The 72089-nt window shown below is 43.9% G+C and overlaps 2 protein-coding genes across 2 annotated transcripts; both read left to right on the top strand.

Annotated features, from left to right (window-relative positions):
* Positions 1-17305: 17305 nt before the first annotated feature.
* On the top strand, positions 17306-37837 carry LOC142802948 (neprilysin-1-like). The gene is made up of 4 exons (XM_075888032.1): positions 17306-17354; positions 18153-18437; positions 34921-35153; positions 37499-37837. The coding sequence occupies exons 1-4, from the start codon at positions 17306-17308 to the stop codon at positions 37835-37837; spliced, it is 906 nt and encodes a 301-aa protein (XP_075744147.1).
* Positions 37838-43577: 5740 nt separating this feature from the next.
* Positions 43578-70806, top strand: LOC142802947 (uncharacterized). The gene is made up of 6 exons (XM_075888031.1): positions 43578-43642; positions 51101-51283; positions 57931-58212; positions 66609-66746; positions 68863-69042; positions 70798-70806. The coding sequence occupies exons 1-6, from the start codon at positions 43640-43642 to the stop codon at positions 70804-70806; spliced, it is 795 nt and encodes a 264-aa protein (XP_075744146.1). The 5' UTR covers positions 43578-43639.
* The last annotated feature ends 1283 nt before the right edge of the window (positions 70807-72089 follow it).

Raw genomic sequence — 72089 nt, 5'->3', positions numbered from 1 at the left:
ACAAACTGTGTTGATGCAGGTACTCAAAAACAGATGATGGGCAATGTTGCTGAAGGCTTTTGTGAGCTCAAATCCTAATAATGCTCTGGTTCTCATGACGAAGATCCCGCCCAGCTTGTAGTGCTGAAAGCGCAAAATGGGGCCCTCGATTGACAGTCCAAAGTAGAAGCCATTCGGATAGATAGATAGATAGATAGATAGATAGATAGATAGATAGATAGATAGATAGATAGATAGTCTATTGCTGCTCGTGGTAGTCCCATTAAAGTGCAAGGCGTGATGATGCCAGCAGACAAAAAGTAAAGCACGCACACAATGGCGCTTCATTTGTGTGTACTGTCCCTTTTGATCCTTACCGTCGTCCAGTCTTACACATCTAATATCCAGCACGGACACGCCCAGTCTGTCATGTTTACATTGTCCTCTTATTTTAGTCCACACAAAAAGTGTCACAGGTAGAGTTGCATGTTTCAACAGACTTGCATGTTTCAAAATCAACAGCTGTTAACATCAATAACCTGATGTTCCCATCCTGTGTGCCAACAAATCCTTCCCCCGTTGAAGTATAGTGTATGCCTGCATAGCACCCCTTTATTATGCGGTGCGTATGCGGCAATGAGATGCCGCAAAGCAAATCTTTGCTGACCAATTTGAATGAAATATATTAGCGCGATGCATGAAATATGTTGGAAATATCTTCTTTATCATTTTAGTTGGGGTTCTTGGCCTTTTTGTCCACCACTACTTCATTTCATTTCATTGCAGTGTCTGGTGAAAAGTAGCATACATTCGGAAAATGAATTCATGGCAGACAGGCCATCCTATTTGTTCACTTACTTCTTCAGTATGTAGGCAACGGTGTTCATTTTACATGCCTAGTTATAGTCTTTTTGAAAGCATAACATTTTGTAGCTCATAGAAGGCTAACATGGAAATTTATTAAATAAAAAAATCACAACGTTAACCTTATTATTGATTTTGCGCGCTTTTATCTCATCGAATACAGGCACTTTTACTTCATATACAATTGCAGGCTGAGGATTTGGTGACGTGGATGAGAAACATGAACCTTGATATCCACAACGAGACAAGAATTCAATTAGTGGATCCAGTTGATATGATTGTAAGATGTTCGCTGGACTTCGGAGTTCCGGCCATACTTTACTTTCAACCACAGGACTACCTATTCACCAATAAAAAACGGGTTATTGAGGTGAGCAAAGTTTTTTTCGGCTTCGACATTCTACATAAAGCAAGTCATATACTATTCATAATATTTATTTATTTATTTATTTGTGTCAATACTGCCAGTCTCAAACGGAGACCAAGACTGGTAGACATACTGACACAATGTGAGCAAGCATAAAACAAGGAAATAAAGACAGCACGATACAGAGCACAATTGTGTATCGTATATAAAAATAGGCTAGGGTACACGTGTCTAAAATGCATCGTGTACATTTAAATCATGTTTTTTTCCAGTACAGCATTAGTATTTAACACGCAATAATAACACTACTAAAACGTATTGTAACATAAACAATCATGTAAACAATGGTAGAAAAATGTGCGTAAACATAAAACGTTTCTTTTTCGTGTTTAATGCATATTATCTATCGCATCACAGAAGGTTGACGGTGATTGAATGTTTGCAGTTGTTGGGTCAAGGTTCCACTTCCTAACTGCAGTAGGGAAAAATGAATATTCAAATATGCCAGAGTTAAAGCTAGCATTTCATTGTGCTGATCGCGTAATATACGGGACCTAGAAGAGGTGATGTAAATTGAAAAAATTGTGTTAAAGCGATCATGCGGAATGCCGTGCATAAGCTTTAAGGTAGCTTCTTTTGCTCCTTCTGCAAATGTGTGTAGTCCGGATGATGCTATAAATTTAGTTGGTGAGTCAGTAGGATTGTATTTGTTGTGAATGAATCGTATTGCTTTTTCTTGGACTTTTTTAGTTGAGCTACGTTGGTAACATTTTGGGGAACCAAACAGTGCTGGCGGATTCTAGCACTGGCCACACAAAGGTTGTATAACTTTGTAGTTTGATGTGACTGGGAGAAAACTTGAGCGACCTTTTAAGAAAAACAACGTACGGGTGGTTTTTGAGATGTTGGCAAAAGGTTTCTTTCACTTGAGGTCAGATGTCAGCGTTAGTCCTTGATACCTGTGTTTATAAACTTCAAGATTTAGTGTCATTAGATGAGTAGGCAAACTCTACAGTGTTCTTTTTTGTTGACACCTTCATTGACACGGATTCGCTATAGTGTTCATAGGCATTCTCTATTGTTCACGCCATGTTTTGATTACGTTAAGTTGTCTGTTTAGAGTGACGTAGTCTTCATAACATTTTATTTCTTCATACATAACACAGTCGTACATAACACGGCTTTATAGATAACACAGCTTCATACATAACACAGCTTTATGTCGCATTGCGCGTCAGTAACAATGTCAATATTATATATTTCAAATGAAAGTCGCCCTAAGACCTAACCTTGTCGCACACTAGAGGAGATTGAAACAACATCGGATAATGTTTCATCGAGAAATATGAAAATTGCGTTCGCAATTTACGCTGGGAGAAAAAATAACCAATTCAAGCAAAAATGCTGCAACTGCCAATGATTGCGTCTAGTTTTGCAATTAACTTGCTATGCCAAATACGATCAAGCGCTTTGCTGAAATCTAGGAATACAATGTCTTTATGGCCGTGATCGTCAATCGCCCGTGCAAGATCGTGAACAACTTCAGTCAACGGCGTTACGGTTGACATCCCGTGTCTAAACCCATGCTGGCTAGATCTTAGTACGTGGTTTTCTTCATGATATACAGTGCCGTGTTTCAATATTATATGTATTAGGATCTTGCATGATGTACTAGTAAGAGAAATGGTTCGGTAGTTAGAAGGAGCGTTCATGTCACCTGGTTTATGACGTGGTATTACCTTTGCTTTCCTCCAGTCATTTGGCACACGCGCAGTTGAAACTGACATGTGATTAATGATGCCATCGGGTCGGCTGCAGCATTCTGCGTATTTTTTTTTTGGAAATTGGTTTGGAACATTGGCAGGACCGCTAGATTTTTTCGCATCTATTCCAAGTAGAAGGTTCAAGATTTCCCAATAAGATATGGTGAGTGGAGGCATGCTCGATCCTGTAAAGCAGCTGGGGGAAGAAGCCCGTTACCTGTCGTAAATACAAACGGAAAACATTTGTTGAATGCATCAGCTTGAAGAACATTTTCGTCCTGAGGACGTTGCGGCGTTAAAGTGGTACGCGCACGAAAGTGATCTGAAAACTTCTTTGTACCATTTTTAGAAACTCGGGTGAGAGGGTATCATTGTATTGTTTTCGCGACTCGTTCCTCTTTAGTTTCAGCTCTTGTTTGGCGCTCATTAGTTTAAATTTCTGGACTGATTGACTTTGTCTTTTTCAAGGAACGACGTCACTTTTTAACGTTTCATTTAGCGTGTAGTACTTGACGCGTTACCAATTGGTTGTATTTTCTCGTTTTCCGGGTTTTAATGGAAAAAAATTGGCAATGCATTCGTGTATTATTGTCTTCAAGTTTATTCCAAGGCAATTCACGTCTGCCAATGACTCAAAAGCAAGTTTTGAAAATGTGGTAATTTCATGAGCCTGGTATGTCACAGTGCTTGCGTCGTTATTTCTCAAAGTCTATTATTTTTTTTTCAAATGACTTTTTTGAAATAGAGCATGACAGAGGCAGGTGGCATATTGGAATATTGATGTCGGATATTCCTTTAACACTTGTTTGAGCTTTGTTTACTGCTCTGGTCTAGTAAAGCTATCCATTCGAGTAAGGTACATGCCAAGGATGTTGCATTTTTGAAGCAATAGCCTTCATCATTGGTAAAAAACCACTTTTCTTTATGATATTTTAATTTCTTGTAGCGGGCCTATGAAATGTAGATATAAATCTCCATTCCTCAAGAAAATGTGACAGGTAAAACGGAGTTATAGTGCGCTGTTGTGCAAATGACGGATTAGGTGCAAGTTTGAAATATCGAGCTTGATGATCAGGAATTAGTCAAATGGTATTGAATGACTGGGACATCTAGCTCGTGACAACGCATGCTGTTCTGCGTAATTTTAAGCAATGTCAAAGACGCTTTGTGTCCTCTTGACTAGTAACAGACATTCACTTGCCTCAAGTTCGAGTATAGCCTACCGATGATTTTTCACAATTAAAAGCGTGACCGACTCAGTAACATTCTGAGAGCTTACTGCTTGCGTACAGGTTTCCAAACACAATTTGGTGCCACCACTATATGCCAGCAGGGCCGAGTTCATTGATTTCAACTTATTTGCTACGCGTAGTTTCAGCAAATGAACAAGGAAAACAAGCTTGCTTGCGATGTGGTGTTAACTATAAACTGGATCTCATGCTTTTAACTTGAGCTTAACCACCCTATCGCTCTGGAGCCTTGCCGTGGGGATCTCGAGGATGTGAAAGTTTTCTCCTTGCCCTTTGCGAACGTCGCTTGCTGGGTCTGATGCACAGCAATTCGCAAAATGATTAGGCTAGTGACACAACGAACACTTTGTAAAGACTGGTGAGTGTTTGCGTATGTGAAAGTGGTTGCACCTGCAACAGCGACTTTCTTTCGCTTTTGTTTCTTCTTTTTTTTTGGGGGGGGGGGCGGGGGGAAGGGTAGATTTCATGTCGATGTTTTGAGACCGCATGTGCACTGTCTCCCTTTTACGCCATACTTAGTTTCGCAGTGCTACCCTATCCACCGCCCTGCATGTTTTCTCTGATTTTTGTAACGTCAGCTGATTTGTAGCATTTTCTCGCATGGTTTTGGATAGCGCGTGACAAACAACACTTTTTTCCTTATTATCAAATCTTGCAATGCCAGAAAGTTATGTTGTGCTTCCTGATATTTCAAGTCACTGTTATATTTATCAAGTGGCCTTTCTTAAACTAGGATTCAAGTACGCAACACAAACTCTTGTGTGCTTCAAAAGGCATCAATAATTTTACCACTGTGTTGTACGTGCTTGACTTTGTTGGGCCTAAAATGAAGGTCACTGAACATTATTGCGTGCTCCTTGCGTTTTTCCTTTGACAGTGAGGGAGGGCGTTTTGAGAGGTAGACAAACTAGCCGCGGACTCGCTTAATGCAGGCTCGCGCACAACTTCATTGCTACAAAGTCATTTCGCGTGGCTCGCCAAGTTATTTACCGCAAGGCCACGCGGAGAAACGCAGAAATACTTGCTAAATTATACCAGTGAATATTCCGCTTTAAAAGCTGGAGTAAGGTGCACACAAGCAAGGTCAGAACATGTTCGTAGGTGGTCATTTTAGTCATTGTTTCCCTGACCACCTGAGCTAATTCTCTACTCAGGAGGGTCCCCGATTGGAACATTTAGAACCCTTTGGATACTCCGCATGTAATGTCGGTGTTATAACAAACCCAAATAGTGGCAAATCATCGGAATGGTATAGTGCACATCGTTCAGTTTTAACCAAGAACAATATATGCACGGACCTGCCAAAAAAATGCGTGCGCCTGTCAATAGTAATAATTAGATGGCGCGCACTATACCACCGCTAAGGCTTGTTGCTGTTCGGGTTTCAGTAAACGTTGACGGCACAATGAAAAAATAACCAGTGCCAAGGTAGCTCAGGATAGGCTGAAATATACAGTAAATAAAAGCCTGACATGGCTTATCAAAAGATCATCCTGACAAAACAAGAGCATAACTGAACAGAACGCCCTGACACGTGTGAAAACATTTTTACACTCTTCTTCCTCCTTTTCTTTTTTTCCCTTCCCTCATTCTTACTACACCACACTATACATGGCTAAACAATAGACGGTGTACATTGTTTCACAACCTACATAAATGGGCTCACCTTTCTTTCTCTCCACATTCTTCCGGTTTGCAGCCTGACGTTCTTTTTCGGCTGCTAATTTGCGGTGCGTGGCTATGCTATACACATAATGTGTTACACGTCAATTCGCCTACGTGGAGCTATAGGCTAATATGCTCTGGTTTGCCTTATCCACTCCTTTTTCTCACTCCTCCACTATTACTTTCCTGTTTTGCCGCCTTACTATAATTAATTCATTGCATCTGGGTACAGTTACGTTTGGCCCAGCAGTTCATCTAGGCAGACGCCATTGTGCGTAAGCCAATCTGCTAGGATGCTTTCAACCCCATCGGCGCCCAGTCAGCTAGATGACGTCTTGTAAAGGTTCCAGGGAGTGGTCGGGTCTCAACGAAAGCTTCGCAAGACAACCCTTTTGTCGAACGGGCTCGAATAGCGTGGGACGGCGCCACTGTGGCAATTCTCTTAGAGTCGACCTCCCGACTCGGCTGTCGTCACCGATGCGAATTGCCACAAAAGTACCGACAGCCCGGAAGCGTGGGAACGCGTCGAAGAAGCCATTCTTAGGGACCGAACGTTTGGACTGCCACGTTCGAGAGAGTTCTAGAAGCCTGTAGCTGAAAGCAGTCGGGGACCGCTGCTGACGTTCGTGTCAGCGGCCATCTTCCAGGAAAAGCTCAACTTTACCTCTTCTGACTCTACCTCCTCACCCTGCGGTGCCTTCAAGGCATGGGCCGAGTGCGTCATTGTGTGGTGCACTCGTGATTACTATTGTACATGTTCACCCCTGTTCTTCTACTCACGAGTGGCCCAATTGCTGCACCCTTTCTGGTTGGTGAACCACTGAGACATCACGCCCCCAGATTCGCCACAACAGTGGTCACCGCCTTCTCCGGACTGCCGTGTAAAAAGTCAACCGGCTATAAAAGCGAGAGAATTTTGTAAATAATAGCTCAATGATAAGCTGAATCATGAGTGGAATCTTTGTACATAGCTGATTCTTTGCTGAATCTCTCTACACTTCAATCTTTCAACTGTAATGTAAATAAACGTTCGTTCAGTCACTTCATAACGCGTCTCCTCACTGGTGAGCATCGGCTATGTAGACAATGGCAGGGTGCCAGCTACCGTAAAGAAACCCAGCGTACATGCCATCGACCTCGAGCCCTTAACAGTACGTTGTGCATGGTTTTGCTTACACGATGCCAGACGACGAGAAGTGGTAGCGACAGCGTACAACTGCAAGACCCTGAAATGCTGTGCATCTTAATATATTGTCAATGCGCAAAACACGTGTGCTCTGCGAAGCGTAAAACCTTTTCCTTGTAATTCACCAAACGATGAGATATGTAGTATTTAACAAAGTGTCGCACCCTAAACCTCTTTTTTTTCTAATTTTCTGGCAGCTTCGTTTCAGCGGCGAAGAAAGAAGTTGGTTGAAAGATCGCACCAACTACCCAGACAGCTTTAACCAGAATTATTACGCAAAGTTGCTCCGCTGGTATGGTGGCAAGCCCCGTAGCCATAATAATAAGCTGGCTTCGAAGATCGTCGAATACGAAAAACATAGTTAGAAACATTCTTATATAGTTATTAATCAGAATGACGCTATGGAGAAAAGTCCGTGAAAGTTCTTGAAATGGGGCTATAGTTGGGTACTCCTCAATATAGGACACAGTAATTCCAAATTATTCACAAGTGTTCAAGCTTGGGCTAGTAAGTCTGGAATGGTGATGGCGAATTTGACAGAGCAAGAAAATAATCAAATCATGGAGTCGGGCAAAAAGAAGTGCTGATCTCTAATTTATGTTTATTTTGCACCATTGCAAAATGTATGCGTAAAAATAAAAATAAAGACCAGCCTAATCAATACTTTAACAGCAACTCGCAACACGTGTTCACTTTTGTCTCGAAGCCCGTCCAAGTAATCGTCCTTAAACCATGACAGTGCCAGGAATGGAGTGCTCACCTATCCCTTGCCTAATTTGTGCGTCTTCCTCGGCATTATCGAGCGGGATAGTAATATTATTATGTGGACTCTTACTCCCAGAACCACCATATTGTTATCAGACACTTCACGTAGTGTAGGGATCCGAGGTGTTCTTTTCCATGCGCTGACATCGTACAGTACGCAGGCCTTACCGTTTCACCTCCATCAGAATGCGGCAGCCGGGATACTACCCGTGATGTTCGAGTCAGCAGCCCATCACCTTTGCCACTGATCCAGCGAGGCGCAAAATCGGGTGGGTTAGCTTGAACCAGTGCCTTGTCATTGTGGCGCATTGATTGAAAAGAGGACTGCCTCCACAGTCCCGGCAGTAAATGCCATGGTGTCCCTGCACGGCATCATGCACGTTATTTCGGTGCTCCCGCATGCAATCGTTCTTCCCGACATAAACTTTTGAACACGTCAATTGCACCGGATACACGACGCCTACTGTGACGCGCAGCGAGCGATGTAAAAGAAAATTATATGTGTAAACCTAAGAGACAAGAAGAGAGCAGAGTAGATCAGGGAAGAAATTGGGGTTACGGATATCATAGTTAAAAACAAGGAGAAGAAATGGACATGGGCCGGGCATGTAGTGCGTAGGCAGGATAACCACTGGTCATGAAAGATAACTGGCTTGATTCCCAGAGAAGGCAAGCAGGCTTGGGGGAGACACAGAGTTAGGTGGACAGATGAGATTAGGTAATTTGCAGGTACAAAATGGCAGCAACAAGCACAGGACCGAGTTGACTGAGCGGATCAAGGGAGAGGCTTTTGTTCTGCAGTGGACGTAGCCAGGCTGATGATAATGATGATTACCTAGCAGAAAACGTTGCTTTACCTGTGCACAACAGATCAATAAATGGAGTGTTGCTTTTGCTTGCACCGTGTCTGCGGTTTATCAAATGCTCAGTACACCACCCAAACGCTTTAGGCTTGACTAATCTTCTTTAACCAGGGCAAAATGTCATGCCCATTGAAAATAACCTGTGCGAAATAGTGTTCCCTGTGCAGAAGGCATCATCTACTCAATTCCGGTGACGGGCGGAAAGAATTATGCGGGTCAGACCAGCATTTACGCTAACGATCGCCTGCGTGAGCACCAAAGTAACGTGAACAATATGGTGCAGGACTACCATAGCATACACTGCCAGGACAGTGGTTGCAGCCCTCGCTTCAATTATGGGGCTATAGTGGCAAGACGCAGGTTACGGGAAAGTTTTGAATGAAATATAGAGCATTCGTATATAAATTCAAATGACGTCAAACCCAATATATATTCATGTGAGACGTTACACTGAATGGAAGCCAAGCAACGCATCCTAACAATACTAATAAATGAGACTGAATGTGATGGCTCGTTGCAAAAGAATTTCCGGGTTGCATCTTTTGAAACCACCATAGTTGAGCGTTAATATTTCCCCGTTGAATTATTTCATGCACTCTCATGTTGCGTTATAATGATCGTTCAAGTTGCTTCTAAAATGTCACCTTTGTAATATGCACGGCGAATTTATCACTCTGTAGATTTTCATCAAAACATCAACTGATTCCTTCTTAGGACATGCAGTCGCTTTGCAGCATTTTTGGTAGGATTCTACGGGCTATTAAAATCTGAATATGTAAATCTAAAATCTTGTTGCACTGCACTCTATTTTCCATTTTAACGTGCGTTATCGGTTTTGCAGTTAGGAGCCTCGTCAACGATCATACCATTGACATCCCCTGTTATGTGGCCGTTGGTGACCTCCACACATACACGAGTCCATACGTAACTAAAGGTGCATGCTTGTTTTCTGCTGATATCTTGTTTGAACTGTCCCGCTCAAAATACGCATGTGCATACTAGGAACTAATAAATAAATGAGATTTACGAACACTATCGGAACATGGAGACAAATGCTGAATACCTGTAAACCAAAATAAAAGTAAGTGGTGTACATGTTCATACACCAGTACTTTTTCATGTACTTGTTTGTACAGCAGCACCAAAAGTAACTGGTGTACATATGATGTACCTTCGAGATCGACTTGCCGGCTTCTCTTTATGTGGTTCTTAAAGGAAAAAAGAACAGAAAAGTGAGCCCTGTAACTGTCTTTATCAGGTGCGACACCTCAACAGAGGCTCACAAAAGATGGGGACAAGGAGGAGTTAAAGAGATAGGATTAAAAGGTATATATAGAGAGAGGAAGGAGAGAGCGAGGGACAGAGACAATGAACGACAGAAGTAAAGAGAAGATTGGAAAGATGGACACGGTCGCAGGAGTCCGAGAGTGAGAGCTCTTGTCGGCGTCAAGAGATGGCATAGGGAAAGTCCAGTCGGCCAGAGCTACGCTGTCGTCGGAGATCGCGAGGGCACAACTGGTCGGCATGAAATCCAGCGAGTGAGTCTCGTTGCCGACGTTGCCATCGACGTTCAGCTTCGTGAGCACGGAGTTGTGAATCCGCTTGCCAGTGTTGCCATTTACAGTGGATTTGCTTGCCAGTGTGGCCATTTACGATCTGCGTCCAGAGGCCCCTTCTGCTCAATGGTGCTGCTTACGTTGTTTGCGCTAAAGCTTTCATAGCTTGCGTTGCTGTCACAGTTTACGCTTCCGATGCCACTACAACTGGCGCCAACGGTGAGGTATATATTGCCGTTGCGAAGGATAGCGGAATGGTAGCACGTGCGCATCAATATATATGAGCTCAAGCTGTGATGCAGAGAGAGGAACGGGAGATGAGAAAAAGTGCAGGTGGTGCTATCGCCATCTGCGCAAAAAGAGGGGGAGTGGGAAGAATTGGGGTATGTGCAGTAGGGAAGCTGGCACATGAGAGAAGGATGGACACAGACTGCAGCAATGCTGCTTCGCATCCAATAAGTACTCTGATGTATATTGCAACGTACCAATAACACTATGGTGCAATACGTCGTCAAACTAATAACCACGGGTGGATATGTGCCACTGGTATGTGGGTATGTGCCACACTTTATTGACACTTAGTATCTATCCAGGAAAAATAAAAACACATAGACATTATTAAGACGATCGAGACCAGGGACTGCTTCGAACGAATACGGTTTATTAGAAGTAGTGATGTAGCGTGCGCTCGCTCCAGGCAGCAGTCTTCTTTCTTCTTCCGGCGTTTGATGATGATACTTTATAGGCTCCCGCCCGCCCAAGTTGAAATGTGATAAGCTCTCGCGGGCTATTTGAAACAACCTTCCGTAGGGTATATGTGGTTCACCGATCTTCTTAGAAGCACTTTTTTGCCTGTGCGAAGAGACAAGCTCTTGTTATCCCGTCTCGCCCAGGGTAGAGGTTTTCAATCCGGCACATTTTGCAAAATGTTCTTGGAGCCTTGTCCTCAACCAACATGATGTCACCCTGTGAGAGTGGTTTTGCTTGCCGCGTCTTGGCTTTGACCGTCGCTCCTATTTCCTTGATGTATTCTTGATGCCATCTTTTCCACCAAGCGTGCACGAGTTTGCATCTGCGTCGCCATGCGTCTTAAATGTCACCGCTGTACAGTCTTGTTTGTCCATCTCGAAACTGTCGCCGTACACCTATGATGTCTGCCGGCGTTAGTGGCATTGGCTCATCAGGTTCTCCATATACGTAAGTCAATGGTCGATTGTTGAGTGTTCCTTCAACTTCTGCTACAATAGTGCGTAGCTCCTCTACCGAAGTTGTGCTTTTCGATATTATTTTTCGCATCGACGTCTTCAAGCTTCTTATGAGGCGCTCATAAAATCCTCCCCACCATGGCGCGCACTCGCTTATCGTTTTCCACTGAATTTGTTGGCCACTGCAGTAATTTTTTAAGGCCTCGCTTTTAATTGTTTCGAGCATTCTGTTGATTTCCTTTCCAGCTTTTATAAATGTTTTGGCGTTGTCCGAGTAGAATACTGCTGGCATTCCCCGTCAAGCTGTAAATCGTCGGAATGCTTGTAGAAAACTTGACGATGACAAATCGTTGGTAACTTCCAAGTGTACTCCTCTTGTTACCGCGCAGGTGAATATCAGTACATATTGCTTCACAATCTGGTACTTGTCCTTTGCGTAAAGAGGTCCTGTGAAGTCAACTCCCGTAACTTTGGATGGCTCTGCTTCAGTGACTCTGTCTGCCAGAAGTGGAGGTATGTCTTGAGTGGCCGGTGTGGAGTTATGCCTCTTGCAGACGACACATTTATTTAGAACTCTTTTCACTGCTTGTCTACCCTGCAATATCCAGCATTTAGTTCAAAGTTGCGCTAGCGTCACTTGAACTCCTCCGTGTGATACCATTTTATGCACGTGACGTATTAGCAGTTCCGTGAAATGCTCATGCTTTGGCATTATTACTATTACGTGCTTGTTGAATGCTTGGCTGCACTGCAATCGTCCCTTCTGTCTCAAGATTCCATCGTCATCAAGATAAACTTCGTGTCCATTAATTTCAAGTGATTAAGTGTTTGAATAGGCCTCACCCTTTGTTTGTCTGAGTGATATTTGGGTATGTGTTATCCAGTATTTCTCTGCATTTGTTACCTCTTTTTCTGTCAACGGCCCTTTGTGATTTTCCTTTCTTGTGTTGTTTATGAATCTGAACACCCATGCTGTCACTCTTATAAGCCATCCGTATGATGAATACCTTTTGATTTCCAAGATTGGCTCAATTTCGGCTCTTCTCATGCATTGGTGACATTGTGTTTTATGCTGGTCTTCTACGTCTGTATTTGTGCCAATTATGCTTACTAAGTTCTTTTCCAGTGATGTTATCAATTCGGGACAGTTCCACTATAACTTTGACGTTATGAATGCCTTTGCGCTTATTCCTCGTGTAAGTAGGTCAGCAGGGTTGTCGTCACTTTGAACGAATGACCAGCTTGCTTGAAGTGTTTTTCTTTAATTTCAGCGTTTCTGTTGGGAACAAACAAATTCCTTTTGCTTGTTCCCTTGATCCAGTGAAGCACAATCATCAAGTCCGTCCAGCAGTGTATTTCCTGAATTCTTTCGTTGAAGTGACCTTTGATGTCGTCGCATAATCTTGATGCTACCACCGCTGCCATCAGTTCAAGTCGCGCCAGTGTCAGCTCTTTAATTGGAGCTACGCGGCTTTTTGCTGTTACCAGTCTTGATTCTTTGCTTCCATCGTGGTATACTGCTATCAAGTATGCTGCCGCTCCGTATGCTAATGGGCTCGCGTCGGCAAATACGTGCAGTTTGTATGCTTGTACTGGTTGATTCTTGCTTGCTTAGCATCGTGGGATTTCTAGAACTCGAAAGTCCTCCGCTTCAGAGATGAGGTTTTTTCATTTGTCGCATTCATCTTTAGGGAGCTGGTCGTCCCACATGACGTTAGTTTTCCACAGTCTCTGCAGTCCTATTTTCACGCGTACTGTGAATGGCAAACCGAGTGGGTCAAATATCTCCGCTGTAGTTTGTAACACAGCCCTTTTTGTCAAGTACGTTGTATCTGTTAATATATTCTAGTTTTTCATAGGGAAGCAAATCATGTCCTTTGAGTGTTTCCATATCAAGTCCAGAAGCATTGTAAATCCTCTAGATCGAATATCTATGTGAGAATCGTCCCTTTCGTTTTCATCAATTATTTTGTTTAATCGCTATTCATTGGATGTCCATTTTCTCAAATTCATCGCTGCCTCTCTGAACACTTGCTTTGCCTCTTTGTACAACTTGACTGCTTCATCAAGCGTTGCTGCTCCCAAAATGACATCATCCACGTAGATCGCTTTCTGCAGTGTCCTTGTCGTATCAGGAAACTGGTCTTCCACTTGTTTCAAATGGTGTTTAATCGTAGCTGCCAGTATAAACGTGCTTGGTGTTGTTACGAACGTTACTCTTGTCATGCGCCATGTTTGCACTTCATTCATTAACCTTCCTTCAGCGTCATGCTTCCATTACAGAAATCTCATTGCATCTCTATCCTCTTCATGTATAGAGATTTGTAGAAGTAACGTTTCAACATCTCCAACTAATGCCACCTTTTCTTTTCGGAAATTAATGAGCAGCGACAGCATGTCCTCATTCAAATTGGGCCCTGCCTCTAGGTTCTGGTTTAATGACATGCCTTTTCGAGAATGTGATGAGGCGTCAAACACTACTCGAACCTTTGTTGTGGCTCGGTCCTCTCTTATGAACGCATAATGTGGCATGTAGTAGCAAAGTGCATTTGGCTGTTCTGATGGCTCTTGGACCTCCTCTGCGACTTCTAATGCCATATACTCTGATATAGCTTTGTCGTAGCGATACAGCATGTCTTCATTTTTTTGCAGCTTTTTGTCAGTTGCTGTAGTCTTTTTATCGCATTTTCCTTGTTGCTTTTCAAGTTTACGTCCTGTTTCCATGGCAAGCTGAGTTGATAGCGACCGTTTTGTTGTACAATCTTGCGCTCGAATTCTTCAACCACTTCATTTCCGGTGTTATCAAAACTATTTCTTGTGATCCCCATTGACTCCAGGCTCCAGAACTTCTGTAGCTTTCGCTGTCTCCACAGCTTCGACCTTCAGAACCATGACTGCTTGATTATGTGTTAGTTTTGTCTTGCTTTGCTCTGACGGCCCTTGCAGTACCCATCCCAGTATAGTTTCTACAGCCATCAGTCTGTCCTCGATTCCTTGAGTTCTACCAGGAAATAATTCCCAATAATAGTCTGAGCTGATCAGCAGTTCTACAGAATCTGTTGCAGTCGTCTTGGTCCTGTGATCAGCCACTTCCATACTTAGCTGTTTCTTTTTCTCGCCGAGTTTCTTAATTGGAGTGGGTATACAACGGTGCGAGATAACGTCGACTTGTAACGCTTCAATCACTGTTGTCGTGCTTGTTTCTCGTGATCCTAACGTCACTGGCACCACGTTCATTAGTTTGACCTTTTCGTCTCCTCCAAATGAACCAATCGTCAGCCTTTCCTGTCGCAACACCTTCGCACCTATTTCTTCTGCTAATCCCGCTTCAATAAATAAACGTTGACTTCCGCTGTCTAATAACAAATGGCAATGTCGGCCACATGTTTCTCCTTCTACGCACGCTACAGCCGTCTGCAAAAGCACAAACTTATGCTTGATGTTTTCGGTTGCGTGTAGCGTAGACGTCGTCGCTTCGGCTTGCGCTGTCGAGATCGCTCTGCCCTTGTTTTATGTATAACCCTTCCACACACTGACGTGGCATGTCGTCCCTTGCATTGCTTGCATTTTACTTGTGCCTTGCAAATGCTTGCAGTGTGGTTTGGCCGCTTGCATCTGAAGCATGCTCTATTTTCGGTAAGCATAGTTTTCTTTTCATCTATTGGAATGCTCCTACGACAGTTTTCGGTTGCGTGGGTTTTCTGCTTGCAGAATAAGCATATTCTGTCCGCTGAGCTATAGAGGGTTGAAGTTGTGCGCATCTGTCCGCGCTTCTCTCTTGGTTTTGCAGTTATCCTCTCTTGTTCACGTTGTGTTTCTTCGCGAATAGCCGCTTGCTCTCTTAAAAATAACATAAGCCTGTCCAGCTTTTCCTCGCACGCTTTTCCCGTTGCGTTGTTTTGCTCGCCGTTTTCTGAAGCTGAGCTGTTTCTCATAGCCTCTTTTGACTTGAACTGCACTGATAATTCTGGTGGAATTGCTCTTTTCAATACCGGTTACAACATCGGCGCATAGCTCTCGGTTTCCACTTTTAGTGACTTGAGTGCCAATATGTTAACTTGCACTCTCTGTACTAGCCTATTTAAGCCATCGGTATCTTGAACAGACCTCACTTTCTCCAAACTCAATAGCTCATTCATGTGCATTTCAATGGAATGTTCTCGATTGCCGAACGTTTTTTGTGGTATTTCAATTGCGTCATCATAATTTTCCTCTGCCGAGTACCGAAGTCCTTCAATAGCAGCTGCCGCTTTTCCTGTTAGTGATGCAAATAAGTAATTGAACTTCTGTCCCTCGCTCATGTTCGGTCTCAGGTGAACTGCCAACTCGTACTGAGACCAAAAGTGGTTCCACTCTAAAGTTTTTCCCCCAAACGTTATCATTTCAAGCTTTGGTAGCTTAACTAGTTTTGTTGCTTCTTGTCCTGTACTTTAGGGCGTCACCTGCCTCGTCCTATCGCTTGAATCCGATTGTTCAGGCTGTCGAAGTCTGAATTCTATTGCAGATAAGATCGTCGTTAATTTCATGTCGTACTCTATGACGCTTTCGAATTCAGCTTCGGCATTGTCTTCTGTTAGAAACTTTTCCATTTGCTCGTTCGCGCTCTTGAGACTGTCGCTTATTGCTTTAATCTGCGCCTGCAATGTAAGCAGCTGCTCCCGGTTAGGTCCATCATTAATTTGCTGCTCGGCTGCGTTAATCAGTCGCGTGATCTGGGAGCAAAGCGCTTTCCTTTTCTTCGTTATCACTTCTTTGCTCATATTGAGGCGGTTAAATATGACTCCTTACTTGTCACTCGGTCGTTCTGATTCTCGTACTGCCCACCGTCGCTCGATCCAGGTCGATCCTCTGCTCCTCCGCCGTTTTCTTCTCTGCTACTCCGTGGCAGGTTGACCTTTCTTGTCGGCGAGGAGGTAGTATCCTGGTTCACGGCGCCATTATTAAGACGATAGAGACCAGGGACTGCTTCGAAAGAATACGGTTTATCAGAAGAAGTGATGTAGAGTGCGCTCGCTCCAGGCAGCAGTCTTCTTTCTTCTTCTGGCGTTTGATGATGATATTTTATAGACATTTTTCACGCATGAGCGATAAGAAAAACCTGAAATCAGCAGAGCTAACCCGAGGCATGTAAATAATATATGTCAGGGGCCCAGCAGGAATCGAATCCAAGCATTCTGCGTTGCAATCAAGCATGCTACCACAAAGCAACGCCAGGTCTCGGAACTACTTTTCAAATCGACCCTAATAGTTTTTGCAACGTCAATTGTGGTTACCTTTCTCGGTATCTAATTTTATAAACGTTTCATATGAATTTTTATAATACAGCCGTCATGTCGTGTCAACACGAACTGTATTTAGGTGTCATGCGCTGATGGTTATTTATTTAGCAGTGCCCAGGGCTACCATCCTCGTGAGCACCAGCGCCTAATATCAGCTTTTCGCTTCTGGTGTTGCTAATACTCGTGTTCCTGTTAGCATAATTCGCAAGTGCAAACAACTGGATATATGAAGATCTGCAACTTTTCGAGATATGTCTGTGCGTGTACATTTATACATATATAGAGGGCCATTTCATACAATTTACCTCTACAAAAAAGTTCCGCATTCTTCAAATAACGTTGATTATCAATGTATGTGGGATATGCCAAATTTGCATGTCTTGTTTCTGATTATACTGTGCATTTGATTCAGAGCAGAATCTGCGAGGCATCTGTAAAAGAGCTGTGATGCAGATGTATGTCAACTTGAGGATGTGGCTACAGTGAAAGTGGCTCTCGCTTCACATCCGCTCTCAAAGTAATGGTTGCATTGATTTCAGAAGCCTTTCTTTTCAGTGGGGGAGATGGCTCTTGCCACCAAGCGGGTTGTCTTTCTCGATCTGTTACACAGAAGTAAATGCATAATTTTATGTATGGGTGGAAAAAAAGTGCAGGATAACGTGTTCAGTTGAAAGTGTGGAACGCTGTGTAGTGAGTGACAAAAATGTTGAAATATGCTGTACGCTTTAAAGGAACGTTGCTACTCAGCGTAAACTCGATAGAGTTTACGCTGAGTAGCAACGAAATATAAAAGATCTCGCTGAGTCTCACCTACTCACAGTATCAGGTCTCATAGCCCAATGTAAGTTCATGGGTCAACATGTACACCAATCATGACTCAACAGAATGCTTTCAAGACATGCTCTACTTGCAGGGCAACGTATACCTTGCTCTTGGTTGCAAGAACCAGCCAAATTTATTTCGCAAATACACCTCGAATTCACCAAAGCGACACAAGGCTTGAAACCGAAAAGCTTGAATAATCACTAAAGAACTGAAGGTGATGGTGTGTTCACGGTAGTAGCATAGCTGATGCATGACACTCCGGGGCAGTCTCCTCTTCATGTGCGAGCCCGACCCCACTTAAGGCCAAAAAAGTGCCCTCTTTCAAAAATATTGCTGCACAAAACCATTTAGGCTGATGGAAATATGTGCGATTTAGGGATCACGTATGGTAGCTAACGAGGGGTATGCACAGAATCTAAGCAAACGCATGAAATACCACCATCAGTGGTCAAGTGCAGAAACTTCGCTGTCGACACCCTATTGCCTGCTTGCATTAATGGGCGAAATAGTAATAATAAAGTTTTTACTTCAACTGCTCAGATTCTCAGCCAAATTTTTGTGTTCTGTTGTTTTAATATTTAACAGATCGATGGGTCAATGCCATCACAACCTACACCAATGGCACCTATACAGCAGTCGATGAGATTCTCGTCGAAGAACCTGCGCTGAATATTCTTGTGGATGCGCTAAAAGACCAGCTTGTGGGTGAGAATGGTCTTCGCTACCTGGTCGCCTGGAGCATTTACAGGCAGCTGGTGCGATACACAGTGCCTGATTTGCTGGCTAAGCGGAGACCCGCGAGTGACGCTTGCTACGAGCACGCGGACAAGGCTATGCACTTGGCACTCATGAGCCCTTACCTTCAGGGAGGTGTGTTTATTTATTTATTTCATCATTCGTGCTTTCAGGTGATTGTCACAACGCTTGAATCTACAGTAAAATTAATCCGACGACTGATGACGAATTGCGACATTCACTAATATTTACCAATAACAGACCGGTAGCTCCTTCGTTGTGACAAACATTCAAATCATCCTGGCGTTGACTTCACTATTTTTCACACATTGTTGTAAATATGATTGTGTCTATCTATCTATCTATCTATCTATCTATCTATCTATCTATCTATCTATCTATCTATCTATCTATCTATCTATCTATCTATCTATCTATCTATCTATCTATCTATCTATCTATCTATCTATCTATCTATCTATCTATCTATCTGTCTATCTGTCTATCGATCTATCTATCTATCTATCTATCTATCTATCTATCTATCTATCTATCTATCTATCTATCTATCTATCTATCTATCTATCTATCTATCTATCTATCCTCTTTCCTGTGTCTAGGAAAAACACCAGTCTAACGGCAGCGCCAAGAATCGTAGTATCAGAACGAAATAACACGTATTGTACAATGCACATTAAACAAATCTACCACGTTTTTTCACCCATTACGACCACTGCAGGCTCCGAATGTCGGCTACCGTCGCCTCGTGTTAGCTCTTCTCACCTAGCTTTTCGCCAGCACCTGCTGAAATTGACGAACTACCAGCTAGCCTTGAATAGTGTTGCCTAATCTGTTCCCTTTTCGCCAGAACCAACCAAGGTTGACCATTTGTCTGCAACCCTCGACTTTAGTTGCATAATGTGTAGAAATATCAGCTAACGTTAGCGAACTCTCCCGCTAGGTTGGGATAGGCTTGTTATAGTTTACTGTCGCAACGCACTGTCGAAGACTTGTTTGTGGAAGTTTTTATCAACAGTACGTTTCCTCTGACACCTCTGTGCCTGTCTCTTAGAAATCTCGTATTGACGTACAGCACATAAACGCGCCAATCTTCGTGCAAAAGCTGTTTGAACAAACATGTCAACGCCCCAAAGCATTCAGCACGCCTCATTTGTAAGATGGTCTTAGGGGCCGATTCGGTGTACTCCCATGCTGGGATGGTGCACGTTCCTCTACCTGAAAAAGCATTCATGCCTGCCTCATCACCTTTCATTCCACGTCAGAGAGCACGGCATATTACCTGATCTTGGAATGTGGCTCCATGAAACATCAATTCTATGGTGCAGGAATTGTGCTTATTCTTTGTATTCGTGCGAACATTTTTTTATTCTATGCAGTGGTCAAGTCGTCTATGGTGGAAGCGGTAAAGACAATGCTATCTAATATTCGAGATGCTTTACATGAACAATTCAAGTTATCAAATTGGGTCACAGGAGAAGATAAAACAGTGGTAGTCAAAAAATTGGCCTACATGAGGAACTTCGTGGGAAGTCCAGGACAGCGTCTTGAAAATGACTACTTGGAAAAACTTTACAGTAAGGGCTGGTTTTTTATACAGTTTGCGTGACTTAGAGTGGGCCATCTAACGTTAGTCTTCTGAAGAATAGGTGCGATTATAATTAAATTTCTCGAGATTTCTTGCACTGTAACTTGAGTTACCTTAGCAATTCAAGAACCAACATGGTTGCTTCACTCAAAGTTATGTGTGAAGGTGGGTTCAAATAGTCTTCAAAAAGGGTATCACAGTTGAGAATAGTACCATTTTCTTGATGTACGTGCTACGGCAACTACAAATCCCACCAGGTCGATTTAGGGTGTTTTAGGTTTTCCTTTCACTGCAGATATCCGTCGCTGCATTGGAGACAGTTTGGACTCATGTTTTAATTCAATTACACAATATCGTGCTGTTCTAGCTCATGGGGTTGTTTCTTTGTATACTTTGTTCTTTTGACATGGGAGGAATTCATTTTCTCAATAAACATTTTGATGCAAAATATTTAACTAAGAATAAAAAACAGTAATGTGGCCACCCCGAGACATCATTTTTTTGGCAGAGACATGCAACAAAAAAGTTCCAGATATTGAATGTAGTTCTAGCCGTAATTTTGCATTGTTTACGGCTTGAGATAGTGTGCTGTATCAGGCAACCATTGTTATAAAAATGACACCCGAATATACAGTTACTACTCTTAAGTGAAGTACCCACCTTGCAACATTGAAGTGATAGAAAAGCAAATACTAGTAGTTGTTGGGCAAAACTAACAGCAACTTGCGTGTGAGACATAACAAAAAAACGGCCGCGTATGTGCATGTTACACTGCAAATGTCGTCGAAAGATGATAGTCTTGCGTCTCGAGAGAGTTAACAAAACGTGTATTTGAAGTTGTTCACACAAAAAAAAATTGGTGAATCGTATTCTGGAGGCGCTGTGTCAGAGTGCCTCGAGCGTGCAGCGGAGGCGAACGAGCGCATTGAGTCACGTCACACGTGAGGCACGAGCGCTATCTGGCAGTCATCTTGGAAAACAAAGTGCGCAGCGTGCACGCCCATTTGGGGGGCGATAAGGTGTAGAACGCAAGGCGATGGATAAGTGCCACCACCGTGCCGTCTGAGCAAAGCGTTGGAAACACTTGCCTTTTCGTGCAAGCGTTGTATCGTCAGCGCCGCGCGAAAAGTGCTACGGTCCTTAGAATTACTGATGTATGCCTTGTCTAGTAAAAAAGAGGCACACAAACAAAATATTGACGTGTTGTTATGGTCCCAAGATATGTGCAACAATTCTTTTTTTATTCACAATCGCACAAGTATGAACGCTAAATCTTGAGCAATATTGGTGGGCGCTGCGGATGAGGTCGACCGTTTAGGGAATCGTTAGGTGAGGATAAACAGACAAATGGACAGGCAGAGGGACAAAATTTTTGCGTCAAAGGTCCACAAGAAAGACTGTCGTCTTTGAAAAGGTCAACAGATATGAACATTCGCAATTTTACTTTTGATCCGCAAAAAGACATAGCAATCGTTCGATACATTCAATATCCTCCGAAATAAGACAACTTAGTTTTATATGTCGTACGCACAAGAGTACGAGTGCATTAGCGCGAATCTGCAACGAGAATATTTCATAGTAAACATTTTTTTACTGTGAGATTCGGATGTGTTAGTTATGGTCCTAACACGCCTTCGTACCACTGCTACGAGAATGGAAATTTGTTAGTCAGAGAGAAACTTCTATAGCTACTATCGTTGAGTGTTGAGTGCAAAGTATTCCTACAAAAGTAGTCTTTGAGATGCTATGAAAGAGCCCATGGAAATTTTAGTTAACGTTAGACTCGTACAATGGGATACTATGTAGTTGAGAATTTATCTCTCTGCGCACTTCATCTTGTAATAGTGATTCTAGTTGATTACTTGAAGAATGAAGGAATCGGGTAACAGTATAAAGTCAACTTAGTATATAAATAAACTCTTTCGAATGCTAGCGGTTTGTGAAATAGATACGATATATCGCATTGTGACCACGTAGAGTTATTTGTGCGAAACAAAGCAATGAGAACGTTTCGAGCAAGAAAGTAAGTAGAGGATGCAAATTGTGGAGGCTACCACTCTCTCAAAGTAATAGGCGTCTTAGAGTACAATTGCAATAAACGCGCGATAAAATTTTACACCTAAATATGTTGAAAAAATCTGTTTCATTACCATTAAAATCTGCTTCTGTTTCACTTAAATGCTAGCAGCTCTGACCTGGTATAAGTAACAAGGGTATATTAATAGAATTATGATTATATTCGAACCAATCTCACCTGAGGAAGTTAAGTTATGCTTGAAGAGGCCTAAACGCAAATGCATGTACCAGTTTTCCGTGAATAAGGCTATGAGGAGATATAGCTGTCGGGCAGCAGATACAAAACTACGCTTCCTAAGCTAAGCTTACTCCAATCAGAAAATGATAGAAAGTTAGGCGAGAATGGGTCATCAGTTCTACATGTTGATTCTTGTTGCCCAAATTGTGTCTCTTAACAAGAAACATTTCACTTGTTTTTACATGTGTTGGCATGAATAATTTATTATTATTATTCGCCCCTCCCTTTGGCCCTTTTTTAAACCAAATCGACCATACGATTACAAAAACGTGCCTTGAAAACCACTACCTCTTTCTCCTCTTCTTGCACAAGCTCAGATTTTTCTACCTACTCAGGTGATGCCTTTCATGTCTCCACAAAGTTATAAATCTGGCATGTTGACAAACTCTGTCATTGACACCATCTTTCCACTCTCTGTGAGAACGTTTTTTTGCACCGACCCGTAACACAAGGCATGCAGGCGATGGAAACCTTAATATATTGATATGTAAGAATGTATATGGCGAATGGTTAATTCGGTCAACTGGTACTGAAATTTGAAACAAAAAAATCACTTTCATTTCATTTCATTTTATTTTATTATCCCAAAGACCCCACTAGGGGGTGTTATATAAGGGGTGGATGTAGAGAAATTATACAAAAAAAAGAGAAAAAAAATGCTAACCATGTATGTTAATTGCGAGACAGTCAATGTGTTACATTTTGTAAAAATAAACTCGGGCAGGTAATGGCGGCAGTGCTATGGGAAAGCTCTTTCCATTCAGATGATGCCCGTGGAAAAAAGGAGGCAGAAAATGTCTTGGTGTGGCTGCGTGGACGGGTGACTTGTAGGGCATGACCGGTGCGATGAGATATGCGGGCTGGAGTGGTGATAAAAGTCCGGTCGATCACGCGAGCTGTAATAGAACTTATGAAACAGAGCTAGGGTGGCAATGCGACGACGAAGCGCAAGAGTTAATAGAGATGATTCTTCTTTCAATGATGACACACTGACATGATATGAATATGATGAATAAATCGTACTACGCGGTTCTACAGTGCCTCAAGTGAATTTGGTAAGTAAGCCTGAGGCGGGCTCCAAATGGCAGCCGCATACTCAAGCTTTGGCCTGATAATAGATTTGTGGGCTAGAAGTTTCAGGTGTTTTGGAGCGTGGCATAAATGACGTTTCAGAAATCCAAGTTATTTGTTAGCACCCGCTATTATGTTAGTGAAATGCGCACCCCACGTTAGATCATATGACAATGTTACACCTAGATACTTTTAAGATTCGACTCTGTCCAAGTCAACATTACCGAGTGTGTAAGGAAAAGTTGAAGGGTTTTGACGACGTGAGAAATATAATGATTTTCATTTAGTTGGGTTATGTGTCATGAGCCAATGGTCACACCATGCTTGAATAGAGTTAAGATCATGTTGAAGTGCTTGTTGCTCAGATGGATTAGTAATAGTACGATAAATGACGCAATCATCGGCGAACATGCGAATGTGACATGAAACGTGCAAAGGTAAGTCGTTAATGTAGCCCCGCCGCGGTGGTCTAGTGGCTAAGGTACTCGGCTGCTGACCCGCAGGTCGCGGGTTCGATTCCCGGCTGCGGCGGCTGCATTTCCGATGGAGGCGGAAATGTTGTAGGCCCGTGTGCTCAGATTTGGGTGCACGTTAAAGAACCCCAGGTGGTCGAAATTTCCGGAGCCCTCCACTACGGCGTCTCTCATAATCATATGGTGGTTTTGGGACGTTAAACCCCACAAATCAATCAATCAATCAATCAATCAATCAATCAAGTCGTTAATGTATATTAGGAACAGTAGAGGGTCTACCACCGAACCTTGGGGAACACCGGACGTAACTGGAAGAGGGTTAGAAACACACTCATTAACAAAAACTGGTTGGGAGCGATTCCTCAGAATTGCAGCAACCCAATTAAGAACGTTAGGGTTAATGTTTAAGCTGGAAAGTTTAAAAAGAAGGAGCTTATGAGACACTTTATCGAACGCTTTAGCGAAATCTAACAAGATGGCATCAGTTTGCTGGTTACAGTCTAAGTTTAAGTGGAAATCATGAAGGAAGTGAGCTAGCTGAGTTTCACAGGATAGACCTTTGCGAAAACCGTGCTGTGAAGGATTAAAAAAATTATTTAAGTCTAGAAAGGTCATAATTTGTGAATAAATGATATGTTCGATGATTTTGCATGGTATACTTGTTAACGAAATTGGACGATAATTTAATGGTGACTGCTTACTGCCAGATTTATGGATGGGAACGACCTTTCCCACTTTCCAGTCATCGGGCAAGTGACCTGTTGAAAGGGATTGAGAAAACAAAAGACACTAGAAAGCAACCGAAATGTTCCTAGTATTAAGTAAAAACTTCAAATTAATTTTGTCAAAACCAGCTGATGATGTTAACTTGAGACGTTCTATGCAAGATATTATGCCATCAATGGAAAATACAATGTCAGGCATTGGTAGTTCGCTGGTAATACACCGAGATCTTAGTACAATCGGAGGCATGGCATGGTCATTAGTAAATACACTGGCGAAGGCGGTATTAAATACGTCCGCACATTCTGCGTTACTTATAACATCATTGTTTTCATTAGCTAGTGTTATCGTGTGTTTTTGTTCTGGGTTAATCACCCGCCAAAATTGCTTAGGATTTTGTGTTAGCATACGAGAAAGGTCATCTTGAAAAAGTTTGTACTTAGTGTTTTATATTGCCGTGAGATATTCGGTTTTCACTGAGTAGTACTTATCTCACAGAAGTGGGTTGTTGCTCTGTTTAGCAGCTCGGAAATATCTTTTTTTTCTATTTTCTAGTCGCTTCAGTGATTTCTTGAACCATGGTTTGTTTTTGTTAGCACGGAAACTACATGCCTGTATATACTTCTCAATTAGCTCTAGCACTTTGCTCTTGAAAAGCAACCAGTTTTCTTGCACTGGATGATTACTAAATTGCTTCTCAAATACCGGGAAAAAGCGGGTTAGCTCGCTGTTGATAGCTTCATAATCGGCCTTATCATAATGTAGAATTGTTTTTTTGTAAGTTTCACATACTAGCGGGGCAAAGTTAAAGGTTGCATGAACAACCTTGTGGTCGCTTATTTCCCTTAAGTGTGTTATGGATGTCATAGAGTCAGGGTTGTTTGTTAGTATCAAATCTAGGGTGTTTGACGAGCTCTGTGCGACACGCGTTGGTTCAGTTATCAACTGTGAGAGGTTGAAGTTCAGACACACATCAGCAAAGTTAGTTGCTTCTGGGCTGAAAGTTGTGTAGTTATGCCAGTCAATGTGAGGATAATTGAAATCTCCGAAGAGAACGATGTCAGCGTTTGCATGCACTCTTGTAAGATTGTTAAGAATGCTGTTCAGTTTGCACGGGAAATCGGGGTTACCTTGGGGCGGCCTATAGCAAACGCCTAAAAGTACAGTTCGCTGTACCGCGCGGCAGATGATCCATAACATTTCAATGTCCGAATCGATGTCTAATACTGAAGATGATAGCTGCTGATTCACTGCCACAAGGACCCCACCCCCACGTTCATCTGTGCGATCTTTGCGATAAATATGGAAGTTAGGCAGGTCGGCTAGAACTTCATCGTCACTGATGTTGCTATGTAGCCACGTTTCAGTTAATATGAGCACATTGCTGGTAGATGATAAGACAACATTTGATACAAGCTGACGTTTTGACAAGAAGCTGCGAATATTAGTAAATATTACAGACAATGTAAGGTTAGCCCGAGGAACTTTGCTATGATGGTTTTTTTTCTTTTACAGCCCATTGATTACTTTTTGAATTCTCTGACAGATTGCAAGACTTCGACATAAATATATTTCTTTGAGCCAATAGAAAGTGTTTTGTAAGACAGTTGAAAGCGATCAGATTTAGTTTTGGCAATAGCAACCAAATGCTTACGAGCGTTTCTGACCGAGCGGGAGAAGTCCTGTGCGATACTGTAATTAGTCCCTTTTAATTTTCGAGCATTAAAAAGAACAGCTTCTTTCGTTTTGTAGAAGCTAAACTTAACGATGATGGGGCGACCGCGCTTGATAGGGTGACGGCGTAGGCGATGAACTCTTTCAATTTCTTTTGGATTTATTGCAAGGCCAAGGTGGTCACGACAGTGCTGTATGACCAATTCTTCGGTTTGAGTGTAACTTTCTGAATTACTAGGCTCGGGCAGGCCATAAAATACCAAGTTGTTTCGCCGGGATCAATTTTCGGCATCGCCAAGACGTGTCTCGAGTTCGAATACTTGGCGAGCTGTCTGGGCAGTGTTGGACTTTATGTTGTCTATTTCTCCGCGAAGCAAATCAAGGCTCTGACAATGTTTTTCAACATCATTTATCCGCTTACTCAACTGGGCGATAGTTTGATTCGTGGTTAGAACTTGGTCTTTCAGGTCGCTTACTTCTGAAATTACTTTGAACTGACCAGCTGATATTTTATGCAATTCGTCGAGTATAGCGGTTGTGTTAGGACCCATATTTGACACGACATCGCCCGATAACATGAGCAAGGAACGAATGACGTCAGCACACTCAACAACAACTAATAAGCAGCACCGTGGGCTTGGCAGCTGTAGCAAAAAGTAGTTGCTTGATTTCTTTGAGAACAGAGCGTACGGTTTACTAACCTGCATGGCAAAGGTAACCGGGTTACTGCTCTGTGCTGTAGCACAGCTGTCGAGCCCACGAAGCACCGCGGTAGATCGCAGCTCTTTTGTAGGCGACAAACAGGTTGATGTTCCAGGCGATGCGGTCTCCCACGTTGAAGTGAGGACCGAGTGTTCCAGGGTTAGCGCCATCTGGTCGGTTGAGGTGCTGGCTTCCGGTTGGGTAAGGGGCGTTCTTCGGTAGAAGGCTTGAGTTTCCCAGCCATTTCCTTGGAACCGGCATGTTGACGCTATCTCGGTGGTGGCGAACGATAAGGCAGTTAAATTTAAAATTGCAAGCAATCCTAATTTGACTTGTAAAAGGCTTTTTTCTTGTAAATCCTTCATATTCACAACTAAAGTTGAGCTCATATCTACACTTTGGGACGACTCACCTGACATCTACAATTTTTTTAGCTCTCATGTAAGCTCGACAGCTTTCATTCTTCAGCACAGTGTTAGCGCAAATTATGCACAATCATATTTAGTACGTCTATCTGCTGTATAAGCGCATACACTTAGTTGATTTTATTGCTTCTCTATTTAGAATACTTTAAAAGTTTTCTATTTATTGTCATCTACATTTCTTAGGTATAATATACCTTTGAAGCTATTCTGTCAGTAAATATGCATTGATTCATATACATATTGACTACACCTCTGCTTCTCACATGTAATCAAAAAAGCCACTCGCGTAATTATGTGGGATGGAACACGAGTAAAGGCGTCGCAGAGGGGGGGGGTATCGTTTGAATGTCGCCTAATTGGGTATGGTTTGAAAATGCTTTAGTGTTATTTTGTCTTTAGTATTCTTATTTATTGAATGAAGGAGAAATGTTGCCCTCAACGAGTTGTATGACGCTAATGTCGAGTTGTGCCCTACTACTGGTTGAAGGAACTGTTGCTTCCATCGCTACTACTCGACTCAAGCAAAGCGCCAAGTCGAGCGAAACCAAGTAGAGACGCCCTTGACAGAATTTTTCAAGCACGCGATCTGGTGCCTACATATATGGGGTGGCCAGTGAACAGATGTGCAGCGCGAGCAGTCGGTTTTGTCTAGCATATGGTGCCTGCGTTTGCATTGCGAAGCGAGAGGGGTGGGGAGGGAGACCGTTGGCACGAGACGCAGGCGCGAGCATGCGTAGTGGGTGTGTATACAACACCACCGACGCCAATTTTGGGACTAGGTATGACTAAAACGAATTACATCATATTCGCGGAGTGAATGATGATGAGTGGGGTGAAGTGTTCATCAGTCTTTCCGTCCATGCATCTGTCCGTGCGACCGTTCACGAATCCGTCTGTGCATCCACGCGTTCGTCCGTCCACCGTCCGTCCATGCGTCCGTCTGTGCGTCCATGCTTCTGTCCATCCGTCTGTATGTGCATCTGTCCTTCCGCCCGTACTTTCGTTTTTGCTTTCATCCATTGGATCGTCCATGCGTCCAACCATCCCGTGCATTTATGCGTTCGTTCATCTGTGTGCCTGTCCATCCGTCTATCCAAGTATGTCTGTTCGTCTGTCCGTCTATCTGTTTGTATAGCGATTCACCTTGTCCGTAAAGGCTTTTTTTGTCTGTCGGTCTGTGTATCTGTTCATCCGTCCGTTCATCTACTGAACATTCCAAGTACCGCCATCTCACATCTTTTCATCATATATTCATCATATACAAGTACCGCCATTCAGGGAACCTTCCCTGGACTAAACCAAGGGTGACTATCTACTACTACTACTACTACTACTATTATACTACGACTACTACAACTACTACTACTACCTACTACTACTTACTACTACTACTACTACTACTACTACTACTACTACTACTACTACTACTACTACTACTACTACTACTACTACTACTACTACTACTAAATACGTCGGCGACGCACGACCCAAAGCTTAAGCAACTTCGCGCCTAAAATGCCCCGCATGAAAAAGCACATGTTAGAGATTCGTCCACTGACTAGCTAAAAAAGGCTGTAGGTCCAATATACATTTGTGACCACTTTTTGTATCACGTTGAGTAACCAAGCATGGATTGATTTATTATTGAATAAAGAGAAAAATAAACCGAGTGATCGAAAGGAACTTTGGTGAGCAAAGCGTCGGCATAAAGGTCCAGAAAAATGACAGTGGCAAATTTTAGAGGTGGTTATCAATGCAACACCCACGATTTGATCACACGTTTTAAAATCGACAAAATGCCGCTAGGGAGTGCTCGTACTGCGGAAAGTTGCTCTAAGCATGTAATTCAGTTGGTAACATGCCTCGGCTACGATGCGTTTGAGACTGACTTTACGCACACTCAGTTTAGAATTTTGCTTAACATTTGTGAGCAATAAGGTTTTGATTGCATAGCCGGGCTTAGCCGAGCTAAACCATAGCCATCTTTTTAATTTTAAGGGTACCTTTCTCCTTTCCTGAATTGTTTGTGACTTTCGTGTGGAATATTTTTTATTTCAATTTTAACTAAGCACGCACCATATATAATTATATATATATATATATATATATATATATATATATATATATATATATATATATATATATATATATATATATATATATATATATATATATATATATATTGCAACGAGCAAGGTTGCGTAAAAACACAGGTTATTATTCCAGAAACGTTAGCCGCAACAAGCTGGTACAGGCAGGAAGCCGGCAAGCACGAGCCACACACGGACGCTTTCACGCTGGCACAGAGCTGGCCCCACTTTGCTTCGGTACAATTACTCCCCGCGCAGAAAGGAGCCAACCTGGCGACCTAGGCAAAGGACACGACAAGGGGGTCATAGCACGGTTTTAGGCGTGATACGTGTACTGTTTCACGCCCACGGCAGCGTTGGTCCGAAGGTGGATCAATGGGCTCAACTTCATAGTTGACAGGAGATGTTTGCCGCACCACACGGTAGGGGCCATGGTATTTCGACGAAAGCTTCGGGGAAAGACCGGGAGGGGTAGACGGGACCCAGAGCCAAACCAGCATTCCTGGGTTATAGTGTACAGTAGACGCAGAGGAATCGTGGTCAGTTTTCTGGCGCCATTGGTCTTGCGCGGTAAATGAGCGAGCGAGTTGACGACACTCTTCGGCATAAGCAGCTGCTTCGGAAACAGGCGTCGCTTCGGAAACATCAGGCCTGTAAGGGAGAATGGTGTCCATGGAGCATGATGGCTCACGTGCATACAGGAGGAAGAAAGGAGAAAAGCCAGTGGTTGTTTGTGCCGCAGAGTTGTACGCGTACGTGACAAAAGGTAGCACTTTGTCCCAATTAGTGTGGTCGTCAGAGGCGTACATGGCAAGCATATCTCCAAGGGTACGGTTAAAGCGTTCCGTCATGCCATTTGTTTGAGGATGGTATGCTGAGGATTTCCGATGGACAGTGCGACATGCCTTGAGTAGCTCGTCGACGGCGTTCGAGAGAAACACGCGTCCACGGTCACTCAGTAATTCACGAGGTGCGCCGTGTCGCAAAATGAGATGGTGAAGAAGAAAGGACGCAACGTCTTTCGCAGTGGTAGCAGGCAGCGCAGATGTTTCAGCGTAGCGTGTCAAATTATCCACGGCGACGATAATCCACCGGTTGCCTCGAAGAGAGTTGGGTAGAGGAGCATAAATATCAATTCCGACATGGTCGAATGGTCTCGCTGGGCAGGTTAAGGGTTGCAAAGGGCCAGCAGTGCTGTGAGAAGGCGTCTTGCGTCGTTGACACGTGGTGCATGACCGAACGTACTGGCGAACGTGCCGAAACATGCCGCGCCAGTAGTATCTTAGACGAAGGCGAGAGTAAGTCTTAAATACTCCAGCGTGGCTACACTGGGGTCATCGTGAAAGGCAGCGCAGATGTCCGAACGCAAATGACGAGGGATGACAAGGAGCCATCTACGGCCATACGTCACGTAATTGCGGCGATACAACAAGCCTTCACGGACAGCAAAGTGTCTTGCTTGACGAGAGAGGGAGCGTGAAGTCGTTTCTGACGAACTGTGAGAGAGGACGTCGAGCAAAGAATTGATCCAGGGATCCTTGCGCTGTTCGGATGGCATGTCAGTGATCGTCAACGATGACGAATCGCAAATGGTAGTTGATGAGCAGGCAAGGTCAGGAGGCAGTGGAGAACGGGATAGTGCATCAGCGTCTGAATGTCTGCGTCCTTAGCGATAAACAACACGGATATCGTATTCCTGAAGGCGTAAAGCCCAACGAGCGAGGCGGCCAATAGGATCTTTCATGGACGCTAACCAGCATAAGGCATCGTGATCTGTGACAACATCAAACTGGCGTCCGTAAAGGTAGGTGCGAAGTTTTCCTATAGCCCAAATGATAGCCAAGCACCCCTTTTCCGTGACGGAATAGTTGGACTCTTCCTTCGTTAGTGTACGGCTGGCATAGGCGACAACGTACTCGTCGCAGCCATCCTTGCGTTGAGCGAGAATGGCACCGAGGCCCACACCGCTTGCATCCGTGTGAATTTCAGTGGGTGCATTGGGATCGAAGTGGCGGAGAACTGGCGGAGAGGTGAGTAGCCGGCGTAGCGCCGTGAATGCCTCATCGCAGTGGGAATTCCAGCCAAAGAGGTCCACGCTACGGGAGAGAAGCTGAGTCAGAGGGGCAATTATAGAGGCAAAATTGCGAATGAAACGCCGAAAATAGGAACACAAGCCTACGAAACTACGAAGCTCCTTTAGGGTAGTAGGCTTGGGGTACTCGGCAACGGCACGCAGTTTGGCAGGGTCTGGCGATATTCCTTCTTTTGAAACGACGTGGCCGAGAATTGTGAGTTTGCGGGCGCCAAAACGACATTTCTTGAAGTTTAGTTGCAACCCGGCTGCCGTAAGGCACTGGAGAACTTGTTCCAGACGGGAAAGATGAGTTTCAAAATTCGCCGAGAATACAACTATGTCGTCTAAATAGCAAAGACAGATGTGCCATTTAACTCCCCTGAGGACACTGTCCATCATTCTTTCAAAAGTCGCAGGCGCATTGCAAAGACCGAAGGGCATTACATTAAATTCATATAAGCCGTCAGGGGTCACAAACGCCGTTTTTGGACGGTCTGGTTCAGCCATTGGCACTTGTCAATATCCAGAGCGCAGATCCAGTGAAGAGAAAAACTTCGCACCTTGAAGGCAATCCAAGGCGTCATCAATGCGTGGCAGGGGATAAACATCCTTGCGTGTGATGTTGTTTAGTCGACGATAATCCACGCAAAACCTGATGGAGCCATCCTTTTTTCGCACGAGGACCACTGGCGAAGCCCAAGGACTGTGTGAGTGCTGAATAACACCACGTTGCAGCATCTCGTCGACGTGTTGAGTGATGACGTCACGCTCAGCCTGCGAGACGCGGTAGGGGCGCTGACGAAGTGGAGTATGATGACCGGTGTCGATATGGTGAGCGACCACTGACGTGCGTCCCAAGGGAGGTTGTCCGTGGTCTAAGGAGGCGCGGAAACGGTCAAGTAGTTGAATGAGCTGATTGCGCTGGTCTTGCGTAAGGCCGGTGTCTACGCTGCGCAACAGAACGTCTTCGTCAGGTAGTGAGGGCGCGGTGCCAGCTGTGACAGCATCCACGGACATCGGTGTCGTATCAGAACGGGCATCGAAAGGAAAGATGTCATCATAAGTGCCAAGACTCCCAAGGCATTCGCCATGCAATAAGGTAGCAGGACAAGGGAACGGATTGCACACGTACACGGCACTGGAGCCATCGGCAAGTGTTATGATGGCAAACGGGACGACAAGGTTCCGGCGACGAGCACATTCTTGTGACGGCATAAATAGGGCAGTTGAATCGGAAACGGAGTTGCACAAAAAAGATACCGCGGCGACCGATAAAGCAGAAATGACGACGTCAGCGGCGACGATCACCTTTTTGGGTGAGCGAGGGAGATCTATGAATGTCGTGCTGAATGGATACAAAACGAGTTGAGCACGAGCGCAGTCAACAACCGCATGATTAGCGGAAAGAAAGTTCCATCCCACGATGATTTCATGAGACGCATGCGGAAGGACGACAAATTCAACGATGTAAAGCACTCCGTGAATCACAACACGAGCAGTGCATGTGGCAGAAGGTTAGACGTGTTGCGAACTCGCTGTGCGTAAAGAATTTTCAACCAGTGGAGTCGTCACTTTGTTCAGTTTGCGGCATAACACTTCACTGATTATACAAATAGCGGCACCTGTGTCGACAAGAGCAGTTGTGGCGAAACCGTCCACAAACACGGCAATCTCGTTAGGGGGTGAAAGATGAGGCCTTGGAAATTTCGTCGGTGGCGCAGCTCTTGCCTCAGGAACTGCGACTGTTAGTTTTCCTCCTGGGCGTGGTTGGAACGGCGAAGCATGGGGGAAGGAGACCGAAGACGGGGTGAAGGAGATCGACGTCGGCTGAAGTCTGGTCGACGTGAGCGGGGGTCATGTGAATCAGGTGTCACATACGATTCAGATTGCCGAGGTATGTTGCCTGAATGCTGCACATCATTAAAATAGAATCCACGGCGACGATAGTAGCGCGCGACATGTCCTGGGATACCACAGTTGTAGCAGACGGGCCGGTTATCCGGAGTACGCCAAGAGTTTACAGGTGCTCGAGGTGGCGGAAAGGGCCGATTTACCGGATAAACTGAAACTGGTGACCTGTAGTAGCTGGTGGCTGGACTGTATGAAGGGAGCGGTGGTTGGGCAGGAGGTCGGCGGACGGCTTCTGCATAAGTCAGCGGTGCAGCCACTGATATTGGGGATGCGGGCGAAGGGAGAATCTCGGTAACTTGCGTCTGAATAGCACGGCTAAGTGAGTGGTCCAGTGTTGTGGGGGTCTCGTTGATGGTGGCGACAAGAGAGAGCTGTCGAGCAACTTCTTCCCGGATGTACTGTTGAATTTGAGGCATTAACACGCTGTAGTCGGGGCCACTGCTTTTGCACTCCAAGGCCGAAATATCAGCTGTTTGCGTATTAGCGCGACGTGTAGAAACTCGTTGCTTGCGCAGCTCATCGAAACTTTGACATAACTGAATCACGGCCGTGACGGTCTGTGGGTCTTTGGCCACAAGCATATGAAAAGCGTCGTCATCAATGCCTTTCATTATATTCTTTATTCTGTCAGCCTCCGTCATCCTGGCATCAACTCGCCTACAGAGGCTGATCACATCCTCAATGTAGCTTGTGAAGCTCTCACCATTTCGCAGAAATCGTCCCCGCAGTCCCAGTTCAGCACTAAGCTTACGCATGGCTGGACGACCGAAAAACGAGGTGACGGCCTCTTTGAAAACCGACCAGGTGGGGATGTCGGCTTGGTGGTTGGTGAACCATAGGTTGGCCAAATCCGTCAAGTAGAAGATGACGTGAGTGAGCTTCGCAGAGTCATCCCACTTGTTAATCGCGCTGGCATGCTCGTACTTTGCCAGCCAGTCCTCGACATCTTGATCTTCAGTGCCGTCGTATGTTGGTGGGTCACGCAGGCGAAGTACACCAGAACACATGACAGGTGGCAGCGTGGAAGAGCCTTGTGGGGGATCGACGCGCTCGGTCATCGCGGACTGAGATGGTAGCTTACGGCTGTGGAGCTACAGGACGTTACCCAGCACGTTTCCACCAAATGTAACGAGCAAGGTTGCGTAAAACACAGGTTATTATTCCAGAAACGTTAGCCGCAACAAGCTGATACAGGCAGGAACCCGGCAAGCACGAGCCACACACGGACGTCAACGTCTTCTTTCACGCTGGCACAGAGCTGGCGCCACTATGCTTCGGTACAGTATATATATATCGATAGATAGATAGATATTGTACACACACACACACACACACACACACACACACACACACACACACACACACACACACACACACACACACACACACACACACATATATATATATATATATATATATATATATATATATATATATATATATATATATATATATATATATATATATTGATAGATAGATAGATATAGTACACAAGGCACATACGTGCTAAATCGATAAAGTCACTTGAACCCAAATTTGGTTTTGAAAACAACAGATTCGTACCTGGACGTAAGCCTCGACCGCCTCTTCCCATCGTGGATAAAGGCGCTATCACTTTCCGTCCGTAATCTGTGGGCCGACTCGAGGACGTGGCGTTACGATGAGGCGCAAGTTGAAGCATATTACGAACCTTCGCAGAACGCCCTTGTCATACCGACAGCCATTATATCGCGTCCACTCTTTTACGACGAGAGTCCACCGGCTCTCAATTATGGCTCCTTGGGAACGGTGAGTGTTGTCATTTCAATTAAACGAACGATGTTAAGCTAAGCACCTGTAAAGAAGGGCTCATGGCAATAAACTGGGTAACCAGCTTTTAGGACTCGGGTCTCAAGCTTACCTCATCTAGCACGCCACGATCCCAAAACTTAGTCACCTATGGGCCGGGACAGCAAATAAACTTGAAACACAAGCGTGGAGAGGGGATGAATAGAGGGAAAGCGACAAAATGAGAATGTGTTACTAGCAAGAAAGCGTTTCCCTCATGTCATATAAATACTTTCTTACGTGTTTCTTATGTGTTTGTCACTTCATATGTGTTTTGCTGCAGCATTATTTTTTCGCCTACATGTGGTGCTTAGGAGCGTTTCCTGGTCACTGAGAGACTTATAAGGGTTCTCTAAGTTCTTTCCCATTGCACAGTTTTAAAAATAACGAACAAATCACGCACTTGCAGATAGTCGGCAACGAGATGATACACGCCTATGATGTCACAGGAATCGCATACAACGAAATGGCCGAATTACGTCATTGGGCCTCAGCTTCGTTCACAAGAGAATACACTCAGAGAGCGCTCTGTTTACGACAGTCTCACGGAGCCGCTGTAAGTACGTGAGCCCGGACCCTTGGATATGAAGAGAAAGCAAAACTTCATTTTCAAACACAAAATGCATACAAAATGGAGTATCTGAGAAAAAGAAAAGCTCCTAGACAGCCAAGAGATTTAGGGAAATAAAGCCACGTCGTAAATGCAGATGTTCAAAAGGTCAAAAAGAGCTTATACCTTCGTAACGAACGCTGATGTTTTTGAGAGATTCATGAGAATAGTAATGAAACTTTATTGATAACAACACCATACATAGTTACAGTAGGGCACTAAACAACAAGATACTGATGGTATATAACAATAAAGCACTAGTAATGCTTAAAGGCGATCACAGACATTTTGCGAACATAAAACACGCAGTTGTGGGTGTGTACACAGGTCAGGATACGATAGTTGTGTTCACAATTCTCTGAAACCAATGGCTATGGTGTAAAGCAACACACTTTCCTGTTTTTATCTTGTGAGAGGGACATTATAGAAACAAAGTTTTTATTGTGTTGTAAAACAGCTTAGAACCTGAATTTTAAACGGGCTTTTAAGCGTACTGATTCACTCTATCTTTTATTTAACTTTTAATTTTGTTGCCAAAAGTGCAGTTGTGCAGCTTACTTATGGTGACCACTTTTCGATTCGAGCTGTCAGTGCAGAGGCTCATTAATATGCAGAAGCGGAGGCTTTTTTCATTGAATTTTCGTTGGCTCAAGCGTATAAGATGTTTGATTGCGCTGCCCAGCTTCTTTCTTGTAATCGTTATTGTTTTTACAACGAATCTATGCCAATAGGCCCCTTTCTTTGTGCCTCCAATAAAACTTATTTGATAATGCACTTATACTAAGATTGATTCTTAATTCATTAAAAATGCGCTTTTTCTATGATTCTACATCAAACGCACATCATGTTCGTATTTCTAGCCATTGGTAACTAGTTCCAAGCTAACGTTGTGATGTCGAATGCCTGTGCTCGAAGCTGTCGACTGACTGCATATATAAAGGGCTCAGATGATCATCGTTTCAAAGATCTTCAAGCGTAAGATACTGAGCGGGGGTGAGACAGAAATGTCAATGCTGCAGCGCAATTTTTCAGCAGTACAAAGCCTATGTGGAGCTTGGCCATTGGGAGTACTTACAAGGAGCTGATTGTAAGATATATATGGTTGCGCTAAGTCGTGCCACATAATTTAAGAAAATAATGTGACGTAAAAAGCTGAGATCTTTTTAACCTGCAATGCTTTCATCTGAGAGCAAAGCACTGAGCAAAACCGAATATTGTGCTCAAAAGGCAACTACACGGTACGCATATCTGGTGTGTACCGGGCTCTTTTATGCCTCAACGTCATGCAGAATGTAATGCCTATTTATTAACTCAACGAATTGTCACAGTTGCTGAACTATCATGGCCATCCATAATTCACTTTCATGAGAGATCAAATGCTTGAAAAGGTGACAGGTACTGTCGGTTCCCAACTCTGTTCACAAATAAAACTTTGCACAATCAGTACCCAACAACTAACGTAAGCTATGCGCTCAATTTGGCAGAGATAACTTTCGTTTTTCAATAAAGTAGCAATATTTCTTAATATTTGTGGATATTGAAATTGCCATGGAACCTTCATTCCTGTTATTTTCAGCGTGGCATGTTTTGCGAAGCAGCTTGCAGTAAACTGAAGCTGCACGCTGTACCTTTTGTAATTATTACTGGCGTGGTAATACTCTGAGACTTCACACTATTGCGATTTCAAAATTTGCAGGTACGGCAGAAGGCCCGTCAGGAATTGGATGACTTCAGCGACTCTGAGAACATAGACGACTTTGTGGGCGTGAAAATTGTTTACAGAGCCTTCTCTTCGCTGCCCTATCATGAGCGGAGGCTCACATTGGGTGGCCTCAACATGTCGGCAGAACGTCTGTTCTTTATTGGCCACTGCATCAAGTGGTGCTCCAAAGTGAGCAACGTAGCTGACCAGTACGCGCCGTTTCGCTCCCGGTGTGTCGTGCCGATTATGAACATGCCGGAATTCTCGAATGCGTTTGGCTGTGCTGCGGTACAACCGATGAACCCGAACGAGAAGTGCAACTTCTGGTCGTAAAGTGATGTCCATCTTCACACACTTCAATTATACGCATAGTAATTTGTTTATAATTGCGCAATAAAACAAACGATATAAAAACAACAGTTGAACATGCTATTCCGACTTGAAATATCATGCTTGCCATATATTACGTGGTACACATCTTTGTATCGGTATCATCAGCTTACCTACAAGTGTTTCCCTATCTCGGGTAAATAAAGCTTAGTCCAGACTTTCGAAGAGGTCAGAAAGATATTGTATGAAAGAGCTCAGGTTTTAGGAATAAGGAAATAAATATGACCAATCTTTTTAGAGGTACTCATAAAGAAAAAATATTACACTTCGGCAAGTTTGTGTTTTAAAATTGTATCACGAAATATTCAATTGAACACAAATGTCTATGTGAATATTTACAACCCGATAGTGAAGACATCAAACGGATTTTGAATGGGGTAAATGACTGAAAGTTTAAATTCGGTAAATACATTTGTTGTTTTTGTTTGAAAATAAATGCAGCATTTTGTCATGTTGCTTCTTGTTAACGTACCAATAATATCTTATCTGTTCATTTTATAGTGTCATTTATCAGGCTTTTATTATGATGCATTTACTAATGAATGAACCTGAATAGCTCGGGCCTCTGAAGCGCTCCGCACCAAAATATCATCATTATTCGTGCGTTTATTATTGTTCACGTGGCTACGTTATAACCTCCTGAGACCTATCAACAGGCAATTTGTCCAACATTTACGACAACTGAACACAGCATGCAACGTCTGTCGAAGCGCTTGGGTCTTCCTTGGATGCACGTGTTCAACCAATCCGCATTGTCATTTAGCAAATTTAGTCAGTGCACTCGCTGCGTTTTCCTGCCTTCTAGAAGCGTTGGAAACGGCCAGACCGAGACCAAATGACTTCCGGCTTCCGGCTAAGAAATGGGTGGATTTACTGGTGCCCTTGCATGTGCTATAGCACGCTTAGGCATTCATTTTTGTATTTAGGACCTGAAAAACGCAATGATACAGACATTTGAGCAAGAAATGCGTAAAGTTTCATGGTTGCATAGCATAGTTTACGATGCCCAATATATATGACAATGTGCCTCAGCAAGAACACAAACTAGACAGTATAGACGTGTGCTGTATTGGCACTATACAAACAAAATCAGATGTTCTTCGCTGCGCACAACGCCGTAATAATGTCCATTAATTCATTAATAATAGTAGTAGTTGTATTATTATTAAAATTTTCATTATTATTATTATTATTATTGTTATTATTATTATTATTATTATTATTCATTCTGTATTGTCCGAATGTCGCTTGAGTGATTATTTCAGAAAGACCAACTTTTGGAAAATCTATGTTGGTTTTCTCATGTGTTCCGTGCAACAATCTTTGAATTAAACAACCCTTCAATAGTGTATATTTCAATAGAGTTAACGTGACTTGCAAACCCGGGTAAATTTTTCGATCAATTTAGCCAAGTTTTTCACTCTGCAGTACTGTGGTAGCCGATGCATGCCACCCAAAAATCACCCAAATATGGGCATCGGTGCGACATCACTTGTCATAGAACGCTGCCGCGGCAAAGTGGCCGCCCAAGAAGCACGATCAAGCCCCGTGCTCCGGTAACTGGGCAGAATTATGAGATTCGGAACTTGTTTCCAGCATTCGCCCGAGAGCAAAAAAAGAGTGCGACGAATAAGTGATAGCCGAGCCCGGTTCAAATCCTGAATCTTGCGAAGGCTGTACGATGAATGAGAAAGTTGCAAGACTTCGTGTCGCAGTGATAGGATGTGCCAAAAGCAGTGCACAGAAGCGTGCACTATGTGAACAGCAAAGTCTCTTCTTGTCTATTATGGACGCCAGCCCAAATAAAAATTACGTGTTTGTTTATTAAGTGTGTTGCATTTCACGCGCTGGACTTCATTTATGCTGGGCCCGGCGCTGTTCTGTAATGATTGATATGTGGAGTCCCAAAACTACTATATGGTTACGAGAGACGCCGTAGGGGAGAGCTCCAAATGTTTCGACCACCTGGAGTTTTTAACGTGCATCTAAATCTGAGCGCACGGGTCTACAGCATTTTCGTCTCCAATGAATATGCACACCAGCAGTGACCTTAGCCACTGAACTACTGCGGTGGGGCCAGTGTCGTTCTGCAATCTAGTGATCATTCAGTTTATTTATCTTTCAGGTAAATATAACTTTTTAATGGATTCCTTGAAAACTGCCCAAGTTAAAACTCACTGTGTTATTATTACAAGTATTGTTTTAATGATTACTACATTTTCATGATTATTACGCTGAGTGGCTTTAAACTTTGATGCCATTATATAATCCCATGTTCCAACGGCCAATGACAATGTGCGCTTGTACTACGCATTATTAGCATCTTTTTGATCTTGTATTTATTTATTTATTTATTTATTTGTACAATACTGCGAACCTTGAGAGGTCCAAGCAGGAGAGGGATGTACACATCCAGAAGACATGCGTACGGATGCAAGATCGACACATGAATGTGAGGGTACATAATGAACAGGTAAGTATACAATCATTATACATTGGATGACAGCAAGGGTGAACACTCTGGCAAAACATTCCAATCGGAAACAGTTCTGGGAAAAAATAAATATTTGTATTGGTCTGTACGGGCAAAGAACGGTGTAATACTTCGGCTATGTTTGTGACGAGACGCTCGACTAGGGTTATTAGCTATGTAATCTTGTGACTGGATTCCCAATTTATTAAAATATAGCTGGTGTAGGAAGTTTAGACGGGCACATTTACGTCGGTTGGCCAATGGCTCTAGGTGTGCGAGCTCCAACATAGCTGAAGGGGAGTCGCGATGTCTAAAACGTTTAAAAATAAAGCGAGCTGCCAATCTCAGAATTTTTTCAAGCTTTTCTTTATTAGTGATAGTATGGGGGTCCCATACAATGCTTCCGTATTCCAGGGTGGGTCTTACAATGGATTTGTATGCAATGAGTCTAAGCGACGAGGGGGCATCACCTAATTTATGCTTCAGAAATCCTAACTTCTTTCTCGCGGAGGAACATATGTTATTTATATGTGTTGACCAGTCAAGTCTGGACGTCAAGGTTAACCCCAGGTACTTATGTTCCTCCACTTGTTTAATCTGATAATTGCCAAGACTATACATGAACTGAGATTTATTCTTATTGGAGATGCACATGTGAACTGTCTTGTCGATATTTATAAGCATATCCCATTCATTGCACCATTCCGTTATTGCATGCAAAGCATGGTTAAGAACGTGCTGGTCAGTGGCAGACACTATGTGGCTAAATATCATGCAATCGTCTGCAAACAGCTTAAGGCGTAGAGGGGGCTTTACAATTTGGCCAAGATCATTAATATAAATGTTGAATAGAACCGGTGCCAAGACCAAACCCTGTGGGACGCCAGAGAAAACATCAAGAAAACGAGAACAGGCGCCGTCAATTTCAACATACTGTTTGCGGCCAGTTAGGTATGAAATGACCCAATTGACGACTTGTGATGGAATGCCTAAGTTTTTCATTTTTGTTATTAGTTTCGAGTGTGGAACTCTATCGAACGCTTTCGATAAGTCTATTAGAACTGCGTCAATCTGTCCGCCCTCGTCAAGTACCTGTGCCATCTCATGGACGGTAACTACTAATTGAGTTGCAGTTGAAAAACCTCTTCGAAAACCGTGCTGTACGTTAGTAAGAAGATTATTGTTGTCAAGAAAATTATTTAGGTGTTTAGCAATTACGTGTTCGAGAACTTTACAAACTGTGCAGGTGAGAGATATGGGTCGGTAATTACAATAATCGGTGACAGAGCCTTTTTTAAAAATTGGTTTCACTCGGGCAACCAACCATTCAAGTGGGAGGCAAGAAGTTTCAAGAGACTTAGAATACATCTGTACCAAGAATCTAGCTAGGAGCTCTGCATATCTTTTGAGAAATTCGGTGTGAATGTTATCAGGTCCTGCGGATTTTTTAGGGTCTAATCGTAAGAGCAGCTCAGTAACACCTTCGACAGTAATATGGATATATTGGTTGCTATCGTTGACGTAAGGCGTATTACCCAGCGTGGCTGGCCTTGAGAATACGCTCTGGAAATAGGAATTAAACGTTTCAGCAATTTCTTTTTTATCTGTAACAATGCGAGCACCAACAGCTATTTGATCTACGCTTCTTGAGTCCTTGTTTGATAAAAATTGCCAGAATTTGTGAGGGGATTCGGTAGCAAAGCGCCCAAGGGTCGTTGAATAGAAGCGCTCTTTAGCTTCTCGTAGTTTAGATTTCAACTTAGAACTTAGCTTAAAAAGGAGGGCGGCATCCCTGTTTTTCCTTTTTCGGTACCGTTTTAGTTTACGTTTTAAATGTATAATTTCTCTGGTTATCCAAGGATTGGCTTTGTTGATTTTTTTTTCATTTTATCTGGAATAAACTTATTGATGCAATAATTGCAGCATGACATAAACTTTGCCCATAAGACGTTAACATCGTCATCGTGAAATGTCAGTAATGCTTCTTCTAAATGGTGGGCAATGTTTGGGTTATCTGCTGCGTTGTAGTCTTTTACTTTTGCAAATTTAGCGTTGTTTAACTTGATTCGGTTTGGAAGCTTGCAGGAAAAATATACGAGCTTGTGGTCTGGGACTCCTTCGTGAATTTCTGTGGTATGATCAGTAAAGCTGGCTGAACACAAAATTAAGTCTAGAATGGAGGAAGCAGTGCTAGTCACCCGTGTTCGATATAGTACTGTCTGTGTAAGGTTGTAAGCTAATAAAGTATCTAGAAGGATTTCGGAGTTCTTTGTATCAGTGCCCCCTGATGACATCGAGCACCAATCTATGTGCGGTAAGTTGAAATCTCCTGCAGCAATAATGTTCTGATCCTTATACACTGCCAAATGATCATACATTTCAAGTAAAAATTCACTGGGAGCTCCCGGCGGCCTATATATTCCCGCAATAACAATATGGTTTCCTTAAATATTTATTTATAAAGACACTTTCGTGGTCAGGGTTAACAGCAGGCAGTGAAACAGATGAAAGGCCCGCCTTCACAAGAACATGTACTCAGGACACGGGTTTTTAAAGCGTAAAAGCACCTCTGTAAAGCACCTCTTATTTCCCTAAAATAGTGAGTTATGGCGGATTAAAATGAATGAAGTGGCTATTACCAAAATTCGCCGTCAGATTACCTTCTTCAACTTTTACCTGCATAGAGCAAGTCGAGTGCCATCTCCTCTGTGTCTCACCTGTGATGAGGAAGAAACAATTAGTCGTTGCTTTTTATCCTGTCACCGGTACACGTAATCAGAATATTCATACCACCATCTCTTCGATATCTGGGTTTGGAAATATGCGAATGAGTTGTTCTTTTTTTTCGCGCCTCTACTCTGGGCTACAGTCACAGGGATGTTTTCTACGCCATGGAGGAATTAGTCAGTGAGCCTAAAATAATATTGAGCTGAATTCTTAATCCATTATACATTTCAATACCAATAATCTGTAATTAGGTTTGTTATATTAGCTATTTCTAGCTTATACAAAAATATTGCGAAGAGAATACTGAAACAAATTGCCTTATACTCGGCCAACTCCTGCATTGCGTATGAACCATGAGAAGAAAAGAAGAAGAAGCCCGGCCAGTGGTCCGCCCACGCCCTGTTCTTGGCCGATCCCCCTTTGTGGGTGTGCGCCAGAGTATCAAGGATCATCATCATCATCATACGTTGATAGCCAGTTAGCGCCAACGAAGGATGTCGCGTAGACCTCTGCTCTCGTAAGGCCCCCACGGACTTTGCCGAAACATGGTGATGTGTTATATATTCTTACGGATCTGTAGAGAACGAACTGTGCCAGCACTAGTGCATGCAAAGGAGACCGATAGAACAGCTATGTCTTCATAATCGTCATATTGTTGTTTTAGTTTTATGGTGTTCGTAATAAGGGAAAGCGGCAGGCCATAATCAAGAGGCTGATTTACTAGACGAAAAGCTCTAGTTTGCAGTTACTTCTTGTCGGCAGAAACCAGAAGTCGATAAAAGCACGTTTGCTTCAATTTTTTCTTTGTAATCCCTTGCATGGCACAGCACTTGTGGCGGCATTTTTCTTCTCCCATGAAAAATCTGTAGACCCTACAGCAAGCAGAACAGCCGGACTCAAAGAGTCAGTCTAAATGGGGGCATGAGTATTGGCAGGATTTTGTCTTGGGTGAAAACGCGTCCTACATTGCGACTGAAAGAGAGGGGGACCGTTGGTGTAGCCTGGGCAGGAGGGATGTGCTGGTGTGATTTGAAGGAGGCGGTGTTGCTTTTGCACTACGGCACCCCGTTTCGCACTAATTTAGTTTTTTTCATGTCGTCCACTGCCCCTCGCCGCCGTCATTGCGATCTATTTCGGACGACGATGTAGCTGCAAGAAAAACAATAGTCGCAACTGTTCAGCTCCAGGGTGGAGCACGTTTTTCCAAACTCAACCAGAAGGTTACCATCTACATATGTATGAAAGGAAGTAGTAAATTATTGGTGCCACCACGCACGCTTTACAAAAACAAGGAGCGTTCGCGTATTTTCCGATGCGTTCACGTACGCCTCGTACCCACCGATAACATGCATAGCAGTTTGCTTCAACGTCCGACAGCCGAATAGCTCTTTTTTAAGGTCACGTGTGAAAAAGCTCATTGACAGACAAATTTCTCTGTGCGAGAACACAGAGCTCAGTTTTGGAATGAAATGGCACGAATTTTTTTAAAGGACATTGTAGAATTGCACACGGGCGCGCATTTTTTTTTTTTTTTTGCGATGATTTCGAACGTGTTCAGGTTGCGGGTTTCGAAAGGTTCCATATTTTCTCCTTACTTATGGAGGCTCATCAGAGTAGCGTCTACTACGCGAATCGAGATATCAAAGCATCCTGGAGCCTTGTCAAGTTGTGGCAAGCGCATGCGTCGTACCTCGAACCATGAAATTCTGACCTGACTCTCACGAGATAAAATACTGACCGTGGCAGCCGCATTTCCCCATGCCAACTGCTGGATACCTGTGTACTGAGGTCAAGGTGCGTGTTTACAACACCACATGGTCAAATATTGTGGAGCCCTTCACTTAGGCTGTCATGATGTCATCATAATCATTTGGTTGTTTGACACATAAAGCCTAAACAAATACTATTATTATTACCACCAAGAATATGTGTTTTATTCTCTTTCGTAGAATAAACGGGACAAAAACAGCATCGTAAGTAATCCCACTGATCAAACTACAGATAAAAAAGGGCCTCAGAGAGGGAAGATGACCGATACGGAATAGGTATAACTGCCGTTCAACAGCACTGCTCAAGTTCCTCAAAAATAGTGCCACTCACCATTTTCTCGCTTTCGAAGTATATACGTTTTTGAACTATACTCTTTAATTCAAACCAGTATAATCCAGAGCCATTCCTAATCGATTTCGCCACTTTGGTTCAAAGCAGAAATTCACCAGCATTGTGCCCGAAACTCTTGTTTCCCACAATGGTAACTATATTGTCGACATTGCCGAGGTTAGAAATGCCGTGCGTAGACCATGCTGGTCTACTTATACAAATGGTGACTAGGCTTGTTCTTGAGTTAGGTAATCGAGTTATTTAGGTGCGTGACTAGGTGTCATGCAGAACTCCTGGTGGGACACTCCCATAACTGCCTACTTTGTTGTTACCGTCTTGCTTCCGCAGCAATATGATAGCGCTCACGCAGTGACTGTAGTTTCGGCCTGGTGCTTCAGTCGAACGTCAGCATCGAGAGCCACACCGCGGAACCTGTTAGTACTTGATTTTCGGCCCAAAGAGTGGCACTTTCTGCGGCAGCACTCTCGTGTCACGCGCCTCAACTCGCCGATGCATTTCATCGTGCTTGTGAGCACATTGCTCGGTGGCTCGATGTATTTTTAGACGCGAAGCTTGACAGATGGTACTGACACGAAGTTTTGATCGGTCAAGCTAGCTTCAAAATGACTTTTAAACACCTTGCAAGCTATAGTAGCCGTTGATATTTTGCGGATGATATAAGCATGTTTCCGGGAATCGATCCCATAGGCTATCTCAGTTGCGAAACGTTGTTTCAGTACCCGCTTAACACTTGAATGCTTGAAATATGAAAGAGTTGAAAGCAATGAAAGTTTTTTTTTTATTTTCATACGTAAAGTACCAGTCTCTAAGTTATTCTGCACATAAATTATGTACAATGCGAATTTAATGCCTGTTTTTAATGCGCAATTTTAATGTGTATTCTGCCGGAAATTTTTCATATGCCACATAAGCGAGGACCTTGGAACAAAACGCACTTCATGACTCCGTTACATGTCGCTTAGCACATCTTGGGTGTGCAACACCAAATGAACAATATTATTGAAGATAGAACTTACGTTGCCCTGGCGAGAAAGAACAGAAAAGTGAAAGCTGTTGCACGTGTTTTGCGCTCTCCGCCATCAGTGACAAAATAATTGCCTCTATCTTAGAATACCTAACAAAAGACGCTGCTATAATTTCATGCTAAAAATGCGTCTCCTGTGAGTGCTTGATACTCAGAAATAAAGGTGCCACGGGTTTTGTGACCTGCTTGCTCAAAGAATTGCAGTATGTCGCGTATTCGCGACGCCCGGCAGTAAAGAGTTGAGCTCGCACCACGTGCAACGTCGTCATTGGTCCTCGTCGTTCCGAAACGCAGGTGTTATGCAGATGGTAGGCGGAGTGCCCATAGCGCGCATATTAATTAAAAATAGGTCGTACCTTGTCCTTGCGTCTTTCCTACCGACCATCTGTGCATCTGTACGCCCGTTGGTGCATCCGTCCATGAACCCATATCCCTCCGTTCATCCATATGTGCATTTATTTATGGGTGCGCGCATCTGTGATACCATCAGGGCATCTCTCTATCAGTACATGCGTCTGTTAGTTCACCTGTCCATACTTTACGCTAGTCAGTGACTTAAACATAGAAATCATGTACCTAAATACCTATCTTGATCTCGTCATCTGTATTTATATCGTGAATCAGCAATCATTTTTTTGCTCTCTAGAGGTCGTATTTGTGCGGTCAGTGAGAAATGTATACTTACCACCTTCAAATTTCTGTGCTAAGATATTGGAGTCATTGTTAAAAATCGCTACCCATTTAAACTGTGCACGAACGTCGAAGACAAACAATTCAACCTTTGCAGTAGCAGTAGTCTTGCAGTTCCTCCTTTTTATGTATGGAATGACTGCATAGTAGGGGAGCACACGTTAGGAACATAGGCTTGAGCGACGTTTTTGTCCCATATAGCTCTCATGCTCAAGCAAATTATGCTTTTCAAACAGAACAGCGGGAAATTCAGGTATTCAAACACTCACTAGGTACTGCAGTCACGCATGTTTGAAATAATATACACAGCTTGCACACATTTGCGTTGGGTGCATTAATTGTGGAACGTTTTAGTCTTGCTCATGTGCGACCACAAGATCATAAAATAAGTCCGTAGTCAAAATTGCTTTGTTTGAGAACCTAAATTCAACTTCAATGAAATTCTGATACTTGACGCAAGCAATATAATATATTATTCTAGAAGATTTGTTGAGCCAAAAATGCATCTTGAACGAATGGGATTCATTTGCATTTCAGCTGCACTTTGCAAAACAGTTTCTGGTGGCATAGCTTATGGAATTCTTACCTTAAAAAAGAGACTGCGCCCGAACAATCTCCACATAATTCTGAGTTTAAGCTTCTTCTTAATTTACTTTCACATACAATTCATCAACTCCTTTCTGCATCTGTCTGTTTTTGTACCGTGAAAATGTGTCAGCGGGGAAGGAGTTGTAATACCAGAGTCCCTCAATACTTTTTATGGTCACGAAGCTACGCCATCAGGCATTGCGGCACTTGCATACGCTACCTAGAACTGCCGGACCACGACGCCACTTTCTGGCACAGAGCTTCGTTTGCGTGCTAATGTTCTTCAAAGGTGTGAGATGCGCGGATGATTGCAGCACTTCTCTGTCCTTCTGCTGCGTTAATTTTAGATTAGCGGAAGTGTGGATTGGCGACGGTGATTGCGAAGCCATTTTGCGTGCTGATGCGCTGTTCTGTTTTAAAGAAACACAATAACTGAAAGGTTGTTTGTTTTTATGAGTGACAAGCAGCAGCAGTAGATCTGAAAACAGGCTTGACCACTCTTAGGCAGTGGTGATCTTAACATGGAATCAATGTGGACGTGCATGTTGGCAAAGCACGCTGATGCCTAAGACATCCCCCCTGTTTGAGGTTCCGATTTTTGTAACCTAGATCACAGGTCGAAAATCTTTTAAGGAGGTGGCTGAGCTGCGCCAAGCATCAATGATGGGGCGCTGAACAATCTTGGAATGGCGAGATTTTTGCAGGCAACGAGAGTTCTGATGAGTTGATAATTAGTATGAAAAATCAAGAATAGAATTCGGGCGTAATATGAGCACGCCTGCGTCAAAGCTTGATATTTATTACCAAAGGTTCCAGTACGAATTTTGCTACTGAACATTCTTAGCAAACTCCGAAATATCCGCATGTAAGCTTCCGACATACATGAGCAAGCAAAATGTCCCGGAGCTCTTTGTGATTGAATGTTTTACGCTGTATATGTGATTCATTATAGCATATTTTCGTCATGAACACATATCACACACGCAATCTGCTAGTCTCCTTTATTGTCTTTTTGTGGAGGGGGGGAGGCCGCGTAACGGCACTGTTCCGAGAGCCGCGAAATACTTCAATGCGAGCCGTCCTATTCTTCACCGCGGGCCACAGGTTACCCAACCTTAGCCTAAATTATGTGCTAAATTGGCTTTCGTCTAACAGCAGTACAATGTGAAGCCCCTCAGTTTCATTGAAACAGATGAACGTTGTCTAAATGAAACTCAGTCTACAGAAGCAGTCTGCGCAGCTATGATGCAATCATTTCCTGTATTTTTCGTAGATTGACAAAAATAAAGCAACAGAACTGGGCAAAGTATTGGCACTCAGTGCATTTATAAAGCGTGATTTCCTAATTTTAGCCGTCACAACCAAGACCTTAATGTAAGAACTAGCAGTATGCCAGATGGTACACTACCAGTAATGATCGAGGAAGTCAGAAAAGCCTTGGAGGGAAGGCAAAGAGGCAAAGCTGCTGGTGAAGACCAAGTAACATGGGATCTGCTGAAAGACGGAGGGCAGATTGTGCTATAAAAACTGGCCGCTCTGTTTACGAAGTGTCTCCTGAGAGGAAGAGTACCAAAATCCCAGAAGAATGCTAACATCATAATAATAGATAAGAAATGAGATGACAAGGACTTGAAGAATTACTGGCCGATGAGCTTGTTCTCCGTCGAATTCAAGCTACTCAAAAAGGTAATCACTAACACTATTAAGACAACGTTAGAATTCAATCAACCAAAGGAACAAGCAGGAATTCGAACAGGCTACTGAACAATCAACCACATTCATACTATCTATGCAGTAATAGAAAAATGTTCAGAATACATAATCGTCATAGATTATGAGTAGGCGTTTCATTCAGTAGAAATATCAACAGTCATGCAGACACAGTGGAATGAGAGCGTCTACGAAGCATATATAAACTTCATGAAAGAAATCTACAGAGGATGAACTGCCACCATAGTTTTCCATAACAACAGCGACAAAATATCCATTAAGAAGGGTGTAAGGCAGGGGAAGAAAAATTCGCCAATGCTATTTACAGCGTGCTTACAGGACGTTTTCAGAGGCCTAGAGTGGGAAGAGTTAGAGATAAGAGTTGACGGAGAGTTTCTTAGCAACCTCCGCTTCGACGATGGCATTACATTGCTTAGTCACTCAGGCGATGAATTGAAACCAATGTATATGGAGTTATACAAGGAGAGCAGAAAGACATCTGTTAAAATTTTTCAAAAGTTAACTAAAGTAATGTACAGAAACCTCAGAAAATAACAGTGCTTTGAGATAGGTAATAAATCACTTGTAGTTGTAAAAAACTACGTCTAGTTGGAACAGGTAATAACCGCGGAGCCGAACCATGAGATTGAGGTAACTAGAAGATTAGGAATGGAGGAGAGCACATTTGGCAAGCACTTTAAATCATGACTGGTAAATTTCCACTACCCCTCAAGAGGAAGCTATATAACAGCTGCATCTTGCTGGTACATAGCTATAGAGAATAAACATGGAGACTTACAAAGAGGATACAGCTCGAATTGAGGACGATGCAGCAATCGATGGAAAGGAAAATCATAGGTGTAACCTTAAGACACGTTAAGAGAGCAGAGTGGATCAGGGAACAAACCGGGGTTAAGGATATCATAGTTGAAATCAAGAGGAAGAAATGGAAGTGGGCTGGGCATGTAGCGCGTAGGAATGAAAACCGCTGGTCTTTAAAGGTAACTGATTGGATATCAGAGAAGGCAAGTGGGTTAGAGGGAGACTTAAAGTTAGGTGGGCAGATGAGATTGAGAAGTTTGCGGGTATAAAGTGGCAGCAGAAAGCACAGGACGAAGTTGACTGGCGGAACATGAGAGGGGCCTTTGTCCTGCAGTAGACGTAGTCAGGGTGATGATGATGATGATGACGATAATGATGATGATGATGATGATGATTTTTGCGCGTGAGTGTGCGTTAACTCCTCCGATATTTGCCTCTTTTTGGCATGCGACACCGTATAGACAGTGTTGCGTGTGCGCAGCATTTGATATTAGGCTGCTATTAAAAAGTGAAGCCTATTCAGACATTCAGATTAACGCAACTCAAAAGGTTGTGGCCTCCGCGTTTCGTACAATGTGAAAAAGAAGTAAAACTTACCTTGTACTTTTTTTGATAGAAAACCCGAGATAATCAAAAAGTAAAAGTGGTGCCATGATGGTTATCGTGTTTCAAATCTAAAATAATTTGTCTACAGTCCATAATCTTTAGGCTGAACCCAACGCGAGCTGCATGTTTTGCGTTGCTGCTCCGTTCTTCCGGGTTCCCATCTTAGGACTTACAACGCCCTCAATGACACATACATCTTCGCTGTGTGTTAAAAGCATCTACGCCAATGTAATGCATCCATCACAGAAGCTTACAAAGCTAGAAGGCCAAGGCTGTCTTCGACACAACTACAGTGATAAAAGCATTCGCATGCCTCTCATCCACAGTGGCGCCTCTATACAAAACTGAGGCGGCAGTTTCGTTACTACACGAAGCGATAAGCGACTATAATGATAGAGATCCAAATTTTGTGACAGATTTTATTCTATTTACAATAACAAACCAGGACCAGGAAAGCCACCTGGTTTACGAGCACCAAGTGCAAGGAGATGGAAATGAGAAGATAAATGGATTCCGCTGGACCTACCTGTATTTTAACTTGTTGCTTGCTGTGGGAGTGGGACTGTTTTCTTGCGTACTCCTGCTCGAGCGCATTTCCTCCTACCAGTCAGAAGACGACACTACCACGGTGAGTGTGCTAGAAGAATTGACATTATTAGGTTTTTCACCTTTGAGCTGTGTTTCTGGTAACGCGTTATAAAAATTGGCAGATCCCACATACTGTGAGAACAATGATATGCGAAGCTCGAATGAGTAAGGTTGATGTGTCACTTAGAAATCAGCTTAAAGTTACGAGGCTAACGTAAATTATGGCGTACATAACTTCCATGATTATCATGTTTGGATGTACCATGTGCCTTCGTAGTCTATTCACGTCACGTAATACCAAAGTTTGTATATGTGAAGCTAGCGAAACGGCCGTGAGTGCGCTATAAGCGTAGCATGCAGTCACGTCTTATAGTAGCCGTTTTTTTTTTAAGAGGCGAATGCAGAAACCGAAACTAGGTGAAATTGTAGTAGAACATAAAGCATGCCTAAGTAGATTTAATTTATGGAACAGTTCTATTCAAAATGGGGCAATTCCTTATTGTTATATGAGCTGGAAAAGGCAGTTTCTATTCAAAAACGGGCCAAGTACTCCCACTCTTTGAATTAAAGTGAGCGACATTCATTAAAGCAGCTCTCCTCCAACAAACATGATCAAAATAACCCATTTCAGCCAAACCAAAATGTTTTCTTTTGTGTCTTAGTTGCTTTGTTATCGTGTTTACGTTCCACAATTAGGTTTCCTTGTGCGAGTTGACACTTATCGAAGTACATGAGGTTTAGGGAAAAACCTCGATAGTAGAGAGTAAAAGGCTGACTTGCACTCTTCTTTTTGCATCTTAGTGATTGCTCTCGACTTCATCGCAACAGTATCTTGTCTTTTTTTCACTTCAACGCAGTATATTTGAAATAAAACTGGTATGAAATAAACTTATCGGGAGTCTACTATTCCCTAAACAAGAAATGGTCAGAAAAGGCATAGCATAAATCTCATTCGAACACTTTTCAAGGCTTTCAATTGATGCCAGAAACAAGAAAACCCTGATGACTGTCCAGAATAGTGCTCATTTTGCAACGAAAAATCACTTGCCCTTCAAGTCTAGTAATCGTAACTACGCCCATGCGTAGAAACATGGCAGCAACAAAACCACAAGTAAGATGTCAATTCTATTGCAAAATATTGCTATACCGTACACCGGAACCATCTTACACTTATTTCACTACCTAATTTATGTCCAAATGAAATGCTTCGTTTTATGTGAGCCAAATACAACCTTCACTCCACACTACTGTCGATATTTGTCTCTTGGAGTTTAGCCCCATTATAGATTTGTTGTAATTAGGGAGAGGAACAAACTAGCAGTTTCTTGTTTGAGCAAGCCCAGACATATTTTCAGTACTAAAACAGTTGATTGTTCTCAGTTTCATTTGAAGCACATTTGTCTCTTTTAGAGAAAAAAACGCCTCATATGACGCGCATAATATGACTATCATGTTTGGACATATCATTTAACTTCGTCGTACATTCACGTCACTTAATACCATATTTGGTATACGTCAAGCTAGCGAAACAGCCGCGAGCGCTTAATGAGCGTGGAAGTGTCATCCCAATTTTAGGTTTGATAACAATATGTAGACTGCAATGACAGCTGAAAGTCGTAGGTGGATAGATAGATAGATAGATAGATAGATAAATAGATAGATAGATAGATAGATAGATAGATAGATAGATAGATAAAGTGTTTTGATGATCCGACAAAGACAAAGATTCGTGCATAGCAGACCCTGAGTTAATGTGCTCAAGTCCCTGAGGACACGTCGTGGGCCATCTTCATGGAGGAAGTTCTGAAGCTGTGCAAGCGTGTAGAACCACTTTTGACTGACGATAATAATGTCAGTCATCTTATCAAGGACATTGCAGAGGATATCTATCAATACCTCATAAGGAAAAATAACTTACAGTCGCGAACGACGTTATCCGACGTTGCCGAAGATTTGCGGCTCTTGAAGCTCGGTGCATTTCGGCGAAGTTTTGTCGACTCCCCAACGTCACTGCGGCAACGAACATCAATGTGGTCCCTCCACCCAGTGTTCTGACGTCAACATTGCGGCAAATAGTGGGCAAAGATCTGGATCAGTGGAATGCTGCTGCGACATTGATAGCACAAGTCCACGGACCTTTCACCCCATGCAGCACCACGCCGGTGTCCATCAGCTGAGAGCTTCGACGACTCAAGGACACCGGTACAGTCACGTAGTCATGCCTATATATCATAGCAGCGAAACGCATGCATGCAAAAGTCAAGCCCCTACATCATCAAGCCTACCATCTTCAGCAGCGAGTGGTGCGTGAAGACGTACTTCTACTGCGGCGTTTGTTAACATAAAATGCCCGCTTCTGCTGCGAGTGGAATGGGCACCTCTCCCACAGTATCAGTGACCCCCGGAACCCTCATGGTGCGCATGTACTCGGAAAGACTATCGCTGGTCCTGAAGGGATACTACCCAAGCGACTTCCATCAGACCTTCCACCGTGATTCGCCTGCTTCTGTGCGGAGTGTGACGTCACCCATCTTCCGCCCGCTTCGATCAACAATACCTGGTTGTCGGTGACTAACCTCTCCTCCTCCGCCGAGAAACTAGGCGCCACGGCCGATGGAGTCGAGGTCATCGGACATTTTTTCACTGCGTACAGATATACATGCCTCCACCGGTGTCCATGCTAAAGACTAAGGTCCATTCTTGAAACGGTGTTCCCTCGTCAGCTTTAGTCGACGCGGGACCTTTGTTTCGGGCATGAGCAGATATTTAAAGACTCATCTCAGTAAGAAAGTGATGTTCTCTTGGGGAATCAAGACAACGTGTCATGCAGTGTGTGGAGAAATGTCGCGCCCAGTCGAAGTGCGTACCGTGGATTGCGCTGCCTATAATATTTGAGTGTCTGCTTTTTTGAGGAGGCCACGCTCATCCAACGGACTCTTACAGTCACTGATGATATAAATCTACAGGCTTGGTTCATAGTTCAAGTGCCTATCGACGTTGCTCGTTCCACAGCAAATGACGCTGACATTACATTTCACCCAATCTAGCATAACTGTGCAACGAAGAATGTGGTTCTACAAATACCACACTGCGCGATTTCAGCGAGCAGTGGCAAATCCTGGGAACGGATGGTGAACTCCGCTTTAGAGCTGGTTCTAATGCCAACTGGAATAAGGCTGGCTGTGTTTGAACTAGATGCAAGGGGCAACGTTAACACTGCAGTCATTAGCGACGACCAGAAAAAGGAAAAGGCATCTGATGTGACTTGCCTAAGTGATAACATATTGCCAGTTTCCGAGATGGGCTGAGACGTTGAAGTGCTCTGCATGATCCGATGTACCGTAGCAGAAGTTTTTTCATTGAGCCCACGGCGGTGTATCGGTGTCCATACCCATACACGGTCCCAGAGCTGGTACTCCATGAACCTTCGTCGAAGATTGTAACGACGGCTCTCGATTGCTTGCCGATTCTTAATGCGCAGGCGGGCGAGTTGATGAGTTGACATCTGGTGGAGGTGCTGTTCCTTGCATATACCGGACACCCTGTCAAGATGTGAACCCAGCCCACGCCGTGAGGAAGACACTGATGCCAGCAACGAGCAGCGAGTTAGCCGCCGGCCACAAGGTCTGGCACTGGAATACAGGCTTTTACCGGACAAGGCTAGCCCCGTATTCACAAATGCCCTTCTACTCGAGTTTCACCCTTCACTTGAAAGAGCTGGGCACTGCCCCGCTGTTCGAATGAAAATTATTTTGCGCTACTCAAAAATGTCAGCAAATTATACTGATATGCAGCGACTTTTCCTGCCTAGAGATGGCCCTTTCATCGGCTTTCTTAAGTGAAGGTGGAGCGTTGAGTGAAGAGACGATCCAGAATACAGGCCTAAGAAAACCAAGACATTGACGGCTACAATGACAGCACCTGTGCTACCCAGCATCTCCACCAGATGTCATGGGTTCGTGAGGTAGACGAACTAAGCACAATGCGAGTCGAATAATAAACTGTTCATTTGGGCGAACCGGTGCCGTGTAATCGGAAAGTCGGATTGATGTAGTAGGCTTGCAATGATAGCGGCGAACGGAGCATCGGCCGTCGATCAACTGACAAGCGACGAAGCATGAGGGCATTTATACCCTTGCCATCGAATATTCTAGCGTTATCAATAGCGGCAACATAGATTCCAGAATAATCAGTAATGTTCACGGGTTGGGCGTAATCTTAACAAAACGACCAACTACAGCCTCGAGGCTTTTCGAATATCGTAGGCGTGGTTCGTGCTGAATGTAGTGTAACGCGGCGATAACAAAACTTGTGGGAAGGAACGTGGCATTGCCCCTCTTTGAGAAAGACATCGTCCTGAAGCTTTAACAAAAGACAAAAGTACAATTGTGAAGACAATAAGCAATAAGTACAAGCGTTAAAGCACAGCAACAACGACCAAATGCAGTCCTCAGGTTCGCGCATGAAATGGCTTGAGGCGCATGACATGGGCGACGTCTGGTCGAGCACGGCGCCGTTGAAAGTTCGTAATGCCGTCGGGAAAAACTTCGTAGTGAAGTGGGCCGGGATGCTGAACTGCTCTGCATGGTCTGAAGTACCGTTGCTGAAGCTTTTCACTGAGCCTACTTCGGCGTATCGGCGTACATACCCAGACACGGTCCCCGGGCTGGTACTCCATGAAGCTTCGTCGAAGATTGTAACGGCGGCGGTCGATAGCCTGCTGATTCTTGATGCGCAGCGGGCGAGTTCACCAGTTAAAATCCAGGGGAGGTGCTGTTTCTTCCATGTACCAGATGTGCCCTGCAAGCCATGAACCCAGCCCACGCCGCAAAGAAGACGCCGACGCCAGCAACGAGCAGCGCGTTAGCCGCAGGCAACGAGGTCTGCCACCGGAGTACGGGCTTTTAACGGACAGCACTCAGAAAACCAAGACGTTGACGTTGACCACCGCGCCAATGACATTGCCTGCGCTACCCAGCACCTCCGCCAGGATGTCAATGTCACGGGGTCGTGACGTGGATGGATGAAGCACACTGTGAGTAAAAAAAAATAAACTGTGTATTATTAGACTCGCAGGGTGCTCCATTCGCCCACGCCACGACCCCATGAGAATAATCTTTGGCGTGGTCTATAGGTCGCTTTCGCCAGAGAAGAGATAAACATTAGTTCGGATCCCCTCCAACCATGCATCCGCTTTTCATTTTGCACTGAAAAGCTATTGAGTTTCTGCACCTCCTTCACGCACTAGTCATGTGATTGGTACCGGTTCCGCATAGTTTGTCCGCCAGAAGCTGTACAGAGTATTTCCACCTGAGCGTAAAGGTTTTTCTGAGCAGATGGAAAAAAATCTGGCCGAGAAAGTTATATAGGATACATCCAGCCCCCGACAAGCGCCTACCATACTTGTAAGGAAGGAGAATGGTTCCTGGAGACGGAGTCGATTACCGGCGGCTCACACTCTGTCACAAAAAAGACGTACATCCGCTTCCCTGCACCAACAACGTTATCGATTGTCTGCATAATGCTTCGTATTTTTTTTCATAGACTTAACATCTGAATATGGGCGAACCCAATGCACTCTGCAGATAAATAAAACTGTTAGGTAGGTAGGAAACATCGGTGAAGGGAGGCACAAAACGCCGGAAATATGACCACAGGACCAAAAGTTACCCTACCCATCTGCCTGCCTGGCTACCACATATCGATCCGTCCAATCATCCATCCATCCATCCATCCATCCATCCATCCATCCATACATCCATCCATACATCCATCCATCCATCCATCTATCCATCCATCCATCTGTCCGTCCGTCCGTCCGTCCGTCCGTCCGTCCGTCCGTCCTTCCATCCATCTATCCAACCGTCCCCCCATCCGTCCGTCTGTCCGTACATCCATCCATCCATCCATCCATTCATCCATCCATCCATCCATCCATCCATCCATCCATCCATCCATCCATCTATCTATCTATCTATCTATCTATCTATCTATCTATCTATCTATCTATCTATCTATCTATCTATCTATCTATCTATCTATCTATCTATCTATCTATCTATCTATCTATCTATCTATCTATCTATCTATCTATCTTGAACATTTTAATGGCAATAACAATAACAATGAACAAATCGTTCTTACATTGCGCAGCGTGCATGACTGAAATCTTTCGCAAGCCGCAGTTAACATTTATTTATTTCCTGCACATGTCTATTTATTCTCCATACTTCATCATAAACATCATTGCTACTTTGGTGTCATAGCGGTTGGGCATAGAAATTAAAGGATTAAGTTTCAGTTTACAGGTTTCTGAGAAGGTGTACTTTAAAACAACGCATTCTCTACAGAAATGAAAAAGTAAATTTCAATTAAAGCGGAATGACGCGGCAGCGATTTCTGCAAAACCAACGGTAAGAGCACCGAAGAGGTTGCTAATAAGAGAAATTACTTGTGCTCCTGGTTTAGAAATGCATCTTTTCATATACTGATGTATTCGTAAATAGGAATCTCGTGCATAGCGGCTGCGTCTGTTGGGGAGAAGGCCCGATTGCAGGATCACTTGCTACCATTCTGGCTTACAACAAGTACTTTGCGCGCAACTTCTGAACCCAAGGAGTCTTACTCTAAATAAGCACATCAATAGACCATCTATAGCTTAATTCTCTTTTCTTTTCTAAAAACCAGGTGGACACACTGCCGTACCTCAGCGTGCCAGAGATTTTTGTTTCTGGTGTAACACGACCACCAGAAGAGCCTAGAGTGCGTACAACAAATGCCTCACTGACAACACCACTAGATCCGCACAATGTTCCGACGCCGCTCCGACCCGATTATTACTGCTCTTCGTGTGCCTGCCGGTCATTGGCGCAACAGATACGAGAAAAACTCGACTACAACGTCGACCCGTGCAATGACTTTTACAAGTTCGTATGCAATTCTTTCAGAGGCCGCAGCGAATTCGAAAACGTAAGCAAGACGGCTGTGAATTTTCATATATTACATGAAAAAATTCTTGAACGTCTTTTATGGAACGACTATTTTAGCCATTGTGTCACTTGTGAGGAAAGACCGAAATTATCTTTTCTGTCCCACATGCTCGCCACAAATTACGACGTCATATGCAACCACGTTACTGAAGCAATAATTGTTGGTCGCTTCGTGTCACTCACACATACACCAGGCATGTATAATCACGAACAATACAATGGTAGGAGCTGGCACAGGCTAATAAATGATGGTAATGCGCTCTAAGAACAAAACATGTCGGCTTGTAATACATTGCCACGCTACCTTCCAGCACATTTGCCTGTGGTCCTAGGACTTCGAAATCTACTCGACTGCATGTCTTGTTATCCGTATCAATTCAGAATAAGTTATAGGTCTTAGGATTATGAAAGTAATTTTAAGGTAATTTTTACGTTCAAGAGAGATTGGCTTGTTGCTTACCAGGATAGGTAAGAGTGTGCAACGGTTTTAAGTACATCAGTACCCCCTGTGTTTCAACACCCCCCGCCCCTACCGCTCCGATCTCCCTGTCACAAAGCGTCGTCTCTTCGTCCTCGATGCTACGTCAGTGCTGTGACAGAAAACACACGCACAAAACATATATGTATATATATATATAAATATATATATATATATATATATATATATATATATATATATATATATATATATATATATATATATATATATATATATATATATATATATATATATATATATATATATATATATATTGTGTGTGTGTGTGAAGTTTGCATGCGAAATATGTATACTTACGCATCGTGCCGCTCCGACCACCAGGGGTGCCCTAACGGGCTTTTCGCAGACCCCTTTTTTAACATCGCTGCAAGTAGTGAACTTTAGATTGCGATCTGTTGTGAGTGGGCACCTCCATAAGTGAAGTGAAAGAGTTGACAGTGTTCTAGGGTCAAAGTTGCTTCTGTGTTTCGCTTTTTTATATTGTACTAAACAGTATGCTGTATGAAATTTTCACTGTGTGACACGCACTGTTCTGGCCCTTTTTCATTTCGCTTTTACAATGCTGATGAATGAAGGAGTGTTAACTTCTTTGATATTTAACTAGGCTAAGAATGAAAAAGAATTCATGGAGCCAGAAAAACATTTTGTTTACTAGGTGTGCCATTCACTCAGACACAGTAGTAGTAGTAGCAGTAGTAAATGCAATAGTAATAGTACTTGTAGTAATAATAGTAATTATAATATTACCATCTGCCTTTTCAAGTTCTAAAACCACCATATGAATATGAGAGATGCCGCAGTGTAAGGTTCCAGAAATTTCGATCACCTGAGGTTCTTTAACATGCACCCACATCTAAGCACACGAGCCTCAGGCATTTTCGCCTCCTTGAAGAATACGGCCACCACGGCCAGGAGTACATCCCGTGACTTGCGGTTCAACCACCGAGTGCCTTAGCCACGATGGTGGGTAGAAACACAAAAGTCTAGAGTTCGAGTACAAAATTATTCATATTATAAATGGTGATTTAAATTTAGCAGAAAATTCACCTAAATTACTGTCAACTGTACTTCTATATTTCAATTTCCATTGATAATACCTGAAATAGGAGTTCTGTTTGATTTCGTTTCACAACTTATGACTAACTAGCCTTTAGCATCTGCTTAATGCTTATGCCATCGTTGATACTTTACTTTATATAGTTAATTAGCCGGTCTGAGATATACGGTCTATGTAGCTGGTACTGGTTACAAAAAAAGCTTTGCTGCTTATGTACGTTAGGATGCGTTTCAAAACCAGGACATATAATACAGTTCAAGACTGCCAAGTTAAACGTTCTTTTTTATCGGAAAGGCAGCATCTAGGAGCCTGCTCCTTGATGCGAATTATGCTCCATACGTTTTATGCAACTAACTAGTGAGGTGGCAGTTTCATTACTAGCCTTAATTTAGGTTGGTGTGCTAGGGCATCATTTTGCAATCGCACGTTTGGCTATTAAATGACACAAATAAATGGTACAGTTTTCAAAAGATTTGTTTTTGGTTTGTTCCAGTTTAGAAGTCGTTGCTATTGTCGCCCTCTCATATCATCACTTTGGGTCACACTGTTGCTTTGCATGGCGTGTAACGTCGCATGTCCAATGCGTGAAGCTACTAAATGCCTGCCGTAACCATGTCACCCAATGAACGTGCATGAAAGACGTTAGAACCTTTCGGCATACAATTTGGTTGACCGCTACCTCCAGGATTGATTGATATGTGGGGTTTAACGTCCCAAAACCACTATATGATTATGAGAGACGCCGTAGTGGAGGGCTCCGGAAATTTCGACCACCTGGGGTTCTTTAACGTGCGCCCAAATCTAAGCACACGGGCCTACAACATTTCCGCCTCCATCGAAAATGCAGCCGCCGCAGCCGGGATACGAACCCGCGACCTGCGGGTCAGCAGCCGAGTACCTTAGCCACTAGACCACCGCGGCGGGGCTACCCTCCAGGATTGGTACAGCTCTCAACACTTGGTGATTTCGTGCGAGGACGTTGCCACGTAACATGTATTTATGTCACGTATCAATAACTTTACTGTGTTTTCCTGTCCCTTACATCGTCATGACAGGGGAGCAGCGATGCCCCGCAGCTCACTTTTAACGAACTCCCTTACCTATTTTGTTTGCCTGTTGCCTAATTAGTGTTTGTGTTGAGTGTATTTTTGCAGTGACATATATTGAATAAAATTTGTAACTTGACTGAGCACAGTAATTTCATATTTTTAAGAAACTTTTTCGTGGGACTTTTTGAGACGTGCTTAGAGAGACACAGCAGGGTTGCTCATTGCTGCTGCCACCAGAAAACAGCATAATGCAGCTCCAGAAGTACATCTTGCCCTGCTCAAGCACAAATTAAAAAAAATTAAAAAAGATACAACAGCGAATATTCACAAGAATTTGATATAAAAATGCAGGAATTTAAAAACTTCAATAAATAATAGAAAACTTTATCGAAAAGTAGTCTGTAATCAAACGTACATAAAAACTATTTGCCCGAGTATTTCACTAAACAAAAGGACGTTTACAACTCTACTCGCTGTATCGCAGTCGTCGACAGTTGTTTCGAATGTTCCTACTTCGATTCTAGAAGACAGTAGTGTCTGATTGGTAAAAAATCAACGTCTACAGCTCAGGGCCTGTCCATAAAATATGCAAGTTGAGTTTGGTCAAAAACATTTACTGATGTCTTCAGTATATTCTGTGTAGAAATATATTGAATATCGAGACCCCGAGAATAACGCAATCTTCTCCCTGCAAGGGCTCCGCTACAGTTGACAGCCATGACCACACGACAGCGTGGTGGATGGTGAGAGCACCGCTCAAGCTTTAATTCTCCATTGTTATTTTTTTAACATTTTATAGTCCACTTTTTATATGTGAAGGCTTCTGTTGATATTTATTTGTCAAAGGGAAAAAGTCAGAGGGCTAGCGTTATCATTGCATCAGAGCTGCATAATACGTTATATGCACCGACAGGCCTCCTCATGTTTCCAAATCTCAAGAGAAGCCTTAGTTGGACCATTTTCAAAGCGTTCCTGCCACGGAACGTAGACTGTCAATGCCTCAGAGAGGTCATGGCTGGTTACATTCCAGGAACCTTTGCAGCGTCCAGATAGATATATACACGGTGTAAAGACGTCTACGAATACCGTTTTGGTAATTAAGTAATTGTGACTAGGTGCAACGTCATCAAGCATTGCAGTGACTACGCATGCGCAAGCCTGCCCTGCCTCTGTACAAATACACCGGCGTCATGCAATAAAGGGCTCTTTCATTACCTGCTGCACGACTGTCCACATGGTGTCAGAAGTGGTTCGTTTTATACCACCGTAAGTCGGCAATGAATGAACCCACCGACCGGCCGCAAACGCCCGTCGCGAGAATGGCGTCAACGCTGCTGCAGCCACCGAGGCCACTAGACTTGTCTGGGGACATGTTTTATAATTGGACCAGATGGAAACGCGAGTTTGACCTTTTTGCTACGGCAACGGGACTGAGCCGGCAGCCTAAGGATGTTCAAGCCGCAACCCTTTTGGTGACAATAGGCGAAGACGCGAGAAGAACATTCTATACTTTCAAGCTTGACAGCGAAGACGATAAAAAAGACCTCGGAATTATTTCAGCAAAGTTCGAGGCGAATTTCAAGCCGTCTGAGAACCTCACCTTTAACTAATTCCGATTTGGCTCCAGGGACCAACAAGAGGGAGAGTCGTTCAATCACTGGCTTACGGAGCTGCGAATCCTCGCGGGGAGATGCGAATTCGGTGAGCTTGAGGAACAGCTGATTCAGAGCAGGATAATTCTCGGCATCAAAAATAAAGATTTTCAGCAGAAGCTTCTCTGGGAAACCCCTCTCTTTCAAAAGTAGTGCAAATGTGCCGCGCAAGGGAACAAGCAAAAGAACAGCTACTAGAAATCGGAGCCAGAACGGACAACTCGACAATTGCCGCAGTCACAGAAAATACAACGCCTTGCACGCGCTGCGGTCTTGAAAAACATCAATATGGGAAATATGTGGCGCAGGGCAAACGCTGCAATAATTGCGGCAGAAGCAATCATTTCGCTCGTGTGTGCCGTCAGCCAAAGCGAACGCCTAGATCGACCACACGCGAAGTAAAGCAGGTTGTTTTGGGAGTTGAAGACGAGTATTTCCTACAAGCCCTAGAAGCGTATGCTATCTCCAGTGAGGACCGTTGGTCGGCGTAAATTGTTATCGCAGGTTCAGCGGTTGAATGCATATTTGACACGGGAGCTAACTGCTGTGTCATGCCTAAGGCGACGTTTCGGAAACTAACTACGCAGTCGGCGCAGCCATGCTCGACCACCTTGCGCGCTTTTTTCGACCACAAGCAAACGGCGTTGAGTAAAATCACGTTACCGACTTCGTACATAGTTCAGACTTGTCAAGTGGAATTTTTCATTGTACCCCAGTGCGTGCCGGTAACAGTGAGGGGCAGTGTTGCAAAGCGCTTAAGACTAATATCCCGCGTACGCGCGGTCGATGCCCAGCCAAGCCAGGACCCAACTGCCGGTTTTGAAGATGTATTCCAAGGCCTCGGGGAGCTGAAAGGTGTTTCGTACCACATCAAGCTCAAGCCAGGCGCACAAGGTAGCATCAAGCCAGCTCGGCGGGTTGCGGTTGCTCTTCAAGAACGCGTGAAACAAGAGCTCGATAAAATGGAGCGTGACCTCGTCATTTCAAAGGTAACTGAACCTACTGCCTGGGTAAGCCACATGGTCGTAGTAGTTAGAAATGACAAAGTGCGCATTTGTTTAGATCCTTCGGACTTAAGGCCATACAGAGGGAGCACTATCATATGCCGACATTAGAAGATGTAGTTCCGCGCCTGCATGGGGCAAAGTACTTTTAAACGCTAGATGCATCTTCAGGGTTTTGGCAAATTAAGCAAGACGAAGAAAGTTCATTATTATGTACCATGAGCGCTCCCTACGGCCGCTACAAATTTCTGCGCATGCCCTTCGGGATTGCCTCGGCTCCAGAAGTCTTTCAGTGGACAATGCACCAGGTAGTTGAAGGCCTGAGTGGTAACGCCGCTGTAATGGATGACATTCTCGTATGGGGAAACTATCGAGAAGAGCATGACAAAAATCTAGCAGCTTTGTTCGCAAGCTGCAAAGAGCATAACCAAAAGCTGAAACAAAAAGTGTCATTTTTAGCAGCCGCAAGTTTGATACATGGGTCATATCCTCACGCAAGAAGGACTTTGCTAGGATTCCGGGAGAGTAGACGACATCTCGCAAGTGCCACCACCACAAAACTGTAAGGAACTGCAGGTTTTTTCTCGGGATGATGAACTTTGTGGCGCGTTTCATCCCCAACATGTCTTCACTATCTGCACCCCTTCGGGAGCTATTGAAGAAGAACACGACCTGGGTATAGACACAAGAGACCCAAGAAAGCTTCAATACACTTCGCACTTGCCTAACAAAAGCACCTGTCCTCGCCTATTTTGCGAAAGGTGTTCCCTTGACGTTGTCCGTGGATGCAAGCCAGAAAGGGGTAGGGGCAGTTATTTTGCAAAATGGACACCCAATCGCCTACACGTCGCGTTCGCTTACCGAAGCACGAAAGAAATACGCCCGAATTGAGAAAGAGCTGCTAGCCATTGTTCACGGGTGCGCAAGGTTTAAAGACTGCATCCTTGGGCAGCCAGAGGTAGTCGTCGAATCCGATCACCGCCCTCTAGAGTCAATATTTAGGAAACCACTATGTGAGTGCCTGTTACGATTGCAGCGTATGAGACTCTCCCTTCAGAGGTTTCCTATAAAAGTGATTTACAAACCAGGAAAAGAAATGTTCCTAGCGGATGGGCTCTCGCGTTTTCCTAACCAGAAGGAGCTGAAAGAAGAATCACTTGATTTTCATGCGCACGCTTTCTCTTCTCTTTCAGTCTCTGATTGGCAACTGCAGGAAATCCGGGAAGAAGTACTCAAGGATGCAACAATGACCGAACTGTGCAGCTATTCAAGCACAGAATAGCCTGAGAACAAGCTTGAGGTGTCTGAAACCGCCCGACCGTATTTGAACTATCGTGACAAACTTCACGTCGAAGATTGCCTTCTCCTAAGAAGCAACAAGTTGGTCATTCCGCCGACAAAAAGGCAAGAAGTACTTAGTTTGCTCCACGCGGCGCACGGGGGTGAAGAAAAGATGAAGGCAAGAGCCAAAGCGGTTATGTACTGGCCGGGCAGGTCGGCGGATATTGCAGCTCAAGCGAAGGCGTGTCAACGTTGTCAAAATTACAAGAGCAGGAACGCCAAACTACCAATGCTTAGTTCCGATATACCTACTTTGCCGTGGCAAGTAGTCGGAATCGACCTTTTCTACCACGAAGGCAAGGAGTACCTCGTTGTGGTAGATTTCTATTCTTTTTTTTTGATATCAAGCAGATGCATCGAACTACTGCAGAATCAGTGACAAACGTGTGCATGCAAATCTTCGCCACGCACGGCATACCAGCAAAGATATCCAGCGATAATGGTCCCCGGTCAATAGCGCGTGCTTCCGTATTTTTTCAACGCAGTTGGGCATCACCTACATAACTTCCAGTCCGCATTACCCTCGCGGTAACAGCATGGCTGAAAGGGTCGTCCAAGAAGCGAAGAAACTACTGAAGAAGTGCAGGTTTGGAACACTGGAGTTCTACACCGGCCTGCTTGAATGGAGAAACATGCCAAGGGATGACCGCCTAAAGTCACCCGTCCAACGGTTCATGGGTCGACAGACGAGGAGCAAGCTGCCCGTACTAGACTGCCACCTAGAACCCCAAACTGTTGATTGATATGTGAGGTTTAACGTGCCAAAACTACCATATGATTATGAGAGACGCGTAGTGGAGGGCTCCGGAAATTTCGACCACCTGGGGTTCTTTAACGTGCACCCAAATCTTAGCACACGGGCCTACAACATTTCCGCCTTCATCGGAAATGCAGCCACCGCAGCCGGGATAGAACCCCAAATCGTGCCGACTGAAGGTTTCCAAAAGTGACTCGGCGAAAAACGGCTAAAACAACGCGTCTTCTACAACAGATCAACGCTGAATCTACCGGAAGTGCACAGTGGGCCCACAGTATCGGTTTACGATACAACAAACAAGACCTGAGCACCAGCAGTCGTCATAGGCCCGGCGAGTACACCACGCTCTTATATTGTTGCTTCTGAGAATGGCCAGCATCTACGACGCACGAGAGAACACCTCAGGTCAACAAACGGGCAGGTTTTCTCACAGCAGCCAGAAAGCGCGACAGCGACCGCACGTTGCAGCCAGCAGCCGTGCACCACCGAGCAGCAAGCACCTCAAGAAGCACTGCGTCGAAGCACAAGACTACGAAGATTGCCACAACGCTACCTTCTCCCAAAGCGCCCAACATAAACTGTTCCACGGATGTAGTGCAAATTGAACTTTAAATTGTTTCTTCAATGTGCCTTCGTTTACACATTTTGTGTTCTGTTTCTTTTTTTTCCCAAGGGAAGGAAGATGTCACCAGGTGCAACGTCATCAAGCATTGCAGTGACTACGCATGCGCAAGCCAGCCCTGCCTCTGTACAAATACACCGGCATCATGCAATAAAGGGCTCTTTCGTTTCCTGCTGCACGACTGTCCACAGTAATATGGACCGATACGATCAATACATTTGTATATACGAGACCCAGTCAGATTAAATTGCGGCAAGACCCTGTGTGTAAGAGTAGTATGCTTCACACGTTTACCTTAAAAAACATCGGCGCTTTATCTATGAACAACGCTCATCATTGCTCTATCACAGCTTTCCTATGGGCCTTATAACAAGCTTTCTCTATTTCTTTTACAGGTAAAAGACGCCATCCGCTTTTTTGCCCTATTACGCCTCACCGTTCCGTATATACCACAGTCCAATCAACTTTCGTGGCAGAAAGCAGCTGGGATGTACCATGTTTGCTTGAATTTTGTATCGAAGTACGAACCAGAGGTGTGTGAATGCTATGTTATTATCAAACCTATTATTTGAGTACGTTGATAACAGGTGACATGTGCGAGAAAACGGCTTCTTTCTGGATTACACGTGTCTTCAATTGAAAGACAGTTCTGAAGGGCTTCTAGTATGAATAACTTTAGTGAGGCCACTATAATACTCACGTGGCAGCGTTTCTTGGCAGCCACATGAGTATTATAGCCCCGAAACGCATCGGTTCTATCTCGCACGATGCGGTTCTGCGTATATACAAGTGAAATATTACTGGTCTGTGTGCTGGGTGATTTCATCGCTTGTTGAATACCACAGAGGGTAGAAAGGCCGTAAAACTTTACCGAATTGAACCGCCCTAGTGTATATCTTCTTACTTACAAGAAAATCACAGAAGATCAAGCATAGAAACTTTCAAGTACATACAATCGATTAGAACCTAAGAATATATCCAAACTCTACCTCCCCTCCCCCCCCCCTCCCCAAAAAAATAGAAACAGCGGTGCGCCTGTCTGTCATCTGTACAAAAGCCATTCCTGCAAAAATAAAGCACATGTTGGCTGCTATAGAAACTACTACACGTACTAGATGTTCAAGTTGGTCGTGCGCACCTCAAATATTACTCAATAACAATGTAAGAATTTTCGCTAAATTTAAGTGCGTGTTTTCTTCTGGAAACCATCGACGCAGTGTTTGTATGGGAACAAAACCCGGCCACGACCTGCACAAGGAGCTTGACCTCGTGGAGCGAATGCGATTAGATATGGCATCACACTGCATATAAGTAAATCATCTTCGGATAGGACCCTAGCTACCGAGGGTGGAGTCTGTATTTATTCTTAGGCTGTAAGCGACTATTGTAATGACTCAATAGTGAAATGAAATTACGACGTCATATGGAGAGAAAATAGGGCGTACTGTGCACCTTTATGTTCTGAGTACACCGAATTCGTTCTGTTTTCGCATAGCCACTGTAGACAGCACAGCTGCATTGCCGTCTTTTGGTTCTGGAGGAAACAGGCGTGTAGCAGACCAGAGAAGTGGTTCTCATTTTTTTCAGCGCGAAGCACTCCAGGCTCTAAGTTTGTCCATTGTGTGTTGTCCTGCACAGCTGATGAAAGCTGCCCACTATTTGCATTGACGATGAGAATGAAGTATAAGTGCGTCAGCACACGCGCGGTATCTTATGAAGATGACACTGCCATCACGGCACAGAACATGCAAGGTATCTACCACACGTCATAGGAATGATGATGACGCTGATGACCACAAAGAATAAGTTTGCTAGGGACCACACATTTTCTTCTGCCAATAATTAAAAGAATTGGGAAAGCGCTCTAGCCCACAAAACGCAAAGCAGCAATTCGACTGACAAGCCGCTACTCCGTGGAGCCGAGAGTTGGAATGTGGTGGCTCAATGTCTACGCAGACAGCAAGCTACTCTGAAAGCAAGAGATCGGGAATCAGCGTAAAAACAGCTGAAAGCGCAGGAAGTGGCAGCTCAGTGGCAAAACACAGTGTATGTGATGTACACATGTGTTTTCGTGCTGGTAAAAGTGCGAGTGGGCAATGTCAAGGGCGATTTGTGGCACAAAACATTCTCAGTGCTTCGCCAATTCAAGGTTCACTTCATAGAGATGCGTAAATTTTGTGTTGGCACTTGGCTTTCCGGTGCACTGAGAGTGGTGCCAAGGCAATATACGCACTCCACACAGTCAGTAACTGAAAAGCCATGATAAGCGGCATCACATATGATTTGCATGGGCAGCGTGAGTTGTACTTCTATCCTGCTGCGTATAAAAACAGCTTGGTTTGAGACGTTCGACCAGCCTCCAGCAACACTGTGGCATAAAGGACGGGGTTATGTGCGGCTGAAATGTTTCTATGCTGTGCATTACGTTACAAGGGAAATAAATGTTTCCTCGCATATGCATACTTCAACGTAGTTAAAGCTGCTTTTTCATGCAATAATTCTTAATTGAAGGCTGAAATTGTTTTAACCGCCATTTTTTTCTCTAATTAATCTTGCTTTTTGTTCATGTGCGAAAGCCCTTCGGCCAGAACACAAAACGCACCTTAGCAATGTGTTTTAATTTATGTTACAACTGCTTTTTTATCGCAGACTGAATACCTCGTCAAGTGGCTAAATTCACTAAGCCTGGACCTTCGTAGCCCCCGAACTCTACTGCAGTTCAACCCGGCCGAGATGATAGTGCGCGGTTCTCTTGAATTTGGAGTTCCAGCCATATTAGCCATTTCCTTTAACCCGAAGGTGTTTCGTGATAACAAGAGAATAATGCAGGTGCGTAAATAAATCGTCATTCAACGTACATCTGGAATTTTAAGAACAGCGTCGTAGGTGACATTGTACAGGCAAAGCGGTGTTGGCTTGTTTTCATAGGCATGCGTTCTGGCTCCCTAGAGGCAAATATTCAGTTTAGGTGAAAGCATCAACCTATATGTCGTTCCGTATTGAGTGATTATTCACTATTACAGAATGACAATAGTTAATATTTTGCTCTGACGAAGCCTAAAGCCGGCCATTTGGATGTGCGTTTAACCGTAGCTAGAATAGGACTGCTGAAAAGCACACATGAACATTTTTACGGCAGCTAAATGTCTAATAAATCTGTACAGCGGTGTTTGTGCATACTACTTACCAAGAAAGAGAAAGCAGCAAGGCAAGAAAAGAAAGTTCAAACCTACCCTGAAGAATGATGTGCCGGAATAGCTCATTTTCCAATGTATAGTTCAAAAAACAAAACATTCTGTGCGTGTATCCTAATTCTAAGCCTGTTTTAATTTTGTAAGTGCATACAGAATAACGTTTAACTCAATGAGAGCTCATTGGTGTTTTGTGACAATACAATTGTATGAATTAGAATTACATCACGTATGCTTCAGCCCATAATGTTTTTAGTGAATATTCATGTCATTGCTAAGAAACATAGTTTGGCCCAAATTAAACGTGTAAGTATTTCGGTGCTAAGTTTACAAGATACTTGTTCGTGTATCTATCTGTCTCTATTTCTTCAGGGGATCTTTGCCATAACAACACATTTGGCTGTGGCCTAACGCAGTTACGCCAGATGTGTGTCGCGAAAGGTACTGTTAATATTATTGGTCAGATTTAGTTTAGCATACGCAACAGCTTTGCGGATGCAGCATGCCGTAGAAATTGGCTAGAAAGCTGAGTCCAGAGATTTGCCGCGGATGTTCAACGACACCTTTCGATGACGCAGCTTGGTCCTGCCTACGGTCACACTTATCGACGCATGCCGCTTGTTCTTCCCGGTCTCCTCGGCTCACAGCATCCTCTCAGTTTCGTTCCGATGACGAAGCCTGCCTCTCTCCGACTGATTTTCTATATCCACTGATGAATTCCACCAAGTCACCACTTCTGTGCATACGACGCAATGTCAGCTCCTTAGAATGAAATCGAAGTTGGAATGAAATGTAAATACATCATGTTAGTTTTTCAGCATGCGCTTAGCGCATAGCTTGCGTCTCCCACGTAGGAACTGACAAGGAGTACCTGGTGGCCGCTTCGTGGGCCTGCTGGACGGCCATTTCTGGTCGGCGAGAAGTGAGCTCCTGAGGGACCTCTCCCTCTTGTTTGAAGTAGAGCCGGGAGGAGTGCTTCTACACTCCCAGAGCGTGTGCGCGAGCGTCGCCATGTCTCCACGTGAAAGGCACGTGTCACTGTGGTACGCATCAGGAGAGTAAACGTGAAGCTTGACAAGGTTTGGGTACGTTTGCGTCTGTAATAGGCGTAGGGTTAGCGCCTGTGGTCTGTTACTTTGGGGTGTGGGGGTGTAAAAATGTGGCGTTCAAGGTAAAAATGCTTTGTGATGTCATTTTGCGTAATGGGTGCATCCCGATTGGTCTCTAACTCAGCGAGATTAGGTTGCTCTGTGGCCGCGAGGTCGGCAATTGTGTGCGCTGCATTACGGGCGATCTCGTTGAGGTAGGATGGGGCACCCGGCACCTGGCCCAGAAGGGCGGGAAACCAGATGAAAGTGTGGTGCTTATGGGCACTCGGGTCCGCTATTCGCAGGATGCGTAACGCCCGGCTGGAGACGACGCCACGTTCGACGACTTTGATGGCCAATCTGGAATCGCTGTAAATTACGTCCAGTTCGCTATCGAGCATTCCCATAGCTATAGCTACTAGCTCCGCTACTTCGGGGTTTTGGGTGAGGATTGTAGCAGAGTTAAGGATCGGCTCTGCGGATGACACCACGACCACGGCGAAGGCTTGGTTGTTGTCATAGGTAGTGGCGTCTACGAACGATTAGTTGTCGGCTTCCATGTCTATGCTCTTGAGATTAGTGGTCGCCCGCACAAGGCGCCTGCCTCTGTTGTTTTCGGGGTGCACATTTTGCGTAATGGGAGCGGATTTCACGGGGAATCAGAGTCAATTTTGGAGGATCCCTGGCCGTCGAGGCGAAGAAGCCGATCTGGTTCAGAATATGACGGCCCGCTTTTCATGGTCGTGAGTCGCGTCAATCGCACGCGTTCCCGGGCCCCGGCGAGATCTTCTAGCGTGTTGTGTACGCCAAGCTCGAGGAGATTTTGTGGATGAGTGGTGATACAGAGGCCGAGGGCTTGTTTGACCACCGTGCGAGTGAGGGCATTACGTTGATCGCTCTTAGCACGTAGCCATTTGTGTATAGCGGCGACGTAGGTAAAGGGGCACAAAACAAACGCGTGTACAAGACGCAGCAGCTGTGATTTTTTCAAGCCATGGTGCCTGCTATCTACGAGTTGCATAGCGTTCTCAGCCGTAGTCCTGAGCTTCTCTACTGTTTGGATGATGGTTCCGTGAGGCTTGATGATCATGCCGAGGACCCTGATAGTATCTACCCTGAGGACTGTGTAGCTATCTCTGAATTGGAGCATGATGTTGCGTTCCGCTGAAGGTTTCCACCTTTTGGTTTTGGCACCCCTGCGTTTAAGCAAACGTGAATAAACGCGGACCACGTAGCACGCGCGCGCGCACACACGCGCGTACACACATACACACATAGCTCACTTCCAACTAGAAGAGTAGTTCAAAATCGGTTCCTCTGGCTCGTCTTCTAATATAATGACAGAAGACGTGGTCAGCCGGGTGGCCTTCGGCTACAGCAAAGAAGCAAGAATGCGGTAAACGTAGCTCGCGCTACAAAATGAAGTCAGAACCAGCAACGAACTTGCGCAACAAAGTTTTTATGACAAAGGAGTACTTTCCTACCTCCAGCGAACCCTCAGAGGACATGATCCGTCCCCAATTTTAAGACAATCAAAAGAGACTTAACTTGTAACGCACAACAAAAATGGACCACATGTTCTTTGTCGCATCATATG

This window comes from Rhipicephalus microplus, chromosome 3, assembly GCF_043290135.1.
Source record: "Rhipicephalus microplus isolate Deutch F79 chromosome 3, USDA_Rmic, whole genome shotgun sequence".
Lineage (NCBI taxonomy): Eukaryota > Metazoa > Arthropoda > Arachnida > Ixodida > Ixodidae > Rhipicephalus > Rhipicephalus microplus.
Note: the sequence above shows the minus strand (reverse complement) of the source record. Positions and strands in the feature narration are given on the sequence as shown.

What these genes read in the sequence shown, in the direction of transcription:
- LOC142802948 (XM_075888032.1), top strand. Translation starts at nt 17,306, where the DNA reads ATGGCTCTTGCCACCAAGCGGGTTGTCTTTCTCGATCTGTTACACAGA. An exon ending in TCTCGATCTGTTACACAGAA is followed by an intron (nt 17,355 to 18,152) that starts GTAAATGCATAA and finishes AATATTTAACAG; the next exon opens with ATCGATGGGTCAATGCCATC. An exon ending in ATTATGGCTCCTTGGGAACG is followed by an intron (nt 35,154 to 37,498) that starts GTGAGTGTTGTC and finishes CAAAATTTGCAG; the next exon opens with GTACGGCAGAAGGCCCGTCA.
- LOC142802947 (XM_075888031.1), top strand. An exon ending in GCCGCAGCGAATTCGAAAAC is followed by an intron (nt 58,213 to 66,608) that starts GTAAGCAAGACG and finishes TTTCTTTTACAG; the next exon opens with GTAAAAGACGCCATCCGCTT. An exon ending in TATCGAAGTACGAACCAGAG is followed by an intron (nt 66,747 to 68,862) that starts GTGTGTGAATGC and finishes TTTTTATCGCAG; the next exon opens with ACTGAATACCTCGTCAAGTG.